This window comes from Phyllostomus hastatus, unplaced genomic scaffold (genome assembly GCF_019186645.2).
Source record: "Phyllostomus hastatus isolate PE091 unplaced genomic scaffold, TTU_PhHast_1.1 phas_scaffold_78, whole genome shotgun sequence".
Classification (NCBI taxonomy): Eukaryota; Metazoa; Chordata; class Mammalia; order Chiroptera; family Phyllostomidae; genus Phyllostomus; species Phyllostomus hastatus.
Window position 1 is genome coordinate 94,066,106 of NW_025334041.1, and position 72,089 is coordinate 94,138,194.

The following is a 72,089-nucleotide window of genomic DNA, read 5'->3' on the forward strand; positions in this document are numbered from 1 at the left end:
AAGTACTGATTTACAAGAAAAGTGCAAAGAAACTGATTTGGTTGCCTCATCAAACTGAGTTCTGTATCCTTTTGACATGACCCCATTATTCTTGGAGAAATGTTCTTAGTTGTTTCTAATACAAAAGAACACTCCAGGCTCATCTTGTGTTTCATCTTCACCAGCCCTAGAGTGGGCTATTTCACTATGAGGAACTAGTTCTTTTTAATGGAAAATGATATTTGGAGACCAAAATGTGGGCACTAGGTATGCTCATTGCTGTGTGGCATTGCTGCTCCCAAACCCTCGCATGGCATGCGCACACATGCACGCTTACCTCTATGTATTCTTTTTTTAAAAAAAAAATATTTATTTATTTTTAGAGAGAGGAGAAGGCGGGGAGAAAGGGAGAGAAACAGTGATCCGTTGCCTCCCATACACACACTGACCTGGGACCAATGTGCAGCCCAGGCACGTGCCCTGACTAGGAATCAAACCAATGACCTTTCGCTTTGCAGGATGATGCCCAACCAACTGAACCACTCTGCCCAGGGCACCTCTATGGATTTCTTTACATATATTGAAACTATGAGTTACACCAGTACTTCCAATTGCAACCTTACTCTAGTGTTCTCTCCCTTTCCACATTTGTCATTTCTTTCACTGAGAGTGAGAAATCTGGCTCCCATTAGCTCTACTATATTAACTTAATAGATCATTCCCCCTCATAAATAATCTATCACTGCATCCTCATTTCAGATCACAGAGACACTCCTCCCTACCACCCTCACATGTTCTTCTTGGGCTCCACACACTGTAATCCCACATTGGGCCAGTACTTTCACCCACTGTGGTAATATCTACCTGTACCTTGCTCAGAATAAGTGAATGACTTGTCCTCAGTTATTCAGGAAGGAAGAGAAAGAGGCAGGAAATAAGTCAGGAAGGCAGAAAATAAAAACCTTTTTAAAAAGCATTTTAGTACTCTGTAAAATTATCTGTCATTTCAAAGGACAGTTACATATTCAAGTATATTCAGTTATAGTGTTTTATTAAAATGCCTAGTATTGCTAAGCAACCAAAACTAGCTTTTTCTGTGAAGATGCTATAGATGCAAAGAAAACCTCTTTGCTATTTTTAAATGATTTTTAAATTATTAATTTTTTTAGAGAGAGGGAAAGGGAGGGAGACAAAGAGGGAGAGAAACATCACTGTGTGGCTGCCTCTCATGTGCCCCCAACTGGGGACCTGGCCTGCAACCTAGGCTTATACCCCAAATGGGAATAGAACTGGTGACTGCCTGGTTCACAGGCTGGCACCCAGTCCACTGAGCCACACCAGCCAGGGCTCTTTGATATTTTTAAAGTCAAATAGCAACAACATTTTATTAAGGGTTTTAGAATTTTTCCATTTATTATATTACCAAGAAAAAAAATCACTGTTTACAAAGATATTACAGAGACAATATTCTGTACAATAACTGACATTTTAAAAATAATTCTATCAATGCACCCCTTAACAATTAAATAATTAAACTATCTGAGAACTTTAAAAAAAGTTTTCAGCGCATCTAAATTCATTAGTCACTAAAAAGCATATAAACATATCTACAACAGTCCAAAAAATACAGTAATAGTGCTATTCCATAAGGGTCTTTTAAAACAAATAATTTGCAAAGGGTTCATCCCGTCTGAACCATGCATTTAAGAATGCCCCTCACCCAAGGACTTGATTGTGCTTTCCTTGCCATTTCATCCTGAAGCTCCCTGAACTGTGTGCCAGTGACCAACATTCTCAGCTGATGACCCAGTCAAATCAAGTGTGTCATCAGTGAAGTCTCCTGAGATGGAATTCCACAAATGGATCCCAGAGACTCCAACCTGACCTGATTCTTAGTACATTTTATACAAAGTTATAATGGTTTGACAATAAAGTTCAAGGAGGAAAATAGGCAAAATGAATATTTGATACTTTTACCAATTTGTATTTTATTTACCTGCTGATATCCCTAAAAACTTGATTTGTTGAAGCACCAACTTGTAGAAGCAGGTGGTTAGAACATTAGAGCATGACAAATTCCACTCCTTTTAAATAGATCATTACTAGCAGGCGATGTTTTTTTTTCCTGAAGCCACAGACATTTAAGATTGAAAAAAATTGTCTATAAATTTTATCTGTATTTTATTAATGAGGGTAACAGAGTCATGGTGGAGTCTTTTGGAGGTAGGTATAAACTTTGGTTTGCATTAAAAAATGACAAGATTACTTTTGAGATTCAATCTTATCCACTGATGTTAAACCTGCACTTTTGACTAAATTCTGCCAAGATATATAAGTTAAAATATTAATTCGACTCAGTCTTAAATAAACAAAGGCATAAAACTGGATACAGGCAACTCATACATTTACCTCAGATGCGCTTATAAATTTTCTATTACATGTGATAAAAAAAATCCTAATTTTGTCCTTTTCATATTCAACCTCTGAAAACAAAATAGGTAAGAAATCTTATAGTGATAACTTCATTAGGTATGATGAGACTGTTTTTTTGAAGACAGTCATACTACTATTGATTCATAATCAATGGCTAAGAAATTTAGAAGTCACAGAATTTCAGAACTGGAAGTCATTAACTGGCCTGTCTTTGCTATACAATAGGAAGTGGTTCTGGAAAGAATAAGGCCAAATGATGGCCCTCCACACCTGAGAAATAGCTGGCCACTCTGAAGAGAAACCTATTTCAGGATTCCTACTATGGAAGCCTAATCCATGGTGATTTTTCTCACTCTGCCACTGGAAGGAGTGCTTGGATTAGAGATTAATAAGGGCCACAAGACATATACAGATGTCTTATTAACAATATTTGATTAGCACTATACAATTAACAGTGTTTCTTACACATTATTTTATTCAGTACAACAAGCCTTGCGAGGTAGGTAGTCTGGGTATCACCTGCAATTTTGTATCGGAAGAGATAGGCACACAGAAGTTGTGATTTGTTAAATATCACACAACTTCTAAGTAGCACAGCTAAAGATTAAAACCCATATGTCTGACTAAAAATTTCCTGTCCTTTTCATTTCTCCATACTATTGAAACATCCCATGGAAGTTTCTTTAATTCCTCAACAAATCAATTTATGATATAACAATTTATTTATGATATAACAATTTATTTATATGATATAACAATTTAACACACCTGAGAGAAAACCAGTCAGGCAGAGAGAACGCCAAGTATGAAGTCTCTTGGACCTCCAAGGAAATTTCTGTCCTCACTCACTGTGATCTCCCCCAGTTTCATGCTGTCAACTCTGAAATTTTGTCTCTAGCGTACACCTGAACTTTCCTTGGAGGTCCAAGGAAATTTCTTCCCCTTAAAAACATGGGTGAAAACTGAAAATCATCAGCAATTTTAAAAGTATGGATTTAAATAGTCCAAAAGTAGAGAACCCCCCCATACCTTGAAAGGGCCTTGATACAACTTAGCATTTTAAAAAAATTTTGATTTACATATAAATCTAAGAAACTGCAAAAAGGCTCAGAAAAACCCCTTAGGGGTCACCTTAGCCCATGCTCCTCAAAAATAACAAGGAATTTTTCCAATGACATAGCCATTACAAGTTTTACCTTAAATTTGCTCAAAAGCAAATATCAATTCATTTAACTAAGAATACATTAATACATCACAAAAGAAATATAAAAAAGCATATTTGGAAAAGCTGGAGCTAATGTTCTCCACTTTGTTCTGAGGAAACATGGTGAAACCCTAAAGATAGAATTCCTATCACACACAGTGTCAGGTCACATGTTTCAAAAGAAGAAAACACTAAAAACCCTGTTAAATTTCTGTTTTGGAGAGCACCCTTTCTGGCAGTTTCCAACTTTGTATTCTACATACTCAAACTTTTTTTTTAATACAGAAAAACTGATTTTATTAAATATTTAGCATGCCACGGATTCATTTATACACTTCCAATGCTCAATAATGAGTGCATGTAGGCTGAAGTGCGCACTAGTTTAAGTAACTCTGCAGTGCGCGTAGGATTCCACACCACAGGTAGTCTGGAAGTTCAGTTTGTGTGGGTTTATCTGTTCTTGAAGTAACAATTGTCTGTAAATGATGAACTTTTCCCAGGTCTTCTTGAAGTTGGAAAATGAGCTCATCCCTCTCTTTCAGTGGTAACTTCAGCACTGAACATTCATCTTTTATTTACATCCTGAAAAATTTTAGGAGCTCCAGAGCCAGGACTGACTGTTAAAGAACTCTCCTATACACCCAAACTGGGTGAGTTTCACAAAACCACTACACCACTAAACCACCAAATATTCCTGTGATAGTCTCAATCAGAGAAATATAAAACACTGCACCTATGCAGATAACATTAAAATAGTTGCAAACACGTAAAAAGATTTAAATCTTGAATCACTATTTAAATTTTACAAGTTAACTGGGGAAAAAGTCTAATTCAAATGAGTTGCTCAACTGCTCATTCTGCATACTGCCAATACCTGAATACTGACTTTGAACAAAACCATGACTGTTTGCATTAGCACCGTTCGAAGACCCTGACTCATTTATCATGCTGTTATTTGTACAGTTGAAGTTAGATCCCTCAAATGCATCTGATTGTGAAACAAATGCAGCAGCACTGGAATTGGCGCCTGCTGACAGGCTGGAAGAGGATATCTGATGGAGCTGTCTCAAGTCTCTTGGGTCTAACACTGAGTTACATGAGGGACTTTCAATGTTCATGCTCACAAGTCTCTGATTATCGGTTTCCCTAATGCTGTCATTACTGGGTGTCATCATATTCATATGGCAGTTAGGTAGCATGTTGGCATCAGAAATACTATATAAGTCAGCTGACATGGGTGACGCTTCCATTCTGCCTATATTGTTAGTACTGTTATAAAGGCAAGGATTGGAAGCATTATTCAACTCACTCACAAGAGGCATTTCCAGGAATGGTGGGATACCCTGTGAATTAGAGGAAAGTGTCCCTGTTGAAAAACTACTCAGTGGATTTGTATTGACTGAGCATGGGGTGGGGTGGGCCACGGAAGACCAGCTTGAAGAAGACTGAGGTACCATTGTGGGTATGGCTGAAGGATGATGTGGCAGTGCACTGGACATGGGTACATTCGGGGAATAGTAGGGTTCTGCTTGACTTGAAACTCCTGAAGGCCTGGGCATTTCTGCCAAAGCTGCGCCATGAGAAAACAAGTTGGATTCTGTGGGGGAGGGGAAATATATTTTTACAAAACTGAATGAACAAAATTAGAGAAAGTACTATTTCTAAAAATTGCACAAACATGTTAATAAAGAAAATTTAAGGACACTGAGTAGCATTTCAAATAAAATGTTAAATAGCACTAAAATTATTATATGAGTCCAAAACTGAATTCTGTGACACTTACTGTTTTACAAATACCTATAAATAATTTTGCTTTTATTTTGGCATAGATAATTTCACTGCAGTTAATTTGAAAATCTGTCTTCCGAGGTCCTATGAAGGTATTTTTGAAAAATGAAAGACGAATATCAGAATTTCAGTTAGTGGAACTCTAGCCCAAAATCATTTAATTTCTCCACTTTTAAGAAAAAATAGAGCAGTGGAGGAACTCACTAGGGATAATTGAAAGACCACTGCCTAACTTTCTAAGCTGTATTAAGATATAACACTAATGTACTACACATTCCCAGTCAAAAAAAGTAGGGATTCTGTTTATTTACACATTATTTATTTACATTGCTATACATACTAACCCAGGAAAAAGCACTGATTTCAGAATGTAACATGAAAAAGACTTCTAATTAACCCTGGTTGAATGATCTAAATCAGAAGTTGGCAACTTTTTCTATAAAGGGCCAGATATAAACATTTCAGGCTTTGCAGCCTCTGTTGGAACTACTCAACTCTGCCACTGTGGTGGGAAAAAGCAACCACAAACAATACACAATCAGATGAGCATGGGTATGTTCCAACAAAACTCCGTGCATAGACGGGCTACTGGCCAGATCTAAACCATTTCTGGCATGGCATACTATAGTAAAATTATCACCATATGAACAAAATGTAATTTCTCAACAACTCCACAAAACCAGTCTCCAGTATGACCTCTGGAAGCCAAGATGAATTTATTCAATATTCAAAGCATGAAAATATATGTAGGAGTAGAAAATATCAAATAAGTTGTTTTATTCCTAAGAATGAAATTCCAATATACTGTGCAAAGCATTTGTCTTTCTGATCACAAGGAATATTCTATAGGGAATAAAATACCTTTTTTAATGAATCTTCCTTCGCCAGTTGGTCCTAGGGAATCAGGTCTAGGTCTTTCAGGAAAATTAACTGCTGTGATAAAGTTTTTCCATTATTAAATGTAATTTGAAAAATAACATTATCAGTTAAAATTTGAAAAATTTTATAAAGAAAAAATATCCCACAAAATCTATTTAAATATGAATCAATCCAAAACATTCTTACCACAATCTTGCCACAGTTTCTGGAAAAGTATATTTGTTTTTTGTTTCTTCGCTTTATTGCCATATGTATCTGGTTAGAAACAAAACAGAAAAGCATGTGAATGGATCATCACGCTTCTTCTCCTTTAATAAACCAAATGTTTTATTCCTATATAGAAAATGCTTTAAATAAATGTACATAATATGGATTTAGTAAGTATTGCAGAGTATCCTAAGCCAGTGGTAAAATATTTTTCTCTTAATAAATAGTTTTGATATTAATCTTGTTTTCTTCTAACACCTATAAGTCAACAATATCAACTAAGCAATAAGGGCAGAAAAGGAGCAAAATGGAGACCACTCTCTGACTGGAAAGTTTGCTATCTATAAAAAGGGCACAATAAAGACCGAACCCCCCCTCAAATATAAAACAAATTTTGATAAATGGTTTAGATACTTTGAAATTATTCCAGATCCTTTCCTAAGAAAGAGCTACAAAGAACATAAAGATCAATTGGTTGAAAAATCAGCTGAAAACTGTCAGGAAAAGAAATGTAAACTATGAAGAAAATGTAACAATGTATCCTACAGAAATGTTATTAGCAGAACTAATTTTATAAAATTAATAAAACATTACCACCAAGAAGTCACACCTTTTTCATCTGGCAGATATCTAAAATCCATAGACTCACTAACTTCCTGATCAGAAGGTCTCCGCAGCTGCATTTTTACTGTTACTGGTTCCGTTATGGCTTTGCAATATGGTGGGGTCTTGAAAACAATGGCTACTTGACGGTGGACATCAGCTTGTGAAAAGATACCTTTTGCTTCCCAGTCATTCAGGACAAACCGAACTTCTATGTCATCTAGTGAATATGAAAGCAAAGAACTATCAATGGGAAAACAAAGTAAAATATATCTAGTAATTTAAAATATATCATGAATTCAATGAAACAAACAAAAAACAGATAAATACCTTTCTGAACTTTGTCACAGAGTAGAAATATTTCATCTCCTCCTCTGACACTTCCACAGTTCTTGTTTACACGACAAATCCTTAACTCTGCAGTATTAGGAGCACCTAAGTATGAAGAATTTTTTAATGGGTTGCTACATTAATATATTTTATTCCTTTTTGAGGTAGAGAATTTTAGGAAACCAATTTATAGAATAAATAAAAAAACTTTAATGTGTAAGTAAATTAAGAACACTAAATACATTGATCATCCACATCTGTTCTTTTCCTTTCTAACTGCATTGTCTAACCCGGTTTAGAGTGACTGCATTTCTAGGCAATGAATCTTGATGCTCCTAAATTCTGATTTTCCCAATCCAACCTACACACTGTTACCAAATTAATCTTCTTAAATTATGACCATAACCCTAAGGCAATACACAATTTTCATGTTTCCTGTTATCTGGGCAATAATCCAGTAACTCACCCTAACTCTTATTATTTTAGGAATGTTTGAATTTTTCCTATAATAAACATAGTTTTTCTAATTACTGAAATAATTTTAAAAAATTAAACTATAAAAAACAAGCTAAGGCTAAAATGCAAGAATATAAAGTACTTACGGTTGTCATAAATAGGGTTAGAGACAACAGGAGGTAGAGTGGTCGTCAAATTACCATGCTCATCATAGAGGAAAACTTGAAAACATAATCTCACCACATTGAGGTCGCAATCTTCAGTATCAAGCAGCTGTGGTTCGGGGACTAATTGATACATTAAAAGAAAAGAAAAGAATGCAGAGTATTCACATAGAACTCAAATCCTTCTGGGTCCTCCTCCCTGCCCAATACATCCAGTAACTGTGAATAGCATCCAGTCTGCACTTAAAAAAACAGAACAGTACACAATCTAAAGAGTGCTTTTTATCATTAGTATATTACATAGTCACTAACGGTATTCATTAACTTATGACTGTGGTCAGGAAGTTACTAAGTCATCTGGAATTTAGAGAATCCCAAATTGACATTAATATGAAATTTTTACAAACATGATTGCAGGTTATATACAACAGAGAACAGACATTCATTCATTAATTCAACAAGCATGTATTTAGTTCAGTCATTGTGCTAAGAACTGTAAATTATCTCCTAAATTTATACAAGAGGAATTGATTTTAAACTTGTCCCAAGTTTCACAGCTAAGAAATGGCAGAATAGGAATTCAAACTCGGGTAATTGAATCCAGAGCCTAGGCTCTTAAAAAATCAACTCTATTAGAAAATTTTAAAAATTTTATTTATTGCCCTGGCTGGCGTAGCTCAGTAGATTGAGCACGGGCTGCAAACCAAAGCATCGCAGGTTCAATTCCCAGTCAGGGCACATGCCTGGGTTGCAGGCCACGGCCCCCAGCAACCGCACATTGGTGTTTCTCTCTCTCCTTCTCCCTCCCTTCCCTCTCTAAAAATGAATAAATAAAATCTTTTAAAAAATGTTATTTATTTACTTTTAGAAACAGGGGAAGGGAGGGAGAAAGAGAGGGAGAGAAACATCAATGTGCAAGAGAAACATTGATCAATTGCCTCTCACACCCCCCCTAACTGGGGACCTGGTCCGCAACCCAGGTATGTGCCCTGACTGGGGATTGAACCTGTGACTTTTCGGTTCATAGGCTAGGGCTCAATCCACTGAACTGCACCAGCCAGGGCTAGAAAATTTTACATATGTTTTGAATAAAATGATAAAAGGGATATCTACTAAAATTTAGATCAGTATTTTAGGAATTAAATACCAAGAGGATACTAGATGGGATAAGGTAGCTTAGTGTTCATAAGAAATTTTATGTGCAAATTTGGTTTGTTTTAAAAAAGGCAAATAAACCCTATAGGAGGAAAATTTTATAGTTCCAAAAAATATGAAAACCCATTCTTTATGAAAGAATATAATGTGTTAAATTGATATTGGAAAAGAAATCCAGTTCCAAAGGAAAATATTACTACCTTTTCAAAGAATATTATAAGGTATAGCAATAAATCATAACATAGTCATATTTTAAAAAGCATGAAATATATATTAAATTTTATGAAAATTTTATTTTTCTAAAAGTATTAAATTGTTAAATATTAAAGTTGAAAGCAGTTAAAACCCAAATTCTTTAGTCTAAAGACAATAATATAAACTATAATATAATTTTGATTATTTATATTTAAACTACATAGTCACAGTAGTTATGACAAGATTTAAAATTATCCCATTAGTGGCATTCTTTAGCCTACCTTTTGAAGGCGTCTATAAGAATATATATGCACAATGAAATGTTATGCATGATATGAACACCTGTATCACAGCAGCATATTCTACTGCCAGAATTATGTAGGTAATGAGAGGTCTACCTCTTCAAAATCAATTTTTATAGCCTTATAAATTTAGAATTGAAGACATTAATGTTTCTCAATTCTAAAGATAAGTAATCAATATACACTAAATAAATTATTAGCTATGTGCACCATACAAGTTTAAAAACAAACCTAAGTAAATGATACAAACAAATCATGACAGTCATACATATAAAAAAGAACAAACTATGGATATATACCGCAATATGAATGCATCTCAAAAACATTCTGGGCAAAAGGAGCCAGATACAATATGTGTATGATGCTTACATTTATACGAAGCTCTAGAAAAGATTAATCAATAGTGACAAAAGCAAGCTGATAGTTGACTGGGGCCAGAGGAGGGAGAGAGAACTGGGAAGGGGACCAAGAAAATCTGGGGTGGTGGTAGCAGAAATGTTCCTTAGCTTGACTGCGGTGGTGTACGTGGAAGCATATATTTGGGTGGATCCAACTGTATATAAATTAGGCCTCAATATAAGTTTATTTAAAAATCTATTAAAACAGCACATAAAAGAAAAATGAATTAGTTAATAAAAAAAGTTTAAAAACATATGGTCACATAATTGTTATATCAAAGAGAAAAAATTTTACCTGGTTCTCCAAAAATTAAGTTTTTAGATATTTTATTCATTTAGTTTTAGACAGAGGGGAAGGGAGGGAGAAAGAGAGGGAAGAAAACATTAATGTGTGGTTGCCTCTTGCACACCCCACACTGGGGAACCTGGCAACTCAAGCATGTGCCCTGAATGGGAATTGAACCAGCCACCCTTTGGGTCACAGGTCAGTGCTCAATCCACTGAGCCACACCAGTTGGGCTGAAAATTAATTTTTATGGGATTTTACTTTGAATTTTCTCAATGTGTGGGAATATAGTCAGCACTGCATCAGAATTACTTTCATCTTTGCACAACATGGTTAAAAATCACCAACCAGAAAGAATAATGACCGATACATGTTTTTTTACCCAATGCAGGATTCAGTTTAAAGATAAAAACCCAGTGCAAAGCCTCTTTTCTCCACAGCTTCACCTCATCCTTTGAAATGGGAGGAATGTTATCTCCCCTCTCTAAGTCAGTGTAGCACTTGACCTATATACCTCTCTTACACACTTAAAGTTTTTATATCTATATCTATCTATATTTATTTCTCTCTCACTCTTGCTTCTGTCTAGAAAGAGAGATATCTTACATGATTATCCTCTTCTACCCAACTAGGTTAAGTTCCATGAAGGCAGAATGAGTGTCTGATGCATTTTTGCATCTTCACTAAACATGTAACATAGTGGCTTACATATAATAAATATTAAATGTTTTTCGAGTGAGTGAAAAACTAAGGAAAGGCCTGTTAACTAAACATTTAGACATTTTCATAAGCTGCTGAAGAAAACTATAAAGTAAAAATCAAAACAGATGTTCTACTTTTGCTAATGGCAGGTGACCAACTCTACAATGAGAATTTAAAAAAAATGGACAAAATATAAAACAAAAATCCTCTAAAGGCATCAAAGAGCTAACAAGATCATAAAGAATCACAGGGCTATGTTATGGAAGAAAGGAACTGTAAGAAAAACATTCCTGTTTCTCTCTACTCACTACTCACCAGCACTTTTGATGTCTATATGTTTTTCATACATATCAAGTCTCTAACTCTCAGGACACCAACTAGGTACCCTGCAATTTAACTCAATTGAGACACTAACCACCTGGGGTTAGCATGGATCCCACAAGTAAGGGCTCAGTCCCATAAGTCTGCTCCTCTCCACATACTTAAGACACCAATCCCAAGTCCAGGTCGTCATCTATGCTTCTGACTGACTGGTTACAAATTGGGGGTTCCACAACCCACTCCCTGGGTTTGATAATTTGCTAGAATGGCTCACAGAACTCAGGAAAACATATTACATACTAGGTTATCAGTTTATTAGAAAAGAAAACAACTTAGGAATAGCCAGATAGAAAAGATGCATAAGGAAAGGCATGTAGCAGTGACACTCAGATTCTTCCATGTCCTCTCTGGGAATGCCACCCTCCCAGCACCTCCCCATGTTCACCATCCCAGAAGCTCTCCGGACCCCTTCAGTGAGGATTTTTATGGAGGCTTCACTTTGTACAGATCACTGGTTTAATCACTGGACTCTGATGATTAATTCAATCTCCAGCCCCTCCCTCTTCCAGAGGTAAAGGGATGAGGTTGAATGGTCCAACTCTAATAACATGACTGACTGGCTCCTCTAGCAATCAGAACTCCCCACTTTTAGGGGTTTTCCAAGTCACCTCATTAATATAAATTTAGATGTAGTTCAAAGGGGCTTGTTATGAAAACAAAAGACACTCTTTTTACCTTTGTTACTCTTGTCATTTAGCAAATTCCAAGGATTTTAGGAATGGGGATAAAGACCAAATATACTGTAAATCAGTATCACAGACATGCAGTGAGACAAGTTCAGAACAAGAGGGTCCATTTTTTCAGATATAGCCTACCAATTTTGTAAGAGGTGGCTAAGATGATGAGAAGTTGAAATAAACTCAATAAACTAACAAGGGAAAAATAAAGGAATTTAGGGTCTGCCAGGGATGAAGAATCTGACAAATGTCTAATGCTCTGACTGGAGTGCCTAGAGAAGTTATACTCTAGAAATAAGGGTAAACGAGAAAGAGACCAGAGACTCACAGGATGAAAGCCCAGCTTCAAATATCCCATCACTCACTGAGTTTAGGTGACCTGGGATTGCGAGTGTGACCACCCACCTACCACAAGAAAGTCTTCTGAAGGGAGATAATGACATCCTAGGACTAAAAGCTCCACAATTTTTCATATACAATGACTGATATTCTATCTTGAATAACCAGGCATATGAGGGACAAACTAAACTAATTAAAAAAAAAGGTGTTCTGGCCAAGATACTGGTGTAGGTAAATGTGGTACTCAAATCCTCCCACAACCACATCAAAATTACAACTACACAACAACCATCATTCAGAATCATCTGAAATCTAGCTGAATAGAAGTCCTACAACTAAGGACATAAAGAAGCAGCCACACTGAGACTGGTAGGAGGGGGTGGAGATAAGGAACAGGCAGTCCCACACCCACATGTAGCAGATAAAAATCAGGAGGGCTGTCTCAGCTGTGGAGGTCCCACATGAGGAGCAAGGGGTCCGAACCCCACACCAGGCCTTCAGCCCAAGGATCCAGTGCCAGGAAGAGAAGTCCCCTTAATTTCTGACTGAAAATCAGTGGGGATTGTGACTGAGTGAGATCGAGGGCTTCTGGAATCCCAGATGTTCCTCTTAAAGGGTCCATACATGGACTTACTCAGACTCATTTGCTCCAAACTCCAGTGCTGGGGCAGCAGCTCAAAAGGCACTGGGGACATATAGGGCGGACACTAAATTGTCTGGCATCAGAATGAGGGCTGGAAGGGCAGCTTTCTCCCAGACAGAAGTGCTGGCCATTGTTTCTTTTCTGGGGCATCCCCACACAGAACTGATAGGTGGGAGCCATATCTGAGTCTCTATCAACCTAGCCAACACCACTGGCCCTGCCCTGGTGGTTTCCTGAGATCCTATTCTACCTAGCTTTCCAACCCACCCAAGCTGTTTCCAGTGGCTTTTCAATATGAATAGCCTGTCTTGGCTCATGCTTCTAGCTTTCCAAAAATCTCTCAGACAAGCAGCATCTGACCTTGGTGTGTGCTGTACCTCTGGCTAAGTGGCCCTAGGACTAGCACTAGTAGCAGCCAGCCTTGGTTTGCAACTTGGCATCTCCTGGGCACCTCCAAGTCCAGCACAAGTAGCAGCCATCTGTAGATGGCTTTATAACTCATGCCAGGTGGCCCCAGGCAAGGCACAGGTGGTAGCTGACTTGGCCTGCACCTTCTGGGAGGGTCCAGAGCCAGTGCACCCAGTGGACAACTCCAGACCATGTCAAAGCACCACCTAATCATCTCCACAAGTGATGCACTCAAGGGGCAAACTCAGTGGGCTGAAGTAAGTCCTGCTCTGTTTCCAGGGCCCCATCACAGCAGATCCTACACAGTAGCCACCACCAGTCCTTGTACCTGATTAGCCTGGGAGTAAATCCCTACCATTGACATGCCAACAGCAATCGACGCTCAACTATAACCGACAGGTGTACACAGCCTGCACAGGGGGTGCAGCTGGAGCGGTCAGCTCTGGTGATCGAGGAGCCTGTGCCACTAGAACCTCCAGCACACATACTACATAAGGCCACTCTCACAAGCCCAGGAAAAATAGAGCTTTACCTAATACACAGAAACAAATACAGGGAGGTAGCCAAAATGAGAAGACAAAGAAACACGTCCCAAATGAAAGGACAGAACAAAATTCCAGTAAAGAGCTAAATGAAATGGAGACAAGCAATCTACCAATGCAAAGTTCAAAACACTGGTTATAAGTATGTGCAATGAACTTAGGGGAAATGTAGATGAACTTAGTAAGAACATCGATGAAGAGATAGGGAACATAAAAATAGAGAGAGAAAACATAAAAATGAACCAGTCAGGAATGAAGTATACACTAACTGAAATGAAAAACACGTTATAAGGAATCAACAGTAGAGCAGGTGAAGTAGAGGATCAAATCAGAAATTTGCAAGACAAGGAAGCAGAAAACATTCAAACAGAACAGCAAAAACAGAAAAAAAAGAACCCAAACAATGAGGGTAGTTTAAGGGACCTCTGGGAGAACATCAAGTGTACCAACATTTGCATCATAGCAGTGCCAGGGGAAGAGAGAGTGCAAGGAATTGAGAACCTTTTTGAAGAAATAATGATGGAAAACTTTCCTAACCTGGTGAAGGAAATAGACACACAAGTCCAAGAAGCTCAAAGAGTCCCAAACAAGATGAACCCAAAGAGGCCTACACCAAGACACATCATAATTAAAATGCCAAAGGTTAAAGATAAGAGAGAATCTTAAAAGCAGCAAGAGAAAAGCAGTTAGTTACTTAACAAGGGAACTCTCATAAGACTGTCAACAGACTTCTCAACAGAAACTTTGCAGGTGAGAAGGGATTGGCAAAATATTCAAAGTGGTGAAAAGCAAGGACCTAAAACCAAGATTACTCTACCCAGCAAAGCTATCATTTACAACTGAAGGACAGACAAAGAGTTTCCCAGACAGGAAAAAGCTAAAGGAGTTCATCACCACCAAAACGAGTATTATAAAAAATGTTAAAAGGTCATCTTTAAGATAGAGGGTGGTGGGGAGATGGGTAAAAGAGGTGAAGGGATTAAGAAGTACAAATTGGTAGTTACAGAATAGTCATGGAGATGTAAAGTATAGCATAGGGAATAAAGTCAACAATACCGTAATAATGATGTATGGTATCAGATGGGTACTAGATTTAAAGGGTGATAACCTAGTAAGTTATATAATGTCTAATCACCTTATTGTACACCTGAAACTAATATTATATGCCAAATAAAAAACTGAAAAATAATAAAAGGAAAACAACCAAGGATCCAAAGAATGAAGTTTTCAGACACAATATAAGTAACTATGCTTAACATATGCAAGGAATTAATTTACAAGATTCAGAGTTTAGTAGAGAACTTGAAACTACTAGAAAAGGAACCATATAATTTCTAGAACCAAAAATAACAGTAAACTAAAATTAAAAATAGCCCTGGTTGGTGTGGCTCAGTGGATTGAGCACTGGCCTGTGACCGAACGGTGGCCAGTTAGATTCCCAGTCAGGGCACATGTGTGGGTTGTGGGCCAGGTCCCCAGCTGGGGGTAAATGATGGGCAACAAATCAGTGTTTCTCTCCCTCTCCTTCCCTTCTCCTCTCCTTAGAAGTAAATATATAAAATCTTTTTTAAAAATTAAAAATATAAAATTTACCAGTATCAAATTTAACAACTGTTTCATAAAAAACAGTTGCATTTTATCTTTCTCTAACCCAGATTTAAAATCGATTTGCCAATATTTTCTACATTAAAAATGTTGATGCTCTAGGGGGGTTCAAAGGGATAGAGGGATAGAAGAAAAAAGAAACACAGACAACATTGTGGTGATTGTGGGGGAAGAAGGGGGTGAGTGGAGGTAGAAGAGAGTACAAGAGGGATAAATATAGAACAAAATAAAATAAAACAAAATTTTTATTTACAAACATTGAAAGAAAAAAAGTGTTGATTTACATTAAAGTCTTCAATCCATTTTCTATTGTTTTGATATATGATGAGAGGTAGAGAATCCACCTAAATAAATAATCATTTTTTCCAATTTAATTTATCAAACATTTCCTCCCTTTCACTTGATCTGGCATGCTACATCTATCATGTACTAAAGTCTCACATTTCCTTATTTCTGTTTGGGACTCTCAATTCTACTCCACTGGTTAATCTGTTTATTGCTACCCCAATGCTACATTGCCTTGATTAGTACTTTCCTTATAATACTATCTGATAAGTTCAGTTTCTCATCAGTATTCCTCTTCTATTGAGTATTCTACTTTTGTTGTTCAGAATCGTCTTATCATATTTAATAGAAAATCTTGTTAGGAGTTTGTTTGGAATTGCATTGAATCTGTGTATCAATTTGGGGGGAAATGTCATCTTTATAGTATTGGTATTAGAGAATATGATATGCTTCTCCATCTATTTAGGTGTTCTCCATTATCTCATAATATCATTTTCCCAAAAGAAATATTTTTAAAATATATTTTATTGATTATGCTATTACAGCTTTCCCAATTTTTCCCCTTTGCTCTCCCCCACCCTGTACCCCCATCCCTCCAGTAATCTCCCCCCTTAGTTCATGTCCATGGGTCATGCATCTAAGTTCTTTGGCTACTCTATTTCCTATACTGTTCTTAACACCCCTCCCCATATATTTTGACCCTATACATTTGTACTTCTTAATTCCTGTGCCTTTCCCCCCATTCTCCCACTTCCCTCTCCACATGATCTCCATATTTATGATTCTGCTCCTGTTCTGATTGTTTGCTTAGTTTGTTTTTTAGATTCAGTTCTTGATCATTATTTCTTACATATGTTGCTATGTACTTTATATTTTCTAACAATATTTCCTTTAATTACTTGTTGCTGATGTATAGGAATAAAACAATTTTTGTATATTAACTTTATATCCACTCACTATTTTAAATTTATTATTTTAATTATTTGAATTTTCACTGTGAATAACAGCTTCCAATAATTACAGCTTTGTTTCCTCATTTTCAATTGGTCACACTGCACTGGCTACAATCTCACTACAGTGTAATAAATGAATGCATAAGTAGTAAAGATGGATAACCTATGGTAGGAAACTTATCACCTCAAGGCACTTAGTTGTGAAGATAGACATTTAAAATAATAATAATACAAACATATTGTTTAGGTACCAAAGTGAAATATAAATAAATTCCATCATAGACCCAGTCCACAATGAGCATGAGATTCATCTCAGAAGACAACTGCTGAAGAATTAAATGGTCCAATAGATGTCACAAAGCTTTTCATGTTAATTGCTGAGTGAATGATATAATTAGGAGAATATTATCTGGGGGTGAAAGAACTAAAAAGGTTTTCAGATCACTTCTGGTAAAGAAAACAACTTGAATTATTTTTTGTGAAAGTGAGTACAAACAAGGCATCTTCATCCATTCATTTGTTCATTTATTCTTTCAAAAAATTTTAATAAAGCCTCTACCACATTCCAGACATGGGCTAAGTATCAGAGATGCATAAAAGACAGTCCTGCTCTTCAGAGTCTCACGATTTAGTGAAAGGGAAACATGTATAGCACCTTTGGAAAACAGGCAGAATAATTTACTCTGTTTAGAAAGGTCAAGAAAAGCTTGAAAGTGGTGACCCTTAAACTTAAACTTGAAGCCTGAGCAGGATGAATTCACCAAGTTTTGTAGATCAAGGCATTCCATGCAAGGAAAATGCATGTATAATGCATAGTGCAAGAAAGAATATGGTACTTCTAACATGGCACACAGTTCAGAATGGCAAAAACAGAGCATGCATGTAGGCACTCAGTGTTAGGAGGAGGGATAAAGTTGAAGCAGAGGATGAAAGATGGAGATAAAAAGTTGGAATAAAAAACCTGGATCAGATTATGAAGGGCTTTGAATGTCATGCTTCAAAAGTTAAATTTAACAAGTGTATCACAGTTTATCAAAATGTTGTCCATGGATCACTTGCATCAGGGTAAAATATAAGTTTAGGGCCCTTAGTCATAAAAAAATTAGTAGACTAAATAAGCATCTTCTTTAAAAAAATGGAATGGGAAGAAATGGAATAGAACAGAAAGCAGACTGCATGTAGTAAGAGTATTGGTTTTTATCTTCATGTGCAAGTATATGGATTGAGCAGAGAAATAAAATGTATTTTCTACTCTGAGTCAGAGTCAAATAAAAAACATGGATCTAGATGCTTGTTAAAATACACAGTCCAGGCCCCACACCAAACCTATCAAATTAGTGGGAATGTAGCTGGAGTCCCCATTTTTAACAGGTACTAAGGGATTCCTACACACATTCGAATTGAGAACCACTACTGAAGATTATTTAGAACCACTGAAGGATGACAAGCAGAATTCTGAAATAATTCATTCTGGTTCTAAAATGGTCTGTTTGGATGCAGAGTATAAACTGATTGGAGGGTGATCAAGAATGGAAGCAGGAACACAAGTTTAAAGGCTACTAACAGTGGTCCAGGCTAAAAAAGATGTAAAGTTACATTCCTACAATGGTAATGAGAAAAATGGAGATGGACAGAGATGGTCAGGGTAGATGAACAAAACAGTTTTTCTGGAACAGTGAAGGATTCATGAAGAAGAGCAGTAGAAAACAGGTAGGAGCTACATGTGGAAGACTCTGAATTCGGGGCCATTTAATTTTTAAACTATTTAAGGGGACTTTGCAACCTTTCAATTACGATAATATTTAAGAGCACTGTTCTAAGTAGATTATTCCAATAGGATCAAAAACTACAACTCAACTTATGAGATGATTAAGTCCTAAACTAGAGAGGTAGCAAAAGGATTAGGGGAAGGAGTAAATGTTTAAAAAAGAAAAAGAAATAACTAAACAACAATAAAAACCACAAAATACTGTGAAGGATCAATTGGCAGAGCTGTTCCTTCCTCAAATCTGTATTCATCTAGGCAGCACAGGAGAGAGAAGATTGTGAGCCTGGGAGCCAGGCTACCTGTGTTGAAATCCTAGCTCTACATTTACTAGCTATAATATCTTTAGCAAATTACTTAAATTTTCTGTTTTCATTTCTTTATAAAATAAAAATAATAATAATAACTACCTCATAAGTTATTATAAGAGTTAAATGGAGTAAAATATGGAAAGCACTTATAATGGAGCACTTATTAGGAGCTATTCTAAGTGTTATATGAGTGTATGCAATTTTACTGGATTGGTAAAATACACAACACTACCCATCCCTAACCCAAAACCTTCTGGCCCATCTGCCTTCCGACTCCTGTATCTTTCTTTTTAATGCATTTTCCCTTGAGTCAGAAGATTTGGATTTGAATTCAAGCTTTGCCTCTTGTACCTGCCACACAACTTGGAAAACGTACATAACCAAAGTTTTGGTTTCCTCTTCTGTGAAACAGTACTGTTGTTAATGAGTAAATAAAATAGTGAACATAGAACACTTAACATTTACTCCTTGATAATACAAAAAGTACTTAATGGTAGCTATTATTTATAATCTCTTTGTTTTATACTAAACTATCCTTCTTTTATACTACATCTTGATTTAGATGGCCTCTTTAAAGGTTTAGTCTTCTACTTTAGCAATGAATGAAAATTTTAAATAACATACTCTTAGTGTTCATACCATCAGTTCTGCATTTGGTTTGCTCCTCCTACAACCCTTCTCTTCAATCTAGTCTATGTGTGTAGTACCAGGTAGACCTAGCAGAATGAGTCTTCTTCACCACACTGCCCCCTTCTTCTCAAAATGTGGCATTATTTAAATACAAAATGATGACATTGTTAGAAATGTGCTTTGAATAGTTCTTCCCAGACCTTGAAAGGAATTTAGATCAATTCATCTGTCTTTTCTTCTCCACATCCCCTCAGGGGCCACAGTATGTAATTCAGGAGTTGGCTGTAGGGGTAAAAGGTAAACAGAGCCAACCAGCCTACCTGGCCTCTAGCAACTCAACATCACTCAACAGCCACAAAGGAAACAAACCCACTACAGTGAATAGACGAGAATCTACAACAAATGTCCCAGTTAGGGGGTTTTTAAATAGGAAAAAGCCAAATTCATGCATATACACATGGTTTGCTATGATAAATCACAATTACTTCTTCTGTTATGAGAAATTGCATTTGGCTGAAAAAGGGGCACAATGAAGATATCTCAACAGTTTATCATCAAGGCAATGATTTTCTAAACCATATTCCAGGGAACCCCAAGGTATTGTAGGGTTAGAACTGAAAATTAAATGCTTGTTTGTTCAGATAGGAAATATTAGGCCTGAAAGAATCTCAAAAGGTCATTCAATTGACTCTGAGCGGTAAGGAGGGAAAACTACAGTTAAGACTATACAATGCCCACTGGCCAAATGGTGTGGTGTCTATGATGCTTTGGCAAAAATTCCCTTATCCTATGATTTGATGCGGGCACATGTATACTTCAATGTACAATTTTACATATTCTTTGTGGAAGTCAATGTATAAGAGTATGAAATGAAATTGTGCTTTTTTTGTGTACAAGGATATTTATTTTAGCATTTTTAATAATAGATAAACTTACAACTAATATGTTCAATAGTTTGTAGAGTTGAAAAGATGTCCATGACCTATTCATTGAATAAAGCTATTATCCAAGTATGTTTTTTTTTAAGATTTTATTTATTTATTTTTAGAGAGGGAAGAGAGGGAGAAAGAGTGAGAGAGAGAAACATCAATGTGTGGTTGCTGGGGGCCATGGCCTGCAACCCAGGCCTGTGCCTTGACTGGGAATCGAACCTGCGACACTTTGGTTCACAGCCCGCGCTCAATCCTCTGAGCTACACCAGCCAGGGCACCAAGTATGTTTAATATTCCAAGAAGTATATACTGTATATCAGCCAAGTGAGATTGAAAATCTACCCTGTATTTGATTATTTTATAATTTGTATGTATTGCTTTTGTAATAAAAAAACTTTTTTAAAACTCAAATTTATTAAGAAGTTTGAGCACTTTATAAAAGCCTCATAAAGTGTTTTTAAGCATATGAACAAAATGCTTTTTGCTTTGCTAATAATTCTAATCATAGTATTGATGGGAACAATTCTTCATTTCTTTTGGTTATCTCTTTCAATCAGATGACACAGAAGAATGGATCAGTGATCAAGAATACAGGACAATGGAAATCACCCAATTGGAAGACAAAAAAGAAAAAAGAATTTAAAAGAATGAGGATAGCATAAGAGACCTCTGGGACAATACCAACTATACTAACATTCATATCATAGGGTCCCCAGAAGAGAGAAAGGGACAAGAAACCTATCTGAAGAAATAATGGCTGAAAACTTCCCCAACCTGGCAAAAGAAACATATCCAAGTCCAGGAAGCACAGAGAGTCCCAAACGAGATGAACCCAAAGAGACCTATATCAAGACATAATAATTAAAACATTAAAAGTTAAAGGTAAGGAGAGACTTTTAAAAGCAGCAAGAGAAAAACAACTAAATACATATAAGGGAATACCCATAAGACTATCAGCTTATTTTTCAACAGAAACTTTGCAGGCCAGAAGGGAGTGGCAGAATATATCTATGAAAGAAAAAAACCTACAACCCAGAATACTTTGAAGGTTATCATTCAGAATTGAAGGAGCTATAAAGAGTTTCCAAAACAAAAGCTAAAGGAGTTCATCGCCACTAAACTAGTATTACAAGAAATGTCAAAGGAAATTCTTTAAGAGGAAAAGGAAAGACCAAAACTAGAAATAAGAAAATATCTGAAAGAAAAAATATCTCACTATTAAAGGCAAAACATATAGTAAAAATATTAGACTGACCACCTGTAAAGCTACAACTATAATGGCAATAAATACACACCTATCAATAATTACCTTAAATGTAAACAGACTAAATGTTCCATTCAAAAAACATAGGGTGTCTGAATAGATAAAAAAAAAAAAGATCCTTACGTATGCTGTCTACAAGAGACTCCCTTCAGATCAAAAGACACACACAGACTGAAAGTAAATAGATGGAAAAGGTTATTTCATTAAAATGGAAACAAAACAAAAAGCTGGGGTAGCAATACTTATTATACCAGACAAAACAGACTTAAAATCAAAAGTTATAACAAGAGACAAAGAAGGACCCAGCAATTTCACTTTTGGGCATTATCCAAAGAAAATGAAAACACTATTTCACAAAGATATAAGCACCACTATGGGACCTAGAATGTATTATGCTAAGTAAAAAAAGTCAGAGAAAAACAAATACTGCATCATTTTACTTATCTGTAGAATGAAAAGAGCTAAGATAAAACAAAGGAACAAGCAAAACAAAACAAAACAGACTTGTAGATACAGAGAACAAACTGATGGTTGCCAGAGGGTTGGGGAGTGGGGATGATAGGAAAAAAGGTGAAGGGGATTAAAAGGTACTAATTTATAGTTATAAGTAAGTCACAGGAATATAAGTACAGCACAGCAAATACAGTTGATAATATCTCAATAACTTTGCACAGTGACAGATGGTTACTAGACTTTTTGTGGTGATCTCTTATATGGTATATAAATGTCAAATTACTATGTTGTACACCTGAAACTAATATAATATTATATATCAGTGATAATTCCATTAAAAAGAGCTTTACTTTCCAGAATGTAAAAGAGAACACTTCAGAGCTTTTCTTATAGAATAACAGCATTTTTCCACTGATGTAAGAAAGCATAACAATTTTTCTCAACACTGTATTAGATTTTAAATTATTTCATTCTCAGACACGGGTATAACTCAACGAGTAGAAAAATGAGCACAGAACTTAAGATAGCTTTTAAAACATAGGTTTAAAATACAAATGAAAATCATAAATAAGTAAATATTCAAATATAAATGATTGTATCAAAAATACTTACTGTTAAAAGGATTGATTCCTGCACTTATTCTTGAAACAATAGCTTCTTTTACTTCTTTTTTCTTTACACATCGAATACCCAAATTTTGAAAACTAGAAGGAAAACACAGAACTTTCAGACTGCATTATAGTTAACACATAAATACTAAACACATAAATACTAAAGCATACTGCAAGTATCAAGCATATATCCAACAGTGAAGAGTAATCAATACTGTCAGATGGAAATGGTAAAGCATGTTATACATTTCCAATCACTATGATAAAAATGTGAGGGTAAAAAAAGTGGGGTTATATTTCTAACAAAACTGTTAAAAGAAAAATAACATACTATATAGGTTTTGCATACAGTATTTTATCATTATACCTTACTAGTATGCCTATGCCAAAAATACCAAAGTAGATAAGAATTAACAGAAAGTGACACCAAAAAACCAAAATTCCCCTCCTAAACAAATTCATTATCAAATCAATGACATCTGTATATTTGATAATGTGAAGCAAAAGTTGTAAAAAGATGCCCACAGGCTGAAGCTGACAGATATATTTTGTTGAGCCCATAACAATGTTGTCTACATTTAAAAAAATGTTCATGACTACTTTTCAGTTCATTTTTAAATGACTACTGACATTTAAAAATCAGGTAACTGCATATAAATGTCTGGATTTCTGGCTTCTTGAACATTTTAAAGGTCTGACAACAGTAGGTTGGTACAGCTGGAGCTGATGCAGGGCTGTCCAGTTTGCTACGGTGCCTGCTAGTCCTCGCAAACTTGACCCTCTCCATTCTACAGACATCTGATATTTGAGCCCTGACTTCACTGCTAGTAGTGGTGGAATGTATTTTATGCAGTATTATATGAAGTTATAATAATCATTCATCACAAGAAAGCACTGAAATGTATTTTTAATTAGAGATATGTTTGATACTAACAATAATATTTAACAAAAGTTTTATAATGTCATTTATGGAAAACTTCTCAATAGCTACAAATATTACTAATTTGCATGTGTACTATAGATGATGGTTGGGGGAACTCCCCTACCACCACCAGTCATACTTCTTCCCACATGGAAAAACCATGACATCATTAAAGTTGGGTGGGTGTGAATAAGGAAGCAAAATGACTATAACATCATCACTACTTGTTCAAACTTTACATGGCAATTTGCTACAGGAGGCTGCCTACCTTGTGTGCCCCCTTCATGCCCTTGCTGTCACATATCCATGCTCTGCACATGCACCACACTTGTGATTTTGTTAGCATCTAAAGTATCCTTACCTTCCTCTGCTGCCAATAATTTAAAAAAAGTATCTTAAATTCATAGTCTTTTCTTGAAACCTCGAAACCACAACCCTCTTCCTCAAAAGTATTCCATTTCTTTGAAAGGTTCTTAACTTGGTTTTCACTTTTTCTTTGACAAAAGATTTTAAAGAATCCTCTATCTTAATATATTTATACACTACTTGATTTAGTTTCATCTGAATCATTGTATTTGACTGCTATTCACAGAATATTAGTAGTAGAGATTTCTGAAATTCTGATATGAGGAAACCAAGGATCATAGAGATTACTTTAATGAATGACTCATTCATTCGTAGTTATTCAACAAGCTTTGGGGTTCCTACCACGTACTAAAAACTCTGGAAAATAATGGGGATATATAACCCTTCCCTTCACGTAACTCACTGTCTAGTGCAGAGGATGGCCAACTATGACCCATGGACTGAATTTGGCCCATCACTTGTTTTAAATAAAATTGTACTGGAACACAGGTAAATGGATTTGTTTATGTATTGTCTATGGGTGTGTTCATGCTGCAACAGCAGGGCTGAGAAGTTGCAACAGAGACCATATGGTCTGCAAAGCCTAAAAGATTTACTCTCTGGCCCTTATCAGAAAAAATTGCTAACCTTTAGTCTACTGAAACAGAGAGATATTGAGTAATCTCTTTCTCTCTCTCTCTCTCTCTCTCACACACACACACACACACACACACAAATGCTAAACTGAAACCACAATAATCTTTATAAAAGAAATGCACATGATGCCATGGGAGCCCTATGATGGGAATAAATTGTTCAATTCATTCAGAGGGGGCACAGAGACTTCTTGTAGGAAGTGATACTTATGAAAAGAAGTGAACTGGAGGAAGAGGAGAGTGAAAAGACTTCAGGCAGAAGGAAAACATGCAAAGGACCCTAAAGAAGGGCACTGAGCACAGAAAACTAAAGGAAGACCTTTGTGACTAGAGTATGGAGTTCAAGGAGAACACAGTATAACAGAAGGCTAGAAATACAAGTGCGTCATGTGATCTTTATAAAGAATGTTGTCCTAATTCCCAGTGTCACATAAAGCTATTAATATGTTTTAAGCAGAGATATAACTATCAGATTTGTATTTGAAAAGACCATGCTGAATAAATAAATTAATTTAATTTTTTAAAAGATTGCTTTGGCTATTCTGGAGGACATAATGGGAAGGAAGAGGCACAAAAACAGCTGATGTGAGAAGACCAGTGGGAAGGCTATTCTTTACAGCCCACATCTAGACTACAGTAATAGCAGTGTGGTAGTGATGGAGCTCACTGAGACAAGTGGGTAGATTCAGGAACTATTTTGGGAGATATCTGTTAAAAATTCAATGTGTGCACCTGTGTGAAAGGTAGTCCCAAAATTTAACTACCTGGAAGATTGAGAAGAAACAGCCAGGAAAGCAGGAAAACAGGAGTTTTTTCTCACAAAAATCAAGGAATCAGAATGTTTAGGAAGGAGTGATATACAGTGTAAAATGCTGCTGGGAGGTCAAATAATATAAATAGGAAATATTTCTTGCCAAGTTAGTATAATTAGATATTTTAGGTTTTGTGTTTTTACTGTAAGAACAATATTTTAAAGTATATTTTCTAAATGGTTACTACTAATATATAAAGAGGCAACTATTTTTTCCTATTGTAATTAGTTTCATTTTCCCCTAAACTCAGTACATGTTTATTGTAAGAAATGAATTATAGCCCTGAATGGTGTGGCTCAGTGGTTGGGCATTGTCCCATAAGCCAAAAGGTTGCCAGTTCAATTCCTGGTCAGGCCATATTCCCTGGTTGCGTGGGCCAGGTCCCTGGTTATGGATGTGCGAGAATCAACTGACTGATGTTTCTCTCCCCCTCCCCCTCTCTCTAAAATAAATAAATAAAACCTTTTATAAAATGAATTATAAAGTAAAAACAAGAAAAAACATGAAACCCCACAATCCTATCCATCCAGAGACAACTATTATTAATCCCTTAGTGTATATAGTACCATGGGTATACCTGCATTTATTTTAAACAAAAATATTATTAATCACATACTGTCTTAAACCTATTTTATTTACCTAACATTATAAATATCTTTCTGTGCAAAGACATACTGGCAATGTTATTTTTAGGCAACATAGGAGTACATTGTACAGATATACCAGTTTATATGACTAATTCCCCTTTATCATTTGGATTGCTTCTAACTTTTTGCCATTACAGAGTTGCAATGAACATCACCATAGCTAAGTGTTTGAACTGTTTAATTAATTGTTTCCTGAGGATAAATTCCTAGCAATAAAATTGCTACTTCAAGAGACATTCATATTTTTCAGACTTTTGCTATGCAGTTGTTAAAATTACCTATCAGGAAGGTTTAATTTATTTTCTCACCAACATAATGAGTGGGCCCATCTTCTGGCAGCATTACCAGCACAGTGATAAATAATTTTTAATCTTAGAACTATTGCTATATGTTAATTTGATTACCTGCCCTTTTCTAAATAATTATTCCAGTTTTCCAGTTGATTTTCTAACACCTGGCAATTTTAAAATGAAGTATTAGTAAAGAGATAGAGTAAAAATTTGTGAAAAACAAAATTTTTTCATTAATTGTTCACACTAAGAAAAATCACGTCATAAAATAATCTAATCAATATGTTTTTTTAAGATTTATTTATCTATTTCTAGAGAGAGAGGAAGGGAGGGAGAAAGAGAGAGAGAGAAACATCAGTGTCTGGTTGCCTCTCACACACCACAACCGGAGACCCGGACTGCAACCCAGGCATGTGACCTACTGGGAATCGAACTGGCAATCCTTTGGTTCACGGGCCAGCTCTCAATCCACTGAGCACACCAGCCAGGGCTCAATATGTTTACTTTAGGTGACGGTAAAGAAATATTCCTCCTACCATCATGAGCTATGTCTACTAATACAGAATAAAGCAGTGCTTCTAATGCAAATGGTAAGAAAATTTAAATGTAAATAGTAAAAATTTATAGTACGTGGAAGTAGAATGAGAAATTAGTTTTTTCTGCTAAAAAATATCAGATGCACATGGATAGAAAACAAAGCATCCCATGTTTACCTGATACCTGAAAATGGCTGTGATGTATACTTACAATAAAGGCCTGCGTTCTTGTCCAAATTCTGCTTCATAGTAGCCATCTCTGCAGTCTTTTCCTACTAAATCATGTGGATGAGGTTTAAATGGTTCATTCTTTGTTACCAATGTAATTCTCACTTTTCCTTTTCCACAATAGTTCATAATCTGAAAAGGGGGAAAATAAAATAGATAATCCATAAATATTGCCCTTTAAGAACTATCTAATAAATGAGAGTTCAATTCATATAATGTAGTTAGCACTAAACAAATAAAGTCCAACTGGCTGGCAACCACACTTTAGATGAAACTTCCCAGAGAATACCACTAGGGAAGAATTTACATCTCAGTTCCTTGGCATATTAATTTCAATTGGTCATATCATCTGATTCTGCTTATTTTCCTTTTAAAAACAAATAATATACCAAAACATTATCACAGAGCATGAGAAAATACTTAGATAAGTCACTGAATGCCAAGCTCTTAGATTGATTGTCATACCATAAATATCCTTTCAAAGTATGTATGTAAGCTACACTGAATATGATAGCACACCAATACAGAGGACCATTTTACTTAATACACTATGTGACATTTCATCTCACAAAAATAGTTGTTCATCAGTAAGCATATCCCAAGTGTTCACTGTACAGTAGGCAACAAATCAAGTTGAGTTTCACAAAATTGTTTTACACAGTAAGTACACCTAGAACACTGAGAATAAAGAGGAGAGTTAAGCATGGAAATAGGACACTCTGAGCACAGGGAGGAGCTAATGTTTAGTTTGGAAGCTAGCACATTTTCAAACATAAAGCAGGGAATATAAAAACCAGCTTACAACAATGAAGCAAGGTAGTTAGGCAACAATGGGTAATTTTACAGATCAGAGAACACTAAAATCCATAATTCTGAATTTAAACTTAATTTGAAAAGAAACCAGGAAGTATGTATTGCCTTTTTGAATGAAAGAGAGAGTAACCACTTAAAATTGCAATAGGGGCTGATGTAGAACTCAAGATGTAAAGTATTTAGGACCTCCTGGAATGGTAAAATACAGGTCTTAGAAATATTTTAGAGAACCTATAGAATAAGCTCAATTATGGAAAAGAGTTAATAATTGCTCTTCAAAGATTAGAAGAACAGTGCTTTCTTATTTACCTTTTATTAGCATTTCCCCTATTTTAACATTTAAGTAAAAGGACTTAGATAACTCAAATCCATATTACTGCCAAAAAATGTGACAAAAATTAGGAACTTGAAATTGAATAACGTTGCCATTACCTTATCTTATAATTTAGCATTCCCTTTAAGTTCAATAGAATAAACTTTGTAAATAATCTAGTTATAAAACAGTGAATTAATATTTGTTGATGAAAGAGTAAATAACACTTTTCATAATCTACTTTGCCATTAAGGTTTTTAATTGGCATTTAAAGGATAAAAATTATTTAAAAATCAAATGAAATATAGTATATTAATATAAATATGTTTTACAAATATAGTATATTGCCAAAATCATTTTGGATCAACAACTATTTTAAAAGTGACTATATTTCAAATTGGTAAATGAAACCCAGAGTATCAGGGATAGGCAAGAAAGGCAAGGAAAAAGGGGGCAAAATGTTCATTCTCTTTTTCCATAGCCCCTAGTTTATTTACCCAATTGGTTACAAGAAGAATTTTAATTGAGTTCCCAAGGCCATGTTTTTAATCTGCAGGACAATTCTGCTCACTGCTGGCAGGAGAGAATGCTTTTTTCCTCATGAGTGCAGTGTTTCATGACAGAAATCATCACCCTAAAGCTGCCATGTACACTAAGCATTGTGAATCCCTCTATTTAGGTTAACACAAGAAATAATGAATAACCATCAGCAGGGATGAAGAATCCATACTGTATTTCAGAAATGACCCTAGTCAGCTATCTAGTACAAATTAATTAAAAAGAAAAGAAAAAGGAAAGCCCATGGAAATGACTGTAAAGAAGGTGGGCCTTCAATGTAACGGCTGTAGCTAAAGTACGAAGCAACTAGAGTGAGACACATGAAGGAGAAAGGTCTATTACCTGGATAGATGGGTATGTTCGGTTGTTGTCTGTGCTGTGCTCCCCTGGAATGCTGCCTGCCGATCGCCCTTCACATTTGTATCTAAAACGCATTCCCCGCTGCCTGGGTTGTTCAATTATCTCTATATATGGGTTATAACCACCTGAAATTTTTTAAAAAAGGGAGGGAGGATGAGATTAGGAGGCAATAATAATAGGTTTTGACCATTTCATTTTTTTCCCAAAACATCAGACTAAAAGATTTTACCTCTCAATATTAAGTAACAAGGTTAAAATGTAATTAAAATTGAGTGGTAAAAACATCCTTTACTCCCATTTAAATTGAGTTCCTATACAGTGTTAACACAAGTCATTCAAATCACATTTATTGGTTAGCACTTTATCATTTAATATCTATAGTAATGCCAATGTGAAGTTCTTTTTTTAAAAATTTTTCTTTTATTGATTATGCTATTACAGTTGTCCCAATTTTCCCCCGTTGCCCCCTTCCACCCAGTACCCCCAACTCCCTCTGGCAATCCCCCCTCCTTTGTTCATGTCCACGAGCACCTGGGAAATCCCAGAGCCTGTGTACCCAGCAGACAGTTACAGACTACGTCAGAGCACCACCCAACCACCTCCACAAGCCACGAAGGGAGGTGGTTGCTGGCCAGGGGTCATAGCCAGTCCTACCAGCTGTCTGGACTGAGTAAATCCCTCCCATTGACCTGCTGACAGCAATCAAGACTCATCTAAAGAGGAAGGAGTACTCAGCCCACACAGAGGGTGCACCTCGAGTACCCAGCCTGGGGGATAGGGGAGGCTGTGCCACTGGACCCTATAGGATACCTACTACATTATTAGACCGTGCTACTAAGACATAGAGTCAAAGCAGCTCAACCTAATACATAGAAGCAAACACAGGGAGGCTGCCAAAATGTGGAGACAAAGAAATATGGCCCAAATGAAAGAATAGATCAAAACTCCAGAAAAAAAAACTAAACAAAATGGGAGATAAGCAACATGAGGTTCTGAGATAACCACTTCAGGGATACCAGCTTCTCACATGAGACCAAGCAGAAGGGTTTCTCCCAAGATTCCCCCAGAAGAGGCAAGAACAGAGTTTTCGGGAGTACATTGTTGTACTCCAAAAGTGAGTTTAACTGCTTGATTTTACATTAAGCTCTTAACAGTGGACTAAAAGACCTCAGTGAACATGAAAATGCATTTAAGTCCTTACAGAAAGATATGTAAGTTTTTTATATCTCCATTGGAATGTTTGTGGACTTATATATAATATATCAAATCAAGTTCCAGAAGGGACTTTAGGCTCAACATAATTTTCAGTCAGTCTCATCTAAACTTTTTCTAAAGAATAAGATATAACAAAAGAAAATTATTTACTTCCTATAACAAATATAATTTGAAATATGCAACTTTAGAATAAACTACCACAACACAGATGGATCTCAAAATAATTATGCTGAGGGGAAGACACTAGACAAAAAGAGCACATACTGTATGATTCCATATATATATACACACACATATAATCATAGAATATGTAAACTAATCTGTAATGAAAGAAGCAGACCGGGGTGTGGAGTGGGTGAGGAAACTGGGGGATGGGGAGTATGTTAAGTATCCTGATTGTAGTAATGATTTCAAGGTTGTACACAGGTCAAAACTTACCAAATTGCATCCTTTAGCAGGTGTAATTTATTATATTTCAATAAAGTTGTCTGAAACATATACAACTTTACCCCCTCATAGCCAAATTGTGGAAACAAAAGTTCAATAAAGACACTCAAGTGTCCTTACAAATAAAGTACATAGCAATGTGTCTTTATTTCATAAACATGGAGAGAACTTCCATTGGGAAAAAACCTTCCTCAATCAGTTTGGTGATTTCTAAATTGCCACAACTAGATAACCATTTTGTGTGTGTGTGTGCTCACTTCAGCAACCTACATATTAAAATTAATATTCATTTTTTTATTGTAGACTTATCCTGTACTAGAATGCAAATAAATCTTCAGAAAGGACAACACAGTGGGTCTTATCAGTGTCTTTTGGATCCTAACCAGCCAAATCTTAACAGTGAAAACCTTGAAAATATTATTAAACTTCCCATTCTATAAAATGAGTAATAACAGTACTACCTCATTGGGTTGTTGTGAGGATTAGAAATAAAGTATTAAGTTCTCACCAAGTTATCTCACATATAACAAATTATAAACAGTGTCAATTATTTTAGATGCTTTCTCAAAAACAATGATTACAGTGATACAAAGAAGGTATCACAACTGCCACTTTCAAAGATTTTAATAACAGTGAGACAAATACCACAAATTGTCAGATTACAAAAGGGATGAACAAAATTTTGTTTATGCTGATAAACTTCTGCATAAAATGATAATGAAAACAAATGATTCAGGAATACCTAATATATATCAAAGGAAAAATGGAGTTAAAGAGACAAAAGGGTGGAGTGGGAGGAGGGAGAAGGGGGGTGGGCAGGGAGGCATTCTAGGTGAAGGGAGCCATGTGTCCAAATGTGTATCAGTACAGCAGACAGAGCCCTGATGGAAGAGGAGAGTTTAAGAACCAGTGTAATTGGGGTGCATTTTCCATCCTTAGAAAGAAACACAAAAGACAGAGTACATTTGGGAATTTGGATTTCATACTATGAGTGTCAAAGAATCAGTGAATGGTCTTACGCAGGGGAATCACATGCTCAAATTGGCATTTTAGAGTAAGAATTCTGGTGGCAATGAACAGGTTGAAAAGAGAAAGCAAGGTAATCAATCAGTTTTAGAGTCTGTTATGGTAATACGAGCAGTGATGACGTTATATCTGAAATATAGTAGTGATAATAGGAATGAAGGATTATTTAGAAGATAAAATTGACAATACTTGGTGACTGACTGAACATCAGTGTTAAGAAAAAGAATCAATGATGGCTTCATAGTTTCTACTTTGGGTTACTGAGTAATGCATTACTGTTACCTTTAACTTTATTATGTTTGATTCAGACTCCTTGTGTTTGAATCTACCACCTATTTGTTTATTCAAAAGACAAAGGGTAGGAAAAATAATTGACTTTAACCTAATCAATTTCATAATACTTATTTCCACTTTATTAAAAAATGTAAGGCATGTAGATGAGTAATAATCTCATATCTTTATACATTTTTGTATTTTAAGTAATTAAAACACATTTTATTTTCAAATATTTTACATGCTTATATATCCTTGTAGAAATATTTTTAGGAAAGCACATTTTCCTCACAATAACTCAAAATTCTCAAATGTAATTTTTAAGTGATATTTTAAATCACTTATGTGGTTAAACTAAAGGTCAAATAAATCCCTGCCCACTACTTATTTAAAGGTGTCTTGGTGGGAATTTGATATAGAATGACATCATTAATGGTAAGTGGCTAACTTTTGGAGGAGTGTGAACAAAAGTGCTAGGTCATAGTGAGAATTCAAATAATTTTATTGGTTACACACTCCCTTAAACTAGAAAGTGTGTTTATGAAAAAGTCTGTACATAAGAAAACAGAAAAGCGTTTGCTAAAAGATTAAATAATACATTTTTAAAAGATTTTTAAATTATAAAAATGACAATTAGTTACATAACATCAAGTACTTTAAAAAACCCTTGAAATCTATTCTTCCTACTGTAGAAGCACTCTATTGGTAAAAAGTCTTTCTGACAACCAGAGTTTATTATAATACCCAATATTCCCCAGTTAGAAATAAACTCCCCCTCTTCTAAACTACCACAGTATTTTGTTTATGGCAAGTATTCCAAATAACTACAATTTAGGTAAGACTATTTCTACCTGAAAAAAAAGCTACTTGTTTTATTTCTACCTTCAATCTACTTGAAGGCAGGAATTGTATCTTACTCATCAGTGCCTTGCATACAGGTATTCAGTAAGTATCTGTTAAATGAATGAATAAAAATCTAAAGATCTTTTTGTCTGTGTAAGTTACGCAATCACAATCAGATTTTCTTCAGTAGATTTCACTACTATGGAAAAAATAGTGCTTTGTAGGTGTACTAGAATGGCTACATCTTCATACTCCTCATACCCATTGATATTATGATTTCTTTATATGTACTAGTGTTTTTTTAAAAACTTCCCAGCTACAAATCATTTACATCATGCATCTGTACAATGTATCAGTTACTTCCTTCCTCAATACCCTGTTTTGAAGTGCAATTCTTCCTGAAGATGAACAAGTGCTGAAATGTAGTCATCTGTGGAGTGGAAGAAGGTAAAATATACATCAGGGAATTGTAGGAAAAATGAGTACTCTCAACTGATACTACTCTAAATCACTAAAGTTTTGAAAAGCACTAAAAAGTCTTCAAAAATGGTTCTACAAAAATTGATTGAGCACGGGCTGCGAACCAAAGTGTCGCAGGTTTGATTCCCAGTCAGGATACATGCTTGGGTTGCAGGCCATGACCCCCAGCAACTGCACATTAATGTTTCTCTCTCTCTTTCTCTCTCCATTCCCTCTCTAAAAATAAATAAAAAAAAATATTTTTTAAAAATTGATTACTGTATTTTTAACTAATAAACTGGGATTGATCCCTATATTTTTAACAATATTGTACAAAGCCAACACAGACCAGAATAACATTTGAAATATAGCCAAAATGTTTGCAAGATATATTTATTTTTATATGTACTTATGTAAAAAGAGTGCTATTTTTAAAACATAGTGCCCACCTAATAAAGTATGAGTTTGTAAGATGAAAAAAGAAATTACACTGAAATAAAAGTTAAAAATGGATCATCAATTATCAGAAATAGACACATTAGAAATGAAAACCTTAGAGCTAGAATTGGGAAACAACACTAATTATACAGTGAAAAATATTAATTATAGTAATTGTAACATTGTTTTAAAGCACTTTATCATTTCTCAGGTGATCTCCTTTTAAATTTGTTGTTCATAAAAACAGAATAAAAATTATTATCTTATTTTAATGATACTAAAAGCTCAAAATTATGTGAAATTATGAATGACTAGCAAATATGACAGCTGGGATCCCAGGGTGTCAAACTGAAAGACCAACAAGCTTAAAAACAGCTGGGGATAAGTTCACAGTAACTGATACAGCAAATAACCTAAAATAAATGTAATTTAGTTTAAGAAGATATGCATCTTGGTATAGGCAAGTGAGTATTTAGATTCAATGAAATTCCTGGAACAGAGTTCAAACTGGGGTTGTATATCAGAATCACCTAGGTAGCTTTTCAAAACATACATGCCCTGAGCCTGCCTGAGATCTGCTAAATAGAAATAGAGATCCATCTAAAGACCAGACATGTTTCTGAAAACCTTCCAAGCTATTCTAACACATTCCTGATCAAGAACCATGCTCTAAAATACAAAGAACTGGAAACAATGATGCACATATCTGTAGAAGTAATCCAAAAATTCACATCCAAGTATGGGCTGGGTGATAAACTACACAGAGGAATTCTGACTACTCATAACTTACACCTCTTTCTCTCCCACTCTAAAAAGTTTATCCAAATGCAAGCAGAAAAGGGGTGTGGGGGTGGGAAACATTATTATAGGGATAGCCTTTAATTACCCTGATTTATTTAAAAAGTAAATCATCCCTGGCTGATATCACTCAGTGGGTTAATTCCACTGATCATGGTGATGATCCTGTTTACCTTATGATATAGGTGAGTTTTTCTGGTTCTTTCTAGTTACGATAAAAATTAAAAGTTACTATTTGTTACATAGCATAGCTAGAATGGCATGCAAGTAACAAAGTGGCAAAGAAAACTTAAGCCAAATCCCATAAGGAAGGAAAAAGACTGACATGGAAGGTACAAAAGAAATCAAGTATAGGATAAGTTATATCAATCAATCTGGTAAAAGGACATGTGGCCTATCTGGTAAGCATTTTTGATTTTTTTTTCAGAATGCTTACTATCATTTAAGTGAACAAAGGAGGGAATAAAAAACCCCACTGAGTCCAAACATCACTGTCAAATTCTACTCCCCTAGTTTAAATGTATGTAAAACCATTCCAAATTGTTTAAAAGTAAATGGGCATTCTTGAAAGATATATTTTCTATCTAGCATCTGATCTAGTCTATTAATATTGTTTTTGTGGTTTCACAAAATTTTAGAATCATCAGGACACTTAAATAGTAAGTTCCAAGGGTCTCTAGTAGTTTCTGTTTCCTACACCTTTGAGTCCCAAAATTGCTCCACTACAAAACAAAACTAACACTTATGGGCATACATTATCTCATTTGTTTCTCACAAGACTCTGCAGTAGTTACTCCCATTTTTATATCAGAGTGGGAGAAGTAGACTAAGAAACAGTTTGCCCTGGGTGGTGTGGCTCAATATATTGAGCCTGAGAACCAAAGGGTCACTGGTTCAATTCCCAGTCAGGGCACATGCTTGGGTTGTGGGCCAGGTCCCCAGTTGAGTGTGTACGAGAAGCAACCACACATTGATGTTTCTTCCCTTTCTCCCCCTTCCTCTGTCTAAAAATAAATAAATAAAAAGTCTTACAAAAAAAAAGAAAAAGAAACAATTCAGGTCCATCATAGACTAAAGTCTAGTTTATTCCAATATATCAGGCAGATTCTCAATTCGGTCATAAGAATACAAGTAAGGAAATTTTCAGATAAGTATTTGACTGATGTCTGCATCACAAGGTAATTAAAAGATGTAAGAGATTTTGGCAATAGAGATTCTACTGCTAGAGAATCCATTGCTGTGGGGATAAAAAAATAAGTGTTCAATAAAACTTTCACTTCAAGGGTGAAAAAGTAGAGAAATATTTAAAATCCATCCTAGATTTTTCAGGTATTTAACTATATTAAAAATAGATAGGAGGCCCTGGCTGGTGTAGCTCAGTGGATTGAGCGCGGGCTGCGAACCAAAGTGTCACAGGTTCGATTCCCAGTCAGGGTACATGCCTGGGTTGCAGGCCATGACCCCCAGCAACCACACATTGATGTTTCTCTCTCTCTCTATCTCCCTCCCTTCCCTCTCTAAAAATAAATAAAATAAAATCTTAAAAAAAAATAGAAGTGGTATCTCATTGTGGTTTTAATTTGCATCTCTCTGATAGCTAGCGATATTGAACATTGTTTCATGTGTCTTTGGATTTTCTGTATGTCCTCCTTGGAGAAGTGTCTGCTCAAGTCCTTTGCCCATTTTTTAATTGGATTCCTTGTCTTCTTAGAGTGGAGTTGTGTAAGTTCTTTATATATTTTGGAGATTAAACCCTTGTCTGAGGTATCATTGGCAAATATGTTTTCCCATACAGTTGGTTCTCTTTTAATTTTGATATGATCTCACCTTTAACAGGAACCTAAACAACAAAACAAAGAAACAAGCAAAATATAACCAAAGACACTGAAATAGAGGACAGGCTGACAGTGACCACAGGGGAGAGAAGAGGGAATTTCAGGGGACAATGGGAAGGGTTCACGGGAACAAATTTAAAGGACACATGGACAAAAACTAGGGGGAGGGTGGTAATGGGAGGGAAGTGGGGAGGGTTGGGAGTGTGGGCTGGATTGGGAGTAAAAGGGAGAAAACTGTACTTGAACAATGATTAAAATAAAATTAAGAAAAAAATAGATAGGAGGACCAAATGATCTCTTGATTAACAGATTAAAAATAAAAATTACAAGATGTACATTTACGTGTGAATTTAAAATAATTTTTTAGTATATCTCATGCAATGTTAATGATCATTATTTACAAATGGACAAATATTTTTCTGCTATTTTGTAGGAGGTTTTGTGGGGGTATGTGAAACTACTGTATTTTGCTGTATGTAATGCGCACCCATGGTTTTGTGTGCATTATACATGGGATTATTATGCCCATTATTATGCCCACGTATGATGCACATCCTTATTTTTCCCTTAAAAATTTATACATGGCAAAATACAGTAGATAGGGAGAAAAATTACTAGAACATTTACTTTTGTTAACAGTATCCCTAATATTCTGTTGTATAGTGAATTATATACAGTGTTAAAACAAAAGTAAATTGTTTAAAATATATAATGAAAAATGACCCTATATCTTCCTATTTAACACTTTTTTCTATATGGTACTTAGATTTCTGACATCCAACTTGGATCCTTGGAACCCAAAAATGTTTTCTTTTAATAAGTTAAAAGAAATCCTTGTGATTTACAATTTGCATACTTCTTTTATTGTACTTTATACCTTGTTTACAACAAAGAATTTCCTTTGGTATAAAAACAAAGTATACACTATGCAATTACATAGATCATGTGCCTACAATCCCAGTCACTTGCAGAGAACAGATGAGAGAAGGATGGAACAAAAGGACTGCTGAGTTCCTTAAATTGTATTTGAGATACTACAATACACTCACCCAAGGTGTTCCCAAAAATTATTCCAATGATTCCTCACCAGTCATTTCATTCACTCATTCCCTTTATGTCTATCATATATCATCCTCATTCCTTTATACTACTGTTATTTCTACACTTTCATGTGTTACATTTCTGAAATAGCCTTCATACTTGTATGTAGTCTTTTATTTTAAAATAGATGTCATATGTTTTAGCTATCAATTCCAGCTTGCAGCTCTACTTAACTTAAAAATTTAAGTTGTGTCACATTTATATTTTCCACCCTGTTACTCACAAGAAATAGTTTTCTTGATAGTCACACTATAGACAGAGTTGGGAAGTAGTGTGTGGTTTACAGAAACAATTTCTGCAGGTCCTTCCTATGTGACATAGCAGAACTATACTAAAGAAAACTAGTAATAAAAATAAATTATCTAAATTGTAACATGTATTATACCAAAGATAGTACTATTTATTAATAAACAGAGCTATGTGCACATAAGAACATTTTATACTTTTTATTAGAACAATGAAAAACTTTAAAGTCAGGCCTAAAATAGCTAATTTTATTTAAATATACAAGTGTAATGATGGTCTAATGCATATAGGAATATTTTTTTCACAAGGCCTATTCTAATGAATCACGTCAAAAGACTGAAATCAAGGCGTAATGTAAAGAGACAACTTAATAGAATGCAAGCTGTAAAATTCTAAATAATCTGATTAATTTACCTGAACAAAATTTAGAAATATATATAATAAAAGTTCCAGTAACTAATGGTACTTATATAATTTGCTTATGAGATTATGATGTTACTTCTTATGTTATACAGATCACATATTCAACTACACATACCTATGTAGTTGACATCCGGGAGAAATGAAGAAATGGTCTTAAAGGTTTGGTAATCAATAAAAATACCTTTTGAGGTTTTACTACTACCTTACTACAAACAGAATCTAAACTAGACAATGATAAACTAATTTAGTACACTTTGTTTTCTGTGACTCAGCTGAATTACTGTTTGAAAACAGGATGGGAATTTACGATTTATTGACTATTTTTGTATAGGGTCTTTACAACTGATCGAGGAAAGTACATCCAGACTCCATTTTAAAAATTTGCTTAGTTTTCGAAAAACAATTACAATTTAAATAACTTGTGTTAATTCACAACTTCTCATTCCTTAAAAATTTTCCCCCTTCGAATCAGAGAATCAGTCCTCACAATAGCACAAAAAATAGTGTCATTAAGCAAGTTTAAACTGCGTCACATTTTTAAATGATGTAGGTCTTACAATACTCTATAAATGGTTAATTCTTTTCTCTCTGTTTTTAAAGAATCAGAAGTATTACATCCATACTACATACTAATAAAGTTTGGTTCAATTGCCAGAAGGCTGACCTTATTTAAAGTTATATGCTCATCATTCTCTACTTTCATACAAGACCTTATCACCAATAAATTAACCTATTTCAAGTCATCTTTGCACTTTTAATCTAAACGCGCTCTGAATTTATCAATTTTCAAGATTATCTGAAAGTTTGGGGGTCAGCGAAGTGGATAGAGAGAAAGTTGAAGTAGTTTAAATTCTACTTGTATTCTCATATGAAAACCACAAACTGAAATCAAATGTCATCACCCCAATTTCCTTTTCAGTCTACGGCAGCAGCTAAGGATGGTATTGTTCTTCTCCACCCCTTTAAAAAGTCCTCTAAGCTTTGAACTTCCTCTTCTCTGCCAGACATCAGCCTTCTACTGCGGGTCACTGTCCCAGGGGCTGGGAAGGAGGGTGAAGCATAAACAAGAACCCCTCTTTAGCCTGCTTGTAAAACGTTGACCATAGACCTTGAAGCCTCCCTGCCTTTGCTCACGCCGCTCCCTCAGTCGGGAACGCGCCCCTAGGAACCGCACCAGAATCCTGAAAAGATACAACTGGAACAGAGTCTGCTCGATTTACTTCCCTTCGGTTACAGGCTAACTTAAAATAAACCATGGCTGTAAATTTGAGACTCCCTCCCTTGCCCTCTAAGCTGTCTTGGTAAACTCGTTTTCTCTCAAGAAACTCACGCATTTATTAACTCAAACTGAACATTTTCATAAGTGAAACAAAGTTGTTTTTATTTCTACCCATATTTTAAGGCAGGGATATTCTAAAAGTCCTCTTTTTCCCTTCTTTCCAACAAAGGAAAAAAGAAACAATAAAACAAAACTCAACTTGTCCGTAACCTATAAGGTACAGTAAAAATTACCTACTTTGGTGAAGGAACATTTTCTTTTAAACTCTGTTAAACTACCACTCGTGACTTTTAAAGGCACACATTCTGTACCACTGTCAGCACAACAGCAATCACCACTTAGCACTTGATGAAATTAAACTAAAGAAGCAGAGCTCTCCTGAAGTCTGAGGTTCCTCATTCCTAGTCTAAAACAGAAAACCACCATTTCAACATAAACCAATTTTCAATACAAGAACTCCTCGCCTCCCTTTATGTAGATTATTACTTCCCTAATCCCAAAACCCCATAGCTGGGAATTTCTAAATTTCCGGTTATAATAATGATTACAGAGTGTGGCTTTGATTTCGTACGCAAGCCACTTTTTACGAAGTTGACAATTTGCCAGATCAGGCAATTTTAAAGACAGAATGCCCCACAATCAGAACTGAGACCCCGAAATTGAGCAGCAAGACGCCAGGACGAGCTCCTTTCCCCCCAAGTCCAGGACTGGACCGCGGCGCCGGGAACACTCACCAGAGGCCATGGCTCCTCTCCGCTCTGCGTGTCCGGACCGGAGGCTGCTGCAGCCAGCCAGCCCGCCAGCCAGTCTTCTGCCAGCAGGACTCCTGGGTCCGTCAGACCACCACCCCCCCGGGGCCACCTCCTCCTTCTCGCCCTCCTCTGCTTTGCCGCTCACACCTTTCCACCCTCTTAGTTCTCGCGCTACAAATCTCCCGGAGTCGGAGTCGTCCGTCCTGAGTACAGGAACCAGGGAAAGGGGGCGGAGCGCCAAAGGAGCCCAACGCAGACCCCACCAGCGCAGCGCGGTAAGGGGATTTCCCACCGCTGACGTAGACTCTTGCCACTGCCTTCTCCGGGGGCGCAGGGACTGGGTGTCCTCGCGCGCATCTGCTTTCAGCGGCCCACGCTCCGCCCCTCCTGTGCCCCGCCCACGCTACCACCCCGGGAGCTGCAGTGGGCTCGCAGCAAGTCTGGGTAGCTGGTGCGCAGCATCTTCTGGATGGCAGGGAACACTGGGAGCCAACATGTGACGGTCCTGAGCGTGCGAAAGACGCTGGCTCCTGAGAAATCCCCCTCCTCCAGGTTGTTCTTCGGAGCACGGTTTAAAGTTCAGGAGCGAGTAGGAGGGTGCAGTGGCGACAAGAGGGCTGGCTGCCCGACAGCCCTTGGGGGCGGGGCAGGCGGCAAAGTGGGGCCGGCCCTCCCAGTCTAGAGGATAGTAAAGCCCGGGGTTTTCGTTGGGTGGTTCCCCTCTCTTCCGGATTTTGCATATGCAAATACCCGCCCCCACACCGTCGGCGGAGCACGGCTTGGGTCACAGTGCGCCCAGCAGGGGAAGTGCGGCAGCGGCTGATGCCAGTATTCGTTTATAATTCATGTATTTGCATATGGGGACCCCTGCAGTCTTATTTTTCATCTTTATACCTAAATTGCGGAGGCTCAATTAACTTTACTGCTTAATAAAGCTTATAAAACTCTTAAGGTCCGCACTGTGAGCTCGCTGCATCATTACGCAGTGTGCTCAAGATTAGTAGGGTGTACTCTATCTTGGCATTTGACTGAGGTATCAACGAGGAAAGGGTAAATGGGAAAGAACATGTAGTGTGTTGAAGGAATCTAGTATACCTTTGTTTCCTTTGTGTGGTAAGAACCTCATATGTGTCAGTTCATTTACCTTATTTATAACGTATTGTTATCCTCGTTTTATAGATGATGGGGTTTAAAGAAGTTAAGTAATACTTCAGAGAAGGTAAGTTCCTACTTCAGAATGCTGGTAAAAAGAACAGTACAGTTTAAACACAGGGCTGTGTGATTCCAAAGTTCCATGCTCTTTCTACTGTTCCTTGCTTTCTAAAATAAGGAGGGGGAATAGGGAATAGCTTGCCATGCAAGTGCTGAAATTGGGGGATCCAGTTGGGGGGGCAACTAAAATCGACTAGCATCAAAATATCCTTTCATAAAATGGAGAGAAATAGAAAAGAATGAAACTATTGAATAAGCATTAAACCATACTGTAATGCAGTGGAGAGATGGTGAAGACAAGAAATCTCACTTGGTGAGGAGGATGGATTTTTTTTCCAGCTTCACACAGAAAGCTATTGAGAGTTTAAGTGTTTCATTGGCTTATTATATTTTGAGATGTTTACTCTGGGTGATGTGTTAAACTATTAGCATACACCTGAGGCAAGGGTGAAGGCAAAGCAATTAGATTGTTGGAGTAAGTAGTCTGAGAAGTAAAAGTGCTTTCAACTAGCATTTTTTGCAGAGGAAATGGTGAAAAGGAGTCAGATTTAGTAAGATATTTTGGTGATGGAGCCAGAAATACTTAGCAGTAGATTGGATGTAGGTGGGAAAAGGGGGGGGCAGGAACTGGAAACTCCCATATATTTGGTGTGAGCAAACCAGGTAAAAAGGAAGAGAAAGGTGAAAAGGTTTGAGAGGGAAAATCAGGAGTTATGTTTTGGACATGTTATATTACAGATGGCTGTTAGATATCCCAGGAGGCAGTCGAATGTGCAGAACTAAAGCAAATGGGAGAGGACTGGGCTGGAAATAAAGATTTGGGAGTTAGCAGCTTTCCACTAAAGAGTGCAGAGAGAGACACAAAATTTAAAAAGAGCCCTAGGATACTCCAAGTCCTAGGGAACTGGTAGAGAAAAAGGAGCTGCCAATGAAGTGGAAGGAAAACCGATAGACTATGGTGTCCCAGGGAGTGTTTCAAAAAGAATGAAAGTGGTCAGCTGTGTTAAATGATGCTTGAAAAAGATGAGAATGAAGAAATGACATTGGATTTGGCAAAATTAAGGTTATTAATGATCTTAATAAGAGGCATGTCAGTGGAATGGTGGGGAGGAAGCTGAAATGAAGGAGGTTGAGACGAGAAAGATGGAAACCATGAGTTTTGACAACTCTTCAAAGAATGTTAAAGGAAACAAATGGGGCAATAGCTTGAGGAGGGTGTGGAGTTAGTTATATTAGGCTAAGGACTATCACTGACAACTGCAATGTCAACAGGTTAACATAATTAAAGTTTATTTATCATTTGACTTGCAGTCCAGTATGAGTTGAGTGTCTTTCTTCCAAGAATAACCCAGGGACCCAGGTTCCTACAATTTTGCAGCTCCAACATGTAGCCATCAAAGTCACCTTGGAAAAGGAAAGTGAGTAGAGAATCATGAATAGATTTTTATGGTCTAGGTCTGAGAGTGGAATACTTTACTTCTGGTCACAATCTACTTTCCTTATGGCCTCCACAAGCGGGCTGAAAAATATAACTTGAGAAATGTAATTTAGCTGTGTGCCAAGGAAGAAGAAAAAAAAATGTGTATCAGTGAGCATTAGCAGTCTCTGGCACTGAAGTTTTGTTTATAGAAGGTACTATTAAGGCATATTTGTATAAAAATATACAAATATACAAAATATAAAAATATAAAATATAAAATATATTTGTATATAAAAATATATAAATATACTTAATCATAAATGGATGATGATAGAGAGGAAGGGGGTTATGTGTGAGAAAGGGAGAAAGGATGAAATCTAGAGCACAGGTTATGAGGCTGGCTGTAGATTGGAATGGGGACACTTCTATGGTTATAAGGAGGACAGAGCAGTTGCAGAGAACCTGGTTGACCTGATGATATGAAAATTAGGTAACCAGTCAAATTGCTCCCCCTTTTTATAGTGAAGTATGATGTAAAGTTTAACTAAGAGTGGAGTGCAGCAAGGGACCAGAAGGTCTGAGGAAGAAGAGAAACTGAAAACGTGATCTGAAAGAGTGGAAATTTATAAGGTATATCTGGCTGTACTGAATATCCATTTGAAATTTGTGGTCACAAATATAATGTTAAATCAATGAACAGTATTTCTTTTTTTTAAGATTTTATTTATTTATTTTTAGAGAGGGAAGGGAGGGAGATAGAGAGAGAGAGAGAAACATCAATGTGCAGTTGCTGGGGGTCATGGTCTGCAACCCAGGCATGTACCCTGACTGGGAATCGAACCTGCAACACTTTGGTTCACAGCCCGCACTCAATCCACTGAGCTACACCAGCCAGGGCCAATGAGAACAGTATTTCTTATATGGTTTTTAACCCAGGGGATATCAGTAGGTAATTTTATGAAAAAGAAGACAAAGAACTAGGAAACTTTAAATCTGAATGGGAATATGTGGGAGAGATGCATAATACCTCTCAACCTATGCACACTCCTTAAGTAATCTCATTCGTTCGCATGATTTATCCATGGACACAGGACTGTATATCCAGCCTACATCTTTCCCTGGGCTTCAGACCTACATATCCAATTATCTGTTAGACACCTCCCTGGGGAAACTCATAGGCATCTCAAACTCAACCTACTCAACATCTCTCTGAAGTTTACTCTTATTCCCATATTCCTTATACCACTATCTACCCATAAATAGATTAGAAAATTAGGAATCATCTTTGACTCTCGCTCTCACCACCCCCTTCAACCCTACAATATCCAATCACCAAATCCTACTGGTTTTACCAATCAAATATGAATCCCTTTCTTTTCCATCTTGATTACCATTGTCCTTGTTCAAATCATCATCATATTTCACCTTAACTACTAGAATGGTCTCCTATTCTGCCTGTCTACATTTTTGTCCTCTTTGAAAGCCATTCAAACCTACTCAGACCCTTTGCTGATGGAGTCCTCTGTGTGAATGCACATCAGGCCACACCACACTTGTGTTTTAAAACCATCCATCAGCCTTAGATCAAACCCTTGGACATGCCAACAACTTCCTCTATAATCTGGCTTCTGCCTCTTTCTTCAGCCTCATCTTCTACACTTCATGCCTTGCACTTTACACCTCACTAAACTGCTTCATAGCTTCTTATATACCAAAAGCCATGTTGTTCCTTGTCTCTCTGCCCTTGTTCATGCTTTCCACTCTGCCTAGAATGCTTCTCCCCAGAGACACTGAGTCTTGCTAAAATATTAGTTCTCCCTAAATTAATCTATAGATTTAATGAATCCCAGTTGAAACCCTAGTATATTTTTTTTGTTGGAATTAACAAGGTGATTCTTAAATGTATAGAGAAATGCTAAGGAGATCTTCAGAATTCCAGCCAAGATGGAGGCATTGGCAGAAACCCTTTGCTTCCTCGCACAACCAAAAGGAGGATAAGGACCAATCTAAAATCAATAAAAAACCCAAAGCACCAGAAAAATCAAACTGCATGGAACTCTGACAACCAAGGAATTAAAGAAAAAATCAACCAGAACAACCAGACTGGTAAGGCGGACTGCGTGGGCGACTCAGAAAAACTGAGGCGAGGTGGCTGAGGGGCAGGGCTGACTGCTGAGCTCTGCAGAGCTGCATGGGAGGGACTGACTTAAGGGGTAAGGGGTAATCTGAGACTCAAAGTTGACGCTGGGGTTGCCACGGTGGGAGATACTTCCAGTCTGACTCTAGAGTCTGTTAGAAAGTACACTGGAGATGAGCAGGCAGAGCTGCATTGTTCTCTCTCTGGCCCCTCCCCCACAGGCAGTGCAGCAAAAAGGGTTGCCCTGCCTGGGTGAATACCTAAGGCCCCGCCCCTTACAACTTATCAGGTGCGCCAAGACAAAGAGATATGGCCCAAATGAAAGAACAGAGCATAACCTCAGAATTAAACGATGAGGAGATTACCAGTCTATCTGACAGAAAATTTAAAGCCCTGGTAATCAAAATGCTCACAGATCTGATTGATCTTCGTAGAAAAATGAAAGAACAAATGAAGGATACTCAAAATGAAATAAAGCAACATATTCAGGGAACCAACAGTGACAAGAAGAAAACCCAGACTCAAAGCAACAATTTGGAACAAATGGAAGAAATAAATATCCAGCTGGATCAGAATGAAGAAACAAGAGTCCAAAAAAAATGAAGAGAGGTTGAGGATTCTCTGGGACAACCTGAAACATTCCAATACCTGAATTATAGGGGTGCCAGAAGGAGAAGAGCAACAGCAAAAAATTGAAAACTTATTTGAACAAATAATGAAGGAAAACTTCCCCAATCTGGCAAAGGAAATAGACTTCTAGAAAGTCCAGGAAGCCCAGAGAGTCCCAAAGAAGTTGGACCCAAAGAGGAACACACCAAGGCACATCATCATTAAGTTACCCAAGATTAAAGACAAAGAGAAAATCTTAAAAGCAGCAAGAGATAAGGTGACGTTACTTACAAAGGACTTCTCATAAGGCTATCAGCTGATTTCTCAAAAGGAACTTTACAGGCAAGAAGGGGCTGGAAAGAAGTATTGAAGTCATGAAAGGCAACAACCTACACCCAAGATTACTCTATGCAGCAAAGCCTTCATTTAGAATGGAAGGGGAGATAAAGTGCTTCCCAGGTAAGGTCAAGTTAAAGGAATTCATCATCACCAAGCCCTTATTATATGAAATGTTAAAGGAACTTATCTTAGAAAAAGATAAAAATATGAATAAAATGACAACAAACTCATAACTATTAACAAATGAACCTAAAAGAAAAGAAAAACAATGAAAACAAAAACTAAGCAAGCAACCAGAATGGGAACAGAATCACACAGACATCACACAGAGGGAGTTCAGTGGGGAGAGGGAAGGGAGGAATGGGGGGAAAAGGTACAGGGAAGAAGCATAGTTAGCAGGCATAAAATAGATAAGGAAAGATAAAAAATGGTATAGGAAACAGAGGACTCAAAGAACTTACATGTACAACCCATGGACATGAACTAAGGGGGAGAGGAATGCTGGAGGGTTGGGGGGACAGGGTGGAGAGGGGATAGAGGGCGAAAATTGGGAAAACTGTAATAGCATAATCAATAAAAAATATTTAAAAAAAAAACAAAGTGCCCAATTCAGCCCTGGCTGGTGCAGCTAGTGGACTGAGTGCCAGCCTGCAAACCAAAGGGTTGCTAGTTCGATTCCCGGTCGGGGTACATGCCTGGGTTACAGGCCAATTGATGTGTCTCTCACACACTGATGATTCTCTCTCTCTCTTTCTCCCTCCTTTCCCCTCTCTCTATGAATAGATAAATAAAGTCTTTAAAAAAAGAAAAAGAAATGCTAAGGTCCTAGAATAGCCAAATCAATATTAGAGAATAAAGCTGGAGAATGTACATTACCAGATATCCAAATGATTTAAAAAGTACAGAAATTAAGGTAGTGTGATATTGGCACAAATTTAGATGAATAGAACAAGGGGCTGAATGAGAAACCCCAGAATCAGACAGTTAATCATGGCAGTCACTTGTTTATAACAGTCTGCACTGCAGTTCTCTGGGGGGAAAGAAGGTCTTTTCATTAATGTGTACTGGGACGAATTTGTCATCTATATGGAAAATAATGAAACTTGACCTTAACCTTATACCATACCCAAAACATTATTTAAAATAGACTGTAGACATAAATGTTAAAAGTAAAATAATAAAACTTTGAGGAGAAAGCAAACCATAAACTTGGGATAGCCAAAGACTTCTTCAACATTACATAAACAACAAAAACAAAAGGTAGATAAATTAGACTTAATTAAAATTAACAAAAAAATGCCACTAAGAAAATGAAAAGGTAAGCCACATACTGAAAGAAGATACTTCTTGATTAGATGTATGTTATAATACATACATCTAATCAAGAAGCCAGTGGCATCCATGAAGCTATTCTGTTCAGATCTCAGTTCTAGAGAGGATCTAGCTCAGCTTTTGTTTTTTTGAAAGATTTTATTTACTTATTTTTAGAGTGAAGGGAAGGGAGAAGAAAGAGGAGAGAAACATCAATGTGAGAAAGAAACATTGATCAGTTGCATCTCCTACACACCCCAACCTGGGAACAAACCAGTAACCCAGGTATGTGCCCTGACTGGGAATCGAATTGGTGACCTTTCGCTTTGTGGGATGATGCCCAACCAATTGAGCCACAAGAAGTCAGGGCTGCCTTAGCTTTTAAGCCAAAGCCACATGATGCCTTGCAAGCACCTAGCCAATTACGAGCACATGGTAGTACAAGGGTTTGCTATCTCTGGCCAGTGTGGGACTTTTCTACAAGCAATATTTGTGTCTGAGCTCCCTACTGGGCTGGCTGAGACTTTCAGAGATGCATCCTGACTCTATTCCTATTTAATTCTCCTTCTTTCTCCCTTTCTTTTCACAACTGTCAGACCTGCATCTGAAAACTTTCCCTGACTTTTCCTTCTTTTCCCCCCTTTTATTTTTCATAGGTGTTATCCCCAGTAAATCTGTTGCATTGCTCATTGCATATTAGCATGTTCTTCCCAGAGGACCCTATTGGTACTCATATGCATTCTACAAATCAGTAGGAATTCAAGATAGATAACCCAATGTTTTAAGTGAGTGAAAGACTCAAACAAGCACTTTACAAAGGAGGACAGCCAAATGACTAATAAGCATATAAAATGGTGCTCAGCATCACCAGTCATCAGGGAAATGCATATAAAAACCACAGTGAAATATTGTTACACCTTTATCAGAATGGCTATAGTTAAAAGGACCATTCCAGGTGTTGGTGAGGTTGTGGGATAGATTTTTTGTGGGAATATAAATTGGTACAACCTTGGAAAAGTGACAGTATCAACTAAGCCTAAAATATAAATATCCTACGATCCAGTGGTACAGATGCTCCTCCACTTACAATGGGTTTATATCCCAATAAATCCATTTTAAGTTGAAAATGCATTTAATACATCTAACCTTGCAGTCCAGCTTGAATGTGTACCACATGGAAGTGAGGAGGTGTTCTCTGCCATTCTACCTTCTGCTGCCTTCTCCGGGCTATGCTGCTAGAGCCAGGGTGCACCTCCGGGCTCCATGGTGCCTCTGTGCTCCTGGCTGCCTCCACAAACCTCACCCCCGTGCCTGCCGTGGGCACACACCCATGACAAGCAAAGATGAGAAGACCTTCAACCAGAGCCTGGCCGAGTGGAGGCTCTTCATCTACAGTCCAACCACCAGAAGAGTTCCTGGGACGCACTGCAAAGAGCTTGGTGAGGTTTGATCTTGCTCTTCTACCTAGTCTTTTATGGGTTCCTTGCTGCACTCTTCATATTCACAATGTGGGCTGTGCTTCAGTCTCTGAACAATGAAGTTCCAAAATATCGTGACCAGATTTTTAGTCCAGGACTTACCGTTTTTTCCAAAATCAGTGTCAGTATTGGAATATTCATTCAGTATGCCTGATCCAGAGTCCAGTAGAGGGTACTTTGAAGACCTTAATAAGTTTCAAAAGTATGTGCTTTAAAAAAACAGAAGAATCTCACAATCTGTCCTGATAGAGTACTCTTTTGACCAGTATCATCCAGTTTTTGTTGCGTGTCAGTTTCCTCTTACCTTACCTCAAGCATGCAGTGGTGTGGATGATCCTGTCTTTGGCTACTCCAGTGGACACCCTTGTATTCTTGTGCAAATGAACAGTATAATAGGATTAAAGCCTCAAGGAGAACCAAGGATAGAATACTGTAGTATCCCTAAGGGTGAAAACACAACAACTCTATCAGTTTATCCTCCCAAGGGAAATACACACTTAAAATATTTTCCATATTATCAGAAAAACTGCTAGTGAACTATTTACAGCCAATAGTTGGCTCAGCTTTGTGCTAGCAGTAGCAGTGAAGTACAAGATTGTTGGATCACCCAACCTGAAAAATTATGATGGTGACATGTTTTTAGGATGAGTTGTATTCAAACTCACAATTCGCGCGTAGTAGGAGTTAGAATATGTCCACAAAGTAAATGTTGTGTTGTCTGTCTTCATTTGGTATCAGCTGCACCTGACATTCTAGAATTATGAGACCACTTGAGAGAAAGGTGGGGTGGTACATGACACTGGGGTAACAGTATAATATGCGTGCGTCCAGATCACAGTGCCCAATGTCCTCTGAAGTAACTGCCTGTTGCCTCTGTTGCCTTTGGGAACCATTTTACAGTCACTAGAGGGGGACTGTGAACAGCTGATTCTGAACATGGGGGTCTTGTCCTGTTTTTATGTATTTTAATAGCCAAGTGTCTAAAGCTTAATGGGCTGTGCTATATAAATATTTTATAGATTTAATACTGATTAACTGTCATATTTTGATACCAGCTAAGTTTTAGGGATAAAATGGTACCTGACTAACATGGAGTGACTTTATAGCTAAAAAAAAAAAAGTGGCGTGTGGAGTTCTGTATGCAAAGAGGCAAAAAAGAAAATAAATTTGATTTGAAAGGTTGTCTTGGTTTTTTTGTAAAGTTATCTTTTACATGCTGAATTATTGTGTGGATTTTTTTTATTATGAACACAAACTGTTTATTGTAAAACATGAAAAAGTAGTGATGGGACGAAATCTCTTACAAAAAAAGTATTTTTTAAAAAGTATTTAAACCATAGATTGAACAGCAGTTTTAGGTTATCCAGGTATGAATAGGTACCTAATTTTTTAAATGAAATTAAATTCCTAAGATTTAAACTTTATAATAGTTTGTGAAATATCTTGTTACCGCTTTTATTTAGCAGACTGTAGACTTTATTAAAAATATAAATTGTGAACTATAAAAAAAATCTAACCTGCTGAACATCATAATGACCTAATATACCTTGAGCATTGTTGTCAGAGCACTCGTATTAGCCCACAGGTGGGCAAAACCATCTCACTGCCACTGCCCAGCATCACAAAAAAATACCATACTATTGCCAGCCCAGGCAAAGATCAAAATTCAGAGAACAGTTTCTACCACATTTACATTGCTTTTTCACCATTTTAATGCTGAAAAATCAGAAGTTGAATCATCATAAGTTGGCGACTGCCTGTACTACTCTTAGGTATATACCAAACAGAAATATGTTCTTATATCCACCAAGAGATGGACAAGAGTGTTTAAGGCACCTTTATTCATATTACTCAACAGTGAGAAAACAACTGAGTTGTTCATCAATAGCAGAATAGGTAAATAAACTGCAGTGAGTTCACACTAGATTTCTCCCCAATTATTAAAAAGAATATACTATTGCCACATAACAATATGGATAAATTTTATAAGCATAAGTGAAAAAGCCATACACAAAAGAGTATGTATATACTATATGAATCCATTTATATCAAGTTCAAAAACCAGATAAAACTAATTGTGATGGAGGGCAGAAGGTTGTGTAACTTTGGGGGTGGATGTTGATGAGAAGTGGCCCAAAGGAGACTTCTCAGTTGCTAGAAACATTTTATATGTTGATCTGGGTTGAGGGTGGGTGACAGAAGACTTTTTCCTTGACCAAACTCTACTCAGGCTCCTCTGAGCTGCCTCTCAGCTAGGCCTCAACCTTGGCCTATACCAACTGCAGATTCAGCACTTATTATTTTGCCCTCCACACTAACATACTGGAATAAATACTAGCTAAAGGTCCTAACAGCTGAAGGCCACATCCCTAAGATGACAACTTTAGCTTCCTCAGATTGTTGCTTGGGAAAGCTCCAGGCTGCCAAAAGAATTTACTGTTTAATCCAGTCAGCACTTAAAGGCAAGACCCCTGTCTCCCAGTCTCTGTGGGAGGGTAGGAGCCTAACTTCAAGAAATGCCAGTTAACAAAAGCAGATAACCTAATGACATTAACTGAGGGCCCCTTTCTGCTTTTTGTAAATTTCCAATTCCCTGGCTGCTCATTCACTATTCTCTCTTCCATCAAAAACTCGGGGTCATGCCTGCACAAACTGAAGCTGTGTTCAGTTCACATTGTGCTCCCTTCCCTATTTCAATAGTTACTGAGTAGAGCCTGTCTCTAATACTTTTAACTAATGTCCAACTTCATCTTTGACATGTGTAACATATACTACATATTAAAAAATTGAACTATACTGGTATATAAAGACTTCTACATTTTATATATGTTATAACTCTATTTTTAAAATATTTGAAAAGAGCCCTGGCCAGCTGGCTCAGTTGGTTGGAGTGTCCCATGCACAAAAAAGTTGCAGGCACATACCTAGCTTGCAGGTTGGATCCCTGGTGGAGATACAAACAAGAAACAACCAATCAGTGTTTTTCTTACACATCAATGTTTCTCTCCCCCCTCTCTTAAGTCAGTAAGCATATCCTTGAGTAATGATTAAAAAAATATGTGTGTGTGTGTGTGTGTGTGTGTGTGTGTGTGTATACACACACACATATACTTGAAAAGACCTTTGATTCACTTTCTCCCTGAGGGCCACACAACCTGTATAGCCTTACTTACCTTGAGACCCTGCTCACCAGCTCCCTCCTCTCCACAGCCTAACACACTTCTTCACTTGGTTCATCTCTTCTCATCTTTCAAGACTCATCTAACAGGAAGGCTTTATAGATTCCCCTAGCCCACAGGTGGCAAACACAAGGCCCGTAGGCTGAATCTGGCTCTCCACCTTGTTTTATCCAGCCAGGCACCTTGTTTTTACCTGGCAGCAGCGCCAAGCTCTCACTTAACTGTTAAGGAGTAGTTACATTTATATGGTCCTAAAATTACATTCAGCCCTTTAAAGGCAACTGCGAGGCTGGTGTGGCCCCCAGTGAAAGTGAGTTTGACACCCCTGCCCTAGCCAAATAGGCTGTTGGTTCTCTGTTGTTGGTTAGCAACTTGCAAAGTTCCCCCCCAGGTGAAATTCAAAACTAATCTCTGTACACAGAGGGCAAGGAGAGACTTAAGAAAGAGGCAGACCACTTCAGATTGGTAGGTGACAGGTGTAATAAGTGAGAGAATTTACAAGGTTTGTTTTGGGCAGCCACAAGACAAGTAGACCTCTGCACCCACCCATCAGCATACTGAAGCATTCTTTGAAAATAGCTGCAACACTCAGAGAAGGAAGTGATACTTAAGGAGGGTGGGTACCATCTGGGTAAGTGGAGAGAAAGAAAGAAAAACCTGAGTGTGGGAAAGAATGGGGCAGTTGAAGCAGAGGATGTGTGAGGCAGAAAGTGCTAGCTGACCTTTTTTGCTGTATTAATTATGGCTTGATAAATAGTTGCTCAACTGCACTGTATCTTGCCTCTTCCCTTGAGTAGAGATATGTGCCCACCCATTCCTAGGCACAGACTTTACAGACAGTGAGCCTGCTTCTTTGCTTACCCTAGGGCTAAAAAGATGTCCTGTGATGCCTGTTCCACTGAATTTTTGAGGACTGTGTCCTAGAGGTTATGATTGAGAAACAAGATAGAAGGAATCTGTGTGATTGCATGGAGCATCCTGGAACTCAGGGAATTACACTGCATTTAGTTCCCTTTGTTATAGCATTCTCTACGTTATAGCATAACTAATACAAGTATATACTAGGAAATAGAGAGAAAAGAGCTAAAATCTGGTAGTGGATGGGTGAGAATGCTTAGAGGAGTAGTTTAGTTTAATCTCATAGACAATGGAGAAATATGGAGAGTGCTGTGATGGAAGTGTTTCCAGAAAATCAGATTAGTAGCATAAAAAAGCCTCCATTAAGAGATTATTGCAGTGAAACAGATGTGAGCCTGAAACAGACCCAGATATTGAACATGGAAATGAAGAGGAAGGCAAACAAGATATATTATAAAGAGAAGTTAAAGGCCTTGGTAACTAACTGGATATAGAGAATTAAGGAGAACCAGGAGTTAAAGAAAAGTCCCAGATAGAAATCTCAGTGAGAGATCTAATTTGGAAAACTGCTGATACAGCAGGAATTGCTGTCAGGAAAAAGGAAATATATGGATTAGGTTAAACAATTCATGAATTGTTTGGAGTGTGACAGCACAGCCAGATGCCACCATCGTCAGTTTTGCCTATTCTTCCCATCCAACACCAGTCCCTGTGCCACTGCTTTTAAAGCACATTTGAGGGGAAAGGGACAGTCCCTGATGTAAGAACTGTAGCTCTGAGGAAACCTGCCCTACTCACCTATTTTCATTTAAGGAACTGAAACATTAGGTTTGTGAACACCCAGAGAAATGAAATCTTAATACATGAAAACTCTAAAAAGCGGTCATCAACCATTAATTCTTAAAATGCCTCTTTCTTTTTGATCTTTGTTTGTTTATTGCGTGAAGTCCTATAGTATGACATATGCTAGTTTTGTGTGTGCAGCGCTGCCTGGAAGCATGATACAGTGCACTGACTTGGTTTCTGTAACAGTAATAACTGACATTTCACACACATGAGATCCAATAATTACTAGTGCAGATTTAGAATTAGCATTTTTCAGAACTGGTAATAAAGTCATCATAACCTTAAAGTCATATGATGTTTTCTGATATGCCTCAACAGAGAATAGTCAATTTTAAGGTTTGAAGGAACCCTATGGATCATTTAGTCCACTCTTTTATTTTACACGTGAAGAAATGAAGGCACAGAAAATTTAAGTACTTTGCCCATATTCCTGCAGGAAGTTAGTTGCTGAGCTGGAACTTGAAACTAGATGTGCAAACCCTTAGTTCTCTTTTTTCCCTATACCACATTACTTTTCCAAATATGACCTAAGACGTAAAGCAGTGTAAAAATATTTGTTAGCTAACTAACAGCCATAATCACACTAATAAAAATGCTAGTATCTGGAGTGCTTAGTGTTCATAGGCTCTGTGTCTTTTAAGAGCTTTTCTCCAAAGTCCTCAATTCAACATCTCTGTGGTGAAAGTGAAGATCAGTTCTTCAACTTTTTTTTACTAAAGCCATTAACTGTGTCTTATTGATAATTTTCCCCTATAATGCTTAATACACTGCCCTGAGTATTGTAGATACTTTGTAAGCACCTGAAGGAATATAAATTGTTATACATTGAATCACTCTAGTATTGATATGAGTGACAATACATGACCATTGGGCACTCAATGCTACTACTATTGAAAAAAAGAAGCATAAGGTTTAACACCTCCTTCTCTGTCCAAAGAGGTAGTAACTATGCCTGTAGAGACACATAATATGATTATGTTTAGACAAATCCCCAAATCATGAATTTAACAGCATAAAAGAAATCTGAGCCAACCCATTAACAAGTTCTTGAATAATATTCAAAATCCTAAATATTTTTGCTAAATTTTTTACTTTAAAATCACATCAAAAATATACATATAAAGAAAGATTGGACAAAAGCAGAAAAACAGCCTATAATTCTGCCTCACTAATACAAATGTCACCTATGTGAATGTGTGGATGTGTGGATGTGTTCCCTTCCAGAGCTTTTACATATGTAGATTTGATTTATTTCTTCTGCTATTACTTGATCGTGGAAAAAAATTGAAGCAGAGCCTTGACTGGTGTGGCTCAGTTGGGTAGGTGTCCTTCCGCAAATTGAAGTGTTGCCAATTGCATTTCCTGTCAGGGCACGTGCTTATGTTGCAGGCTCAGTCCCCTGCTGGGGTGTGTGCAAGAGGCAACCAATTGATGTTTTTCTCTTACATCCATGTTTCTCTCCCTCTCATTCTCCCTCCCCTCCCCTCTCTAAAAATAAATAAATAAATAAAATCTTCTAAAATATTAATGCAGAAAAAATGAGACTCAATCAAAATTACATCATCCCCAATCCTGCATAAAAAACAACAACAACCAAGAAATTGGTTTGGAATATACCCTCATATCACTTTTATTGAAAATTTTATATAGCTGCAAGCATGAATACTATACATACATAAAATGTGGTAGCCTTTTTTTTTCCCACTTGGTATTATGCTATTCACATTTTCCCATGTTGCTACGTAGTTTTTATATTAAGCTCTTTAAGGAAGGAAGTTGTCTAGAGCATGGATGTCCTAGGAAACTGGAAATAGTTCCAAGGTTTGTAGGTCTTAATGAAGTTTAGCAACAGGTAGTGATAACCTAATCAATAAAATATAATTTAAAAAATAAACTGAAAGATTGTATATAACTGTGGTGTGAGAAGGTTGGAAAACCAAGGAATTATGAGCAGAAGGTTGTGCTTCCTAAATTACTGTCTAAGAAAGAAAAGCTTATTTTATCAACAACTAAGACTGAGGACAAGCACAACTTTTATTTAATAATCCAATCTAAATGTTTCATCTGATATTTACAGAAAGCTATCAAAAACTCTAATGAAGTTCAAAATATATTAAACCTAATATTAGATATTCCAGATGGCACATTTTCATTTTCATAGTAAATATATGCACTTATTTTTATTTAGTGCTTATTAAAAGTGATAGGTTAATATTACAAATCATCAAACTATACTTTCATATTACTGGGTATATTTTTAATATTTTCTTTTTGCCTTAGACTTTTGATATGATCTTAGTGACATCACTTCTCTAAGTGGTTATAAGTGAAACTTAAACTTAAGAAATGTTAAACTAGTCAGTGATTAAATACTTGCCACATGCCAAGCACTGTGTTAGGCACTAGCAGTACAAAGGTAAAATTGTGTCCCAGCTTCAAGGACCTCACAGGATCTGCCATTCTAATACAAGGTAGTGCTGAAATAGTAAGGAGAGGATAAATGGGTCATGGAATCTTCTCTCCTGCTTTGCTGGGCCCAGAAGACCTCCCCTTCTGTCCAACACTATATCACACTTTGTCACCTAGGCTTCAAAAAGGACTGCTTGTGCCCAAAGTGTCCCAGAATCTGTCATGAATATAGTTCCTTTATCTTTTGGCTCTAACCCCTTTTTCTACCATCATCAGACTGATGACAGCAACAGATGGCCATCCCATGTCTGCTACTATCGTTGCTTTCACATCTGTCTCTTGAATCCTCTTGCACCTGAACTCTTTCATACTTCTGCAGCCACAAAACAAATTTTACATGTTGGAGGAAGTGGACAGTGAAAGTGGCATCTAATTCCATTTTTAGCATTTGAGCTCCAGTGACAATACCCTGATAATTTGTGAGAGAAAGTTAATCCTCTCAATAATGTGGAAGATGGATTGGGGAAACTGCAAGACTAGAGGCAGTGATTTGTAGGGAAAATCATTGTAATAATGGAGAGGAGAGAAGGTAAGTGCTTGAATTAAGCCAGTGGCTTTGGGGAATTGATGTTTGCTAGACACAGGTAAAGAGAACTGCCAATTTTCTGCTTTGAGCAACTATATTAATTAGGGGTGTCATTCAATGATGTAGAAACTCCAGGGGAGGGGAAGTTAACCCTCTGTAGTAGAGTAAGTCCAAATATTAAAAGACTTCCTGTCTATCATACTCTCTTCCCTTCCTCTTCAATAAAGAATGTTGATTTTGTTTAGGTAGTCTACCCTGATACGAATGTCAAGTGTATCTTTAAGTCAATTGTGGTAACCCCATTCTTGAGCCAGAGAATGGTTTAGGAATGGGCAAGTGATATACTTGTGACCAATGTAATAGGAGGGGAAATTTGCTGGGAAGATCCTGAAATAATTTTTTCCTCATTCATAAAAAGAGACACCCAGGAATTCACTGGATTTTGTTGTGTCTACATGTGACAAGAAAACTATAGAAACCCTTTTAAGACCATGAGTTAAAAATAAAGCCAACATGCTAAAGATATTAGCAGTCCAAAAAAGATTTAGAAGAACTCTTTGAGTTTTTGATGACATGATTAGTTGCCAAGTTGGAACCATCCCACCTCAGATTCCTTGTTATATGAGATAGTAAATATTCTCCTATAGTTTAAACCAGTTGAGTTGAGGTTCCTGTTATTTGCAGCCCAAAACATTTTAAGAGATATAGAACTGTCCCTAAATGAGAGAATTCTAGCTAGGTTTGTAATCACTTGGAAGTAAGATCTTTGGGGTTTTATCCTCAGTTAGTCCAACCAATGGCCCAGAGCAGTTCACCATTGAGAAGGTGAACTGACTCTTTGAGATCTGAGCTCCTGGAAAATGGTCTCTGCTGAAATATATTTTTTCTTAAAGTAGGTGTTTAATTCTATTAATTTTAAGTTAAGACATAGTATTTCAAATTTCACTTCCTTTATTATAGTTACTCTGTGCATACTGTTGCTCAAGACCACTGGCAGATTTAGAAATAGAGCACCGTGCCTAGGCCAGAATGGAAGTTTACAGCTCTGACAAACCCTTTGACAAGAGTACAGGAAATAAAAGTCAACCAAACAGGAAGTAGGCAGAGTAGAACAAAACAGCCGGAAATATTTGGGCCTGGTGCAAGAATTAATCTATTTACGGAACACATAAGTACCAAGCAAAATATTTAAACCCAAAATCTTTAATTTGTAAACATTTTAAGAGGATCAGGAAAGAGGGGGGAAACACAAGGAAGTAAAGGGAAGAGAGAAATAATATCTCTTAAGGAAGTAATTATTACATAAACCAAAGAATGTCTTCTGCATAGATAATGGCAGTTTAAAAATCTTTCTGCAAATTCCTTGACCTTCTTCCCATGAAGAGGTGAATTCTGTGGCCTCTCTCTTTTAATATGGGCCAAACCCTAGGGACTGGTTGACCAGTGAAATATGGCAGAGTGATATTATGTGACTGTCCAGGCTAGGACAGAAAAGTTGGTGCAGGTTCTACCTGGTTTGCTGGATCCTGCATTAGCACCATGGGTCACTGTGTAAGAGGCATTACTACCTTAAGACCACAAGCTAACCTATGTGGACAGGCCACATGGAGAGGGCCCCTGACAGGGAGAATGTCCAGCCACCCCAAGCTCTCCCAATGCCCTCTCTTCCAACTCCTGACACCGACTGCAACTGCATGGGGAATCTGAAGGCAGAACTACCCAGTGGAGCTCTTCCTGAATTCCTGACCCACTGAAACCACAAGAGATAATAAACTGATTGTTGTTTGTTTTAAGCCAGGGAGCTTGGGGGTGATTTGTTTTGCAGCAATAGATAACCAGAACAATAGATGAGGTGATTTAAATGCTTGAACTCTAATGAGTAAGGAAAAAGCCCTAAAGCCCATTAGAAGTCATTATAGCTAATTACTATGACAAGCAAGGTGAAGTGGTGGTTTCCAGTCAGAGCACCTATTACCAATAATAAAAGCAAATAATTGGTGAGGCCAAGAAAGATTTTTTAAAAATCTTGATTCTGAAAGAACTTCACTTTAGTTAATATGAAATATTTAACTATTATGCCATATTTCTCAAGGGCAATTTTTATAAGTAATTTTCTTTGATCACTTTTTATTCCTACTTTAGAGATTCATATTACCAACAAACTTTGACAGATTTTTGGGCTGATTCCTAACTTCACAATGCAAAAAGCTACAGGCTGGGAGGTTTCGGATCTCTGCACACTGGGTGACTGTTTAGTGACCTCAGAACGGTCAGTGATGTAACATTTCTGTAAGGGAAAGTCCAGGACATTTTTAGTGATGGAGGACCTGTAGCTAGCGGGGCCATAGCTGCGGGCTAAACTGTATGATGGGAAACGTATGTCAGAGACGTCTAAGCCTTCTATGGCTCACACTTTTGGTATTGTTCTTGTTCTTGTAAAATATTGAAGACAATGAATAAAAATTCAGACCAAAGAAACCAAATGTAGAAAAGTAACATGGAACATGTACAGTTGACCCTTGGACAACGTGGGTTTGAACTACACGGGTCTACATATGCATTGATTTGTTTCAATAAAAACTGTACCTGTATTTTCTCTTCCTTGTGATTTTCTTAACATTTTCTTTTCTCTAGCTTACTTTATTATAAGAAACCAGTATATAATACATACAACAAACAAAATATGTGTTAATCGACTTTATGTTATCAATAAGGCTTCTGGTCAACAGTAAGCCATTAGCAGTTAAGTTTTGGGGGAGTCAAAAGTTATACATGGATTTTCAGCTGCATCCCTAAAACCCTGTTCAAGGGTCAGCTGTATAGGAAAATGTCCCAAATAGGCAATTTTGTAGAGAGAAAGTAGATTAATGGTTGCCTAGGGTTAGAGGGTGTGGGGCTGGAGGAACATGGGCACTTATTGCTAATGAGTAATAATGAGTAAAATAAGTATGAAATTTCTTTATGGGATGCCAGAAATGATCTAAAATTGATTGTGATGATGATTGCAAAATTCTTAATGTACAAAAAATTATACATTTTAAATGAATAAACTGTATGGTGTGTGGATTACTGGTATATCTCAATAAAGCTATTATTTAAAAGAGGAACAAGGGAAAATGTTTATGTAAAATGAAAATAGATAAAAATCAAGTCTCTTTGTCATAATTAAAATGTTTTCACTGGTGCTTAGCAATTCCCTTGGCTAAAGGAGAAAATTACACTAAGATTCCTCTAGGGCAGAGTTTAACAAACTTTTTCTGTAAAAGGCCAAATAGAAAATATTTTAGGCTATGCAGGCCAAGTAACAAAATTGTGGATATTATGTAGGTACTCATATAACAAGAAAGAACAAATTTCTGCACATTTTAAATGACTTAAAATACAATATAATAATAATTGAATATAATTCCTTTGTAATATGGGTCTACCAAACAAATTAGAAGAATGCAATTCTTATTTGGGGAGCTGATATTTTACTTAATTGATTTCAAAGTTAATGTTCTGTATTCTCAAATTGATTTCAAAGTTCTTCTGGAAAAAAAAGGTCTTAGTTTGTGGGCCATATGAAAACAGCCAGTGGTCTGGATGTGGGCCATGGCCATAGTTTGCCAGTCCCTGTTGTAGAGGACTAAACTCATATATGCTGGTTTATTAGTTTCCTAGGGCTTCCATAACAAAGTGCCACACACTGGGTAGCTTAAAACAACAGAAATGTATTGTCTCACAGTTCCAAAGGCCAGAAACCTGAAGTCAAGATTCTGCTGGGCAATGCTCCTTCTATAGGCTCTGGAGGTGGATACTTTTGCCTCTTCTAGCTTTGGTAGCCCTAGGTGTTCCTTGGCTTGTGGCAGTATAACTCTAATTTCTGCCTCTGTTTTCATATGGCTGTCTTTCCTCTGTATATGTCTGTGTTTCTTCTTCTCTTCTTAAGGACAGCAGTCTTACCCTAATTCAATATGACCTCATCTTAATTAAATACATTTTCAGTAATCCTGTTCCCAAGTAAGATCACATTTATTGGTACTAAGGGGCTAGGTCTTCAACATATGTTTTCAGGATACACAAATCAAACTGCAGTAGCAATGAACTTGGGCAGACAGCCATGGGGGATCCTTGGACCAAAGCTATCCTCTTTATTATACAGTCTTAGGAAATTGATGCTATTGATGGCCACCAGATTTAGCTCGGTCTTCATCTTAGGCAGCACTTGCAAGCCTGGAGTAAATAGCATTATTCTTATGGTTCCCATGGCTCCAAACACTTGGACACTTATTTTTTGTTGTTTTAAGGCCCATAGGTAATAGGTGCTTTCATTTAAAAATGTCACTTATTCTTAGAAAAAAGGCTAGATTCTAGTCCTTTTAAACTAGAATGAATGTTTCTTAGCTATTTTGGACTTTCTGGAAACTCCATGATACATCTGAGACTATAGGGGAAAAATAGCTAATTTTTGCCTTCTTTGTTTTCACCTTAAAACTTTTTAGAAAGCTTTTACTGTGACCCAGACCAGAGGTAATGGTGGCTTGTACCAAGGTTGGAGAGGTGATGGTGGAGACTGGTGAATGGATTAATGATTTGATCATAGACAGGCTCTACGATATTTAAAAATTCATGTGTGAATATAAAGATGAACAAAGAGGTATCAGGAATGACTTTTGGGTTTCTGGCATGAGCAACTGGGTGGAGAGTAGTATGCTAGAATGAAACAGGGCACATCGGAAGAGGTTTAGGGTGGATAATGTTCTATCTGAGCAGCTTGACAAATGATATGACAGCTTTCTCTATGGGTATGAAACTGAAGATATAAATCTGAGAGTGGTTGTTGGGATTTAAGGGGAACAATGAATAATGCCCCTTACCTTCTGAGTTCAGGACCAACTGAGAAATAGACTGTAGGACTCAAAATCTCAATGTTTTTATTGGTTAAACTGGATGATGGAATACAGCTTTGATCCATAGGCAAAACTGGACCTTTTAATGTCTTCCCCCTGAATTTAACCTTCTGGCCCCCAACTGCAGACCCCGTAATTGCAGAAACTAAACCTGCCCCAGTAAGATTGTGTCATATGGGAGGGAGGACTGCAAGCCTGCTACATGGAGGTATGGACCCAGAAAGAGAGAGAGATGAGAGAGAGCCAGCCAAGCTATCTGTAATTCATTACTCTTGGGAGAAGGATTGAGTGTTTCAGCAGGAAACAAATGGTGTACTCGAAGAGGTAATTGAAGGGAATATGGCAAAGGGATCATTTGCAGAGGCGTGGCAAAGTTAAACGTGACAATGAAGGATATACAATAATCCAGGAACTATATACAAGGAAGTTCTAACAGGGATAAGGGGAGGAGCTCTTACCAGAACTCAGAAGGTGCTATAGCCCAGGCAGAGGCACTGCCCAAAAGGAATGTGGCTAAGGGAAGGAGCCAGTGCCAAAAGTGGGGCCCTCCCTCCCTGGAGGTGGGGGTGGTCTGTGGGAGTGGGGAAGGTAAACATGCTGCCTACTTGTTCTTCCCACGTTGTGAACTCCCTCCCATGGACCAAACCCACAGGGAACCAGAAGACTATGACCCAAGAAGATAATGACCCAAGGATGCAGTCTGTAGCAGTCCACCTGCCCAGGCACAGAACAGGGCAGAAAAGGTTGGGGAATGGGCAGTCAGAAAATGACCAGTAGCACATCGTTAATAAGGGCTAAAGAGAGGGAAAGAGGTCACTCTCCTTCCTGTCCTGGCAGTGGGCTTCCTTGAGATGAGGCTTAGAAGCCTGCTGCCCCCCTCCCACCTTTATGAGGCTAAACTCCACACACCCAGACCCTACCATCCACTGTTCCTTTGAGTGCCTTTGCTCCAAGAAGCCTCTGAAATGAGAGTAGAATGGTTCATTACATTATCAATGCCCATCGTACCCTACAGTGAAAGCTCATCACTATGTTCTTTCCTGTCTCCTATGTGCTCGGCTATATTATCTAAACAGAAGATATGCAAGGGATCAAATGACAATATAAACATATGACACTATGATGTTTGACACTGATGTAATGCTAATAAAATGGAAACATTCCAAATAACCTTCTTTTATTACAGTTTTTACTGCTTTTAAGGTGGGATTTTTTTCCCCCCACGTTTTAACCTCTCTAGAATTGGGAGTAATCTTACAATCTCATCAGCCAGGCAGTTGTTAGGGTAGAGGTGTCATTGCCTGCCATGTGCATCAAAACTGGCAGAATGGGTGTCAGCAGCCTGGAAGAAAACCCAGTAGACAGAGCGGAGTGCTGGGATAAAATGCTGCATCACCAGTGCCCTTGGTAACACAGAGATTGATACCATCTGGAATCACACAGGTCACTCTGAGTTTAGAGGTCATTCGGCCATAGGGACAGAAGGTAAGTTCCTGATTGCAAGGGCTGGGAGAGTGAGAGAAGTAGAATGGAGAATGATGGCTAATGGACACAGGGTTTTGTTTGTGCTTTCCAGGGGTATGGTGGGGGGAAGGTGATGAAAGCGCTGTGAGATGGGTGGTGGTGATGGCTGCTCAGTTTTGTGAACACATGAAAAACCACTGGGTTGTATATTCTAAAAGGGTGAGTTTCATGTTACGTGAATGCTATTTCAATTTTAAAAAGTGATTCACCCTGGCTGGCATAGCTCAGTGGATTGAGCGCAGGCTGTGAGCTAGGCATCACAGGTTCGATTCCCAGTCAGGGTACATGCCTGGGTTGTAGGCCTCAGCCCCCAGCAACTGCACATTGATGTTTCTCTCTCTCTTTCTCCTTCCCTTCCCTCTCTAAAAATAAATAAATAAAATCTTTAAAAAAATAAATTTTTTTTTTAAAAAAGTGATTCAGAACATTGATAGAAGTTGGATAATGGATATACAGGGACTTTTTGTACTATTTTTGCAAGTTGCCGTGAGTACAAAATTATTTCAAAATAAAAAGCTTAAAAAACACTTTTTGGAATACCTTTCAAAGTGGTATTCAGAGTATGTTATAGACTTGTGTGAACTATCTCTTAGGGGAGAAAAGTAAAATGACATTTAATAAAAGCTCTTTTCACCTTTGAAAAGAAACGTGATTCAGCATATTTGGATTCTGAATAAAGAGTTTCTAAGAATATCTGAAGTTATTTTGCTCATGTTTTCCTTTTTATGTATGCACAAGAACAACATATGATAAAAATTTATGTCTAAATTTAAAACTGCATGTTAATTAAGTTTAAGATAAACATTTGAAGTGATAAGCACTGTATCAAAATTTAGTTGGCAGTTTCTTCTCCTTTCCTGGTATATGTTAGGTGTTACATAATACGTATTACATTCCCATGGAGAAATAAGAGCTCCCAAACCAAATCTCCTTGCACTCGTAGGGCGAAGACCACAGACATTAAAACCCACAGTTATCTCCTACATAAAGTTTCATCCTGTTGAGCCTCAGCCCAGGGGCCTCAGTGCCTGGGGACTGGGGGCCTCAGCATGTGCAGTGACAGTCTCTTGTATATTCCACTTTTAAAAGTTCAAAGGGTGCCCTGGCCAGTGGGGCGCAATTGGTTGTAAACTGAAGGTCACAGGTTCGATTCCCAGTCAGGGCACATGCCCGGGTTGTGGGTTCGGTCCTGGTTGAGGGCACATGCAAAAGACAACTGGTCAATATTTCTCTCTCACATTGATGTTTCTTTCCCTCATGCTCCCTTCCTTCCCCTCTCTCTAGAAAATCAGTAAATTAAAAATTTAAAAAGAAACCAAAGGGTAAAAATGTCCATACTATCCAAAGCAATGTATAGATTCAACATAGTTCCTATCAAGATACCAATTGTGTATTTCACAGAAGTAGAGCAAATATTCCCAAAATTTATATGGAACCACAGAAAAACCCAAATAGCCACAGAAATCTTGAGAAAGAAGAACAAAGTTAGAGGAGTCACACTACCAGATATCAAACTATACCACAAGCCTGTGGCAATCAAAACATTGTGGTACTGGCATAAAAACAGACATATAGATCAGTGGAACAGAATAGAGAACTCAGATATAAATCTACACCTTTATGGTCAGTTAATATTTGACAAAAGAGACAAGATCATACAATGGGGTAAAGATAGTTTCTTCAGTAAATGGTGTTTGGAAAATTGGACAGATATGTGGAAAGAAAGAAAAAAGAAAGAAAGAAAAACTAAACCACCTTCTTACACTATACACAAGAATAAACTCAGAATGGATTAAAGACTTATATGTTAGACTCAAAACCATAAAAATCTTAGAAGACAATGTAGGCAGTAAAATCTTGGACATTTCTTGTAGCAACATTTTTCTAATATATCTTCTTGGGTAAGGGAAACAAAGGAAAAAAATGAGATGACATCAAATAAAAAATTCTTTGCATAGCAAAGGAAACCATCAACAAAATGAAAAGGCAACTCACTGAATGGCAGAATATATTTACCAAAGACACATCTGATAACAGGTTAATATCCAAAATTTATAAAGAACTTAAAAAACTCACCACCAGGAAGACAATTCAATTTAAAAAAGGGCAAAAGGCCTGAATAGACACTTCTCCAAAGAGGACACACAGATGGCCCATAGACATATAAAAAGATGCTTGATATCACTCAGAGAGATGCAAATTAAAACCACAATGAGGTATAACCTCACACCTGCCAGAATGGCTATTATCAATAAATCAACAAACAAGTGCTAGCAAGGATGCATCGCTGCTAGGAATGCAGACTGGTGCAGCCACTTTGGAAAACAGTATAGTTTCCTCAAAAAATTAAAAATGGAATTGCCTTATGACCCAGAAATTTCACTTCTGGGAATATATCCAAAGAAACCCAAAACACTAATTTGAAAGAATATAAGCACCCTATGTTTATTGCAGCATTGTTTATAGTAACCAAGATTTGGAAGCAGCCCAAATGCCCATCAGTAGATGAGTGGATAAAAAAGCTGTGGTACCTTTACACAATGGAATATTACTCAGCTATAAAAAAGAAAGACATATCTTTTGCAACAGCATGGTTGGGCCTGGAAAGCATTATGCTAAGTGAAATAAGCCAGTCAGAGAAAGACAAGTACCATATGGTTTCACTTATATGTGAATCTAATGAAAAAAATAAACTAACAAATAAAATAGAAACAGATTCGTAGATTCAGAGAACAGATTGACAGCTGTCAGAGGGAATGGGGGTTGAGAGGCTGGGTGAAAAAGATGAGGAGATTAAGCAAACAAACAAACAAACAAAAAAACCCTAGACACAGACAACAGTCTGGTGATTACCAGAGGGTAAGGGGTTTATGGGGAGGTAGACGAAGGTAAAGAGGGGATAAATGGTGATGGAAGGAGACTTGACTTGGGGGGTGGTGAACACACAATACAATATACAGATAATGTATTATAGAATTGTACACCTGAAACCTATATAATTTTATTAACCAATGTACCCCAATAAATTAAATAAAAATTTAATTAAAACCCTTAGCAATTCTATGAGAACAAGATTAAAGTCATTTCAGCCTTTTTTATGAAGATGGCACCAAAAGAAAAGAAGGAAGTCCCTGCTCCTCTCAAAGCTGAAGCCAAGGCAAAGGCTTTGAAGGCAAAGAAAGCAGTATTAAAAGGTGTCCACAGACACACAAAAAAGAAGATCCACTTGTCACCCATTTCCCAGAGGCCTAAAACACTGCCTCTCCAAAGGCAGCCTAAATATCCTTGGAAGAGCACCTCCAGGAGAAACAAGCCTGACCACTCTATCATCAAGTTCTGCCTGATTATGCATCAGCCATGAAGAAGAGAGAAGACAACAATACACTTGTGTTCACCGTGGATGTCAAGGCCAACAAGCACCAGATCAAACAGGCAGTAAGGAAGCTCTATGACATTGATGTGGCCAAGGTCAACACCCTGATCAGGCCTGATGGGGAGAAGGAGGCATATGTTCGATTGGCTCCAGATGATGCTTTGGATGTTGCCAACAAAATTGGGATCATCTAAATTGAATCCATCTGGCTAATTCTAAATATAAAAATGTTGTACTAAAAAAAGATTAAAGTCATTTCAAAAAGTATTTCTTCTTTTGGGAAGAGCCCTGAATTTCCTTCCACCTCTTCACTTTTCCATTACCTCCATCACCAGCCACAGGGAGGAAAAAAAAAGTCCAAAGGGTTAATAAGACATTGAAGATTACCCAGCACCAGCCCCACACCCAAGAATCTTAGAAAACTACAGCAAATCTACTGGCCTCTAGGGCATTTAGACCAGTTGTATCAGTCCTGATCATAGGTCATGAGCTATGGAAATCAACTCATCCTGATTTAAGCAGAGAAGGCATTTATCGATAGCTCTTTGGGCAGTTGGGGGAATTGCAGGGAAGTTTGGAAGACCTGTCTTTGAATAGTATGGCTATAAAGTGGTCCCAAGAAGGCATTGAGCCTGTCATGAGCAGCTGAGCTGTGGACCTGTTGTCATGGGAAATTTTCTGCTGTGCCTGTGTCCGTGCATCTGACTCTGGATTCCAAGTCTAGGGTGGGTGTGTCTCACTGACTGAGCCTTGGTCACGTCGCTGCATCCTTGTCATAGACTTCAAGGGAAGCTGGGGAAGTGAGTGGCATTTTCTGTTTCTATAAAAGGAGGGGGAAGAAGTTCAGACAATGGGCAGCCAAAAATCATGACGAATGCCTACTTCAATCAAATTAAAGTTCTTAGAATCCCAGAACACACCCATTGTTTTGGTACCAGCTGAAGACACTGGCAGAGGCCTTATTCTATCTGAGGAAAAAAGGGAACTATGAAAACATGGAAGAGAAAATCTCGTTGATGTCAGCCTTGTCTAAATGCCTCTCAGTCTATATGTCAGTTTTATTTATTAATTTGAGAGAGAGAGAAATAAAGAGAAAGAATAAATTTGTTGTTCCACTTATTTATGCATTCACTGGTTGATTCTTGCATGTGACCTCACCAGGATTGAACCAGCAGACTTGGTGTTGTATCAGGAAGATGCTCTAATCAACTGAGCCACAGTTTTCTATAGTTTTTGACCTGTGAACTTTACAGTGTTGGGAAAAGACTTTCATCAGAAGGTTAATTATGGCTTAAGTTTACCATATCATATCTGGAAATAGAAACCTTCCCTGCTTCTTGAAAATTTTAGAAATTTTTAATGGTTCTCTGAGATTACTGGAGGCTTCTTTTTTTTCCCATTCTTATATTTAGAACCCCTTAATTTCTTCCCCAGTGTCCTTGCCAAACCAAGGTACACCCACAATTCCTCTGGTGAGACACCCACAATTCCTCTGGTGAGAAGTCACTGCAATAGTGTGCTATCTCTGGGAAAAAGCCCTGATTTAAAGAATTTGCCAATTTCTTTGGTGTAAATACTCCTGCTGTGGAAGATTTCAAGCGACAAAAGTTGTGCCTGAAACCCCTGAAAATTTAACTGTTAGCCTTTCTGAGCACCCCCACTCTCCCTGCCCCAGAGCTATGGCCTCTTGCCTGGAATTTCTTCGGCCTGTAATACCTTCCTCCTAAAGCACTTTTCTCACTTATTTAATCAGAGAATCACTCATAGTGGAATTATAAACTAAAGATGCTGTTGAGTATATGTTCCATGATGGCAGAGGTCTTTGGTCACGACTGCATTCTCAGCGCCTAGCACAGTACCTGGCACATAGAGGGTTTTCAGTACAGCTACATTTGTGGTGGTGTTTCTGAGGCTCTTTCCTGGGGCTGGTGAGGATAATCACCTCTGCCATGTGCTGGTCCACAGAACACTCCCTTTGTCTTGGGTAGTAAAGCTGTGGTAATGGTGGCAGAGACTCTCCTTAGACACTGTCTATCTTCATGGGTGGGTGATCCTTCATGGAAGCTGTTGACTTACTGGACCAATATCTAGCCCAGGCCTGGACTCTGTCTACCACTGTCCTTTCTAGTTCACCTGCAGCTTGTTTCATCCTCCTGTGCCTTCCTTGAAAATCTCCCTTCAAAAGTTTCCTGGGTATGTTCCCTCAGGTCACACCCCATGCCTGTATTCTCTTGTATAATAATTGAGCCACCTCAAAAATCACTGGTAATGCTAGAAGCATTCTATACTCATCATCCCAGACCTTCTCTCTCAAATCCAGCCACAGTTGCATGACTGCCTGGTGTTAATGGTCACAGTCTGTAAAGTGTCATACTCCAGTGAAACTTATTGTTGATTCCTCATCTGACCTTTTAAGAGGGCACTTCTCAAGAGCTTCCTGGAACTGCCCTTCTGGTTGGGGGTGGTGGGGTGTAGATTATTTTAGTCTGTTCTCTGAAATATCATCTCCTTTTCTTTATTGAGTTCTTTGGATTCCAGTCACCCTTTCTGGTCTAGTAATAACCAAAGTAAGCAAGCAAGCAAGCAAGCAAACAAACAAACAAAAAGGGTTTCTAAGACCTTCTTTGACAGCAGCTAGGTTCCTTCCTAGGAGCGGCTACCTCCTTTCACCTTTCACATTGGACTAACCTGGCCTCCACAATCAAAACCTGTCTCTTCAGGAGCTCCTTCTCTCTACATGGCAGTGGTGGTAAGGCCTGGTACTGGCCAATCTGAATGGACACTGTCTGCAAACAGCCCAGGTGTGTCTCTGGCTGAATCCCAGGCTTTCCCTGCTGACCACTGCCCTCCAACATCAGCCTGACTCCTTTACTTATATTTTTCTCTCTTTAACTGCTCTCTTTCTGACTTTAAGATCAATATTTTGTTAAAGAAAAAAATTACTCACGGCTCTTGTGAAAACACAGTGAGGCAGACTTTATTGAGGACCATTGTGATAGGAGTAGAGACCACTGCAGCAGGGTTTTGCAGTAGGGGAGAGACTAGGCTCAACTCAGAATACAACAAGGACAAGTGGAAATTTATAACCAAAAAGCAGGGTTGGGGGAGGGTCAGTGGGTGGAAAATAACGGAAACATCAGGGATAAGTGGGGAATTCTGGTTAAACCTTCCTAATAGGATTCTTGCTGAAGGCAGCACACAGGGGATGGTGGAGGCGGAAGAACCTGATCAGATATCAAGGGTGATTGGATTTCGAGGGTGGGGCATTCTGGCTAAAATGACTTAGCAGGATTCTTGCTGAAACTAAACAAATACAGAGGTGGACATGGAAGCCCAGAAGTCAAGGTCTCTTTGAGAAGAGAGTTCAGAAGAGTTTGACTAGAGTTTGGTGAAGGAAAAAACAACTTTGTTAGTTTCTAAACCAACTCTGCTCCTCTTTGATTCTCAGAGTGTACATTCCTGGCACAGGCTTTTTACTGTTCCTTTCTAACCTGTGGCTTACTAATATGTTCATTAATGCCCCCAAAGGTGGGGTACCTTATAGGTGGGCCACCTATAAAGCAAAGTTTCTTTTTCCTATATTTCTTCATTGATGAAAAACCACCACCCCCTTTGGCTGAACTTCCAAATATGTGTCTCTGACCAATGCCATGGCCAGGGTTAAGTAGCAAATCTAGAGAGGATTTGATCCACATGGTGGGGTTTGGGGGTGATTCTAGGAGCCTGTAGATGATTCATAGGAAAACAAGAGGTTAATTCCACCTCAGTTCACTCCTTGGCCCTAAAATTGGATTCAGTTCAACAAAGCATAAGAGGGAGAGAGTTTGAGGCAGTTGACTTAAAGCTAGAACTGCATAGCCAATATATTCAAACCCAGTAGTTCTGAAGTGGTTCTAAGACCAACAGCATCAGCATTGCCTGGAAACTTGTTAAAAATGCAGATTCAGAGGCCTTAACCCAGATTCAGTGAACCTGGGAGTGGGAGCCCAGGAAACTATTATAAAGAACTCACTAGGTGATTCTTATGAATGTTAGAGTTTGAGAACCGCAGCTCTTGCACAGGTGGAGTTTAGCTTCCTTTACAGGAAGTTTTGTGTAAAACTTACCTTCCTTTGGGTTCCTGACTGAGAAATATCATAGGAGTAACAGGAAAATTTCCCAACCACTAATTCCTAAAGAATGTGTTCGCTGAAGCTCTGCATGTTTTAAGTGATGGACAGCTTCAGCTAATCCCCGTGTTGGGCACACCTGCTTACATTTGTAAGTTGCAAAATCCCTCACAGCCTGTGTATGCTGAGGTTGCAAAGGCCTGGGTTTGCTGAGGCCCTGTGACACCCATCTCCTTAGGCTGCTGTGTCTCAAAGCAGTTAAGGACCCAGAAGTCCTGTGTTTACTGACGTACTGACACCTCCTATTCCAGCCACACCCAAAACATCCTTTTCTTGGGATATATCTTAAATCTCCTGAGCCCTATCTTTGTGCTTGTTTCTTAAGCTTTCCTGTTTTGTGGACCATGTATGGAGTTTTGGGTAGGGAGGAAACAAATTAATCCCCTTCTTCTGAATTCAGAACCAACTGAGAAGTAGGATTAGGTCACTGCTGGAGGTCAATATATCAACTTCATTGCTGATAAAGTTGAATGGGAAAATGTAGCTAGGGAAGACAAACAATCCAATTAAAAAATGGGCAAAGGACCTGATAGACACTTCTCCAAGGAGGACATACAGAGAGCCAGACACATATGAAAGGATGCTCAGTATCACTAGCCCTCAGAGAGATGTACATTCAAACCACAATGAGATGCCACTTCACACCAGTGAGAATGGCCATCATAAACAAATCAACAAACAACAAGTGCTGATGAGGTTGTGGAGAAAAGAGAACCCCAGTACACTGTTGGTGGGAATGCAGACTGTTGAGCCACTGTGGAAAACATTATGGAATTTCCTCAAAAAAACTAAAAATGAAACTGTCTTTTGACCCAGCAATTCCACTGCTGGGATTATTCCTTAAGAATCCTGAAACACCAATTCAAAAGAACCTATGCACCCCAATGTTCATAGCAGCACTATTTACAATTGCCGAATGCTGAAAACAGCTTAAGTGCCCATTAGTGAGTGGATCAAAAAACTGTTGTACATTTGCACAATGGAATACTACACAGCAGAGAGAAAGAAAGAGCTCCTACCCTTCACCACAGCATGGATGGACCTGGAGAGCATTACACTAAGTGAAATAAGCCAAGTGGTAAAAGACAAATATCATAGGATCTCACCTATAAGTGGAACCTAATCAACAAAACAAATAAGTGAGCAAAATAGAGCCAGGGACATGGACAAAAAAGAACAAACAGTACTCAGTGGGGTGGGGGGAGGAAGACAATGGGCAGGAGGTGGGGGAAGGACCATGTCAAGGAACATG

The 72,089-nt window shown here is 37.6% G+C and overlaps 1 protein-coding gene and 2 pseudogenes across 2 annotated transcripts; 2 read left to right on the forward strand and 1 right to left on the reverse strand.

Annotated features, from left to right (window-relative positions):
• Nucleotides 1–1,366: 1,366 nt before the first annotated feature.
• REL (REL proto-oncogene, NF-kB subunit) lies at nucleotides 1,367–41,089 on the reverse strand. 2 transcript variants are annotated; one of them, XM_045828453.1, is made up of 10 exons: nucleotides 40,478–41,089; nucleotides 29,343–29,485; nucleotides 27,300–27,448; nucleotides 22,882–22,973; nucleotides 8,026–8,166; nucleotides 7,424–7,528; nucleotides 7,101–7,313; nucleotides 6,470–6,538; nucleotides 6,266–6,334; nucleotides 1,367–5,213 (listed from the first exon to the last, which is right to left on the reverse strand). In XM_045828453.1, the coding sequence occupies exons 1-10, from the start codon at nucleotides 40,485–40,487 to the stop codon at nucleotides 4,426–4,428; spliced, it is 1,779 nt and encodes a 592-aa protein (XP_045684409.1). In that variant the 5' UTR covers nucleotides 40,488–41,089; the 3' UTR covers nucleotides 1,367–4,425. The 2 variants fall into 2 exon arrangements, with proteins under 2 accessions (XP_045684409.1, XP_045684408.1); XM_045828452.1 differs by having other exon boundaries at nucleotides 6,266–6,337; nucleotides 40,478–41,088.
• Nucleotides 41,090–48,853: 7,764 nt separating this feature from the next.
• LOC123812122 lies at nucleotides 48,854–49,679 on the forward strand (annotated as a pseudogene).
• Nucleotides 49,680–66,392: 16,713 nt separating this feature from the next.
• Nucleotides 66,393–66,862, forward strand: LOC123811900 (annotated as a pseudogene).
• Nucleotides 66,863–72,089: the final 5,227 nt, after the last annotated feature.

Coding starts and splice junctions, on each gene's coding strand:
- REL (XM_045828452.1), bottom strand. Junction 27,449..29,342: donor GAACATACCCATCTATCCAG/GTAATAGACCTT, acceptor CCCCCTTTTCAG/ATTATGAACTATTGTGGAAA. Junction 7,314..7,423: donor CTGTGACAAAGTTCAGAAAG/GTATTTATCTGT, acceptor CATATTCACTAG/ATGACATAGAAGTTCGGTTT.